Source organism: Dendrobates tinctorius, unplaced genomic scaffold (genome assembly GCF_039654945.1).
Source record: "Dendrobates tinctorius isolate UK_male_01 unplaced genomic scaffold, ASM3965494v1 ptg000103l, whole genome shotgun sequence".
Taxonomy (NCBI): domain Eukaryota; kingdom Metazoa; phylum Chordata; class Amphibia; order Anura; family Dendrobatidae; genus Dendrobates; species Dendrobates tinctorius.
In genome coordinates, this window is record NW_027361771.1 from 13,941,210 (window position 1) to 14,013,298 (window position 72,089).

A 72,089-nucleotide genomic window follows, 5' to 3' on the forward strand; every position below is an offset into this window, starting at 1 on the left:
CCATCACCCCATCATTGCCTGCTCCATCACCCCATCATTGCCTGCTCCATCACCCCATCATTGCCTGCTCCATCGCCCCATCATTGCCTGCTCCATCACCCCATCATTGCCTGCTCCATCACCCCATCATTGCCTGCTCCATCACCCCATCATTGCCTGCTCCATCGCCCCATCATTGCCTGCTCCATCACCCCATCATTGCCTGCTCCATCACCCCATCATTGTCTGCTCCATCACCCCATCATTGTCTGCTCCATCACCCCATCATTGTCTGCTCCATCACCCCATCATTGCCTTCTAGACCATCACTCCCATCATTGCCTGCTCCATCATACACACAGACACACACACACATAGACATACATACATACATACACACAAGACACCACCTCTCTCCTCTCACCTGTCCGCAGCATCGCCCGCGCTTCCTCCCTCACACAGCAGCGGCCGCTGAATGATGACGTCACTCAGCGGCGCTCCTCTGTGTGAAACAGGAAGCGCGGCCTCCGGGCAGGAAGCAGGACGGACCATTGCAGCTCCGCTCCTGCTATTCACTCTTGCAGGCAGCGGAGCTGCCGTGATCGCATCGCTCCCTGCCCGCCGCTGCACTGCACTGCAGGGTGGAATTGCTGCTGCCGCGCCGCCCCCACACACATGCCGCCTGGGGCGGACCGCCCCCCCCCGCCCCCCCCACGCTACGCCAGTGCAGACACTGGACACTTTTGGATTGTGTGAGGCCCACTGAATATCTGAGCGCTATGTCACAGGCTCGATGGCACAGCTGTGACCAAAGTGACTAGAGGATAAGGGAGATTTTGAATTTCTGCAGACACTTGTGGACACTGGACACTTTTGGATTGTGTGAGGCCCACTGAATATCACAGTGCTATGTCACAGGCAGAAATTGGCTAGTGTATCACAAACTACAAGGTGTATGTAGAATTGGGCAGAGTAGGAATCTCCCTAGAGTGCAGGTCTGTAAGAACGGAACATGTCCTCGACTTATTCTCACAGAGTGACACACATAGCTTCACTGTGGCTGTGATAACAGCCGTTACACGGTACTGTGTGAGGAGCGTACACCGCTGTATGGTGTGAAAAAATGCACGCTCAGTACCTCAGCAGGACAAAAAAAAAAATTGGAATTGCTTTTAAAAAAGCAGTTTGCAGCTCAGTATCTCAGCAGGACAAAAAAAAAAAATTGGGATTGCTTTTAAAAAAGCAGTTTGCAGAGCAGTGGGTAAACAGCAATGCAGCTGTCAGGAAGCCTTAGAAGGCAGCCCAACAACCAACACCACTGATACACCACAATATAGCCTCCCCTTGCACTGCACACACAGTGACTGGTGTGTTGTACAGGCACAATCGCTAGCAGCAGAAGCAGTTTTTTTTTCTTCTTCCCTGCCTAACGCTCTCCCTACAGAATCAGCAGCAACCTCTCCCTATGCTAAGATCGGCAGAAGTAAGATGGCGGTCGGCGTGCACGCCCTTTTATACCCCCTGTGACGCCCACCAAAGCAAGCCAATCACTTGCATGCCCTTCTGAAAGATGGTGGTGACCTGTTCCTATGTCATCACGTTGCCCACAGTGTCCGTGGATCCTGATTGGCTGAAAAGGAGCGCAAAACAAACTTTTGAAACGCGACTTTGGCGCGTAAGTCGCCGACCTCGTGGCCGACCTCATCCTAGGGTCGGGTTTCGTTTCATGAAACCCGACTTTGCCAAAAGTCGGCGACTTTTGAAATTTTTCGACCCGTTTCGCTCAACTCTACCAGCCACTCCCAGCGCCGTTACAAAAGAACTTTCACCGCACGCGATGTATGCACTGTGAGGAACCACAAGTCTGCAGTCACATATAATATTCAATACTGGACAACTATCCTAACCAAATCCACTTCTCTAACACTGTACCACTGTAATATTACCTCCATACAGCGACTGTTCTGTCCTCGCTACATGATATCCTGAGGTGTGGGTGTGATGGAAATATATATGTATCTCATATAGATCTCACTTGTAAATATGCACATATAAACTCACAGCTAACATGTACCCTATAATCAATTTCTCAGAATGACCTAGTGACCCCGTGAACCAGCCAGAGCAAACCAGACAAGCTCCATGGTATTTTCCAGACATTTAAAAACAGGAACTAACACCAGATGGTCTAAGCTGATGTCTCAATTCTTGCTGAATGGCAAGAAAACAGCACACTTAACCCCTTAAGCCCCAAGGGTGGTTTGCACGTTCATGACCGGGCCAATTTTTACAATTCTGACCACTGTCCCTTTATGAGGTAATAACTCTGAAACGCTTCCATGGATCCTGGTGATTCTGACATTGTTTTCTCGTGACATATTGTACTTCATGTTAGTGGTAAAATATCATTCAAATAACTTGCGTTTATTTGTGAAAAAAATGGAAATTTGGCAAAAATTTTGAAAATTTCGCAATTTTCCAACTTTGAATTTTTATGCCCTTAAATCACAGAGATACAGCACACAAAAAACTTGATAAGTAACATTTCCCACATGTTTACTTTACATAAGCACAATTTTGGAACCAAAATTTTTTTTGTTAGGAAGTTATAAGGGTTAAAAATTGACCAGCGATTTCTCATTTTTGCAACACCATTTTTTTTTACGGAGCACATCACATTTGAAGCAACTTTGAGGGGTCTATATGATAGAAAATACCCAAAAGTGACACGATTCTAAAACCTGCACCCCTTAAGGTGCTCGAAACCACATTCAAGAAGTTTATTAACCGTTTAGGTGCGTCACAGGAATTTTTTGAATATTTAAAAAAAATGAACATTTAACTTTTTTTCACAAAAAAAATACTTCAGGTTCAAATTTTTTTTATTTTACCAAGGGTAACAGGAGAAATCGGACTGCAAAATTTATTGTGCAATTTGTCCTAAGTACGCTGATACCTGATATGTGGGGGGGAACCACTGTTTCGGCGCATGGCTGAGCTCAGAAGGGAAGGAGCGCCGTTTGACTTTTTCAATGCAAAATTGGCTGGAATTCAGATCGGACGCCATGTCACGTTTGGAGAGCCCCTGATGTGCCTAAACAGTGGAAACCCCCCACAATTGACCCCATTTTGGAAACTAGACCCCCAAAGGAACTTATATAGATATGTGGTGAGAACTTTGAACCCACAAGGGCTTCACAGAAGTTTATAACGTACAGCGGTACAATTAAAAAATCATATTTTTTCCACAAAAATGATCTTTTCATCCCCAATTTTTATTTTCCTAAGGTTAACAGGACCCTAAAAGTTATTGTGCAATTTGTCCTGAGTACGCTGATACCCCATATGTGGGGGTACACCACTATTTGGGCGCATGGCAGAGCTCGGAAGGGAAGCAGCGCCATTTGACGTTTTTTGCTGGAATTGAGATCGGACACCATGTCGCGTTTGGAGAGCCCCTGATGTACCAAAACAGTGGAAACCCCCCACAAATGACACCATTTTGGAAACTATGGAAACTAGACCCCCCAAGGAACTTACCTAGGTGTGTGGTGAGCACTTTGACTACTCCAGTGCTTCACAGAAGTTTATAACGCCCGGGCGTGAAAATAAAAAAATTGTATTTTTTCCACAAACATGATCTTTTAGTCACCAATTTTTTTATTTTCCCAAGGATACCAGGAGAAATTGGACCCTAAAAGTTGTTGTCCAATTTGTTCTGAGTACGCTGATACCTCATATGTGGGAGAAAACTACTGTATGGGCACACGTCGGGTCTCGGAAGAGAAGTAGTGACGTTTTGGAATGCAGACTTTCATGGAATGGTCTGCGGGTGTCATGCTGCTTTTGGAGAGCCCCTGATGTACCTAAACAGTGGAAACCCCCCACAAGTGACCCCAAGGGTAACAGGAGAATGTGGACCCCAAAAGTTGTTGTCCAATTTGTTCTGAGTATGCTGATGTGGCGCCCCTGAGGCTCAGTCACCACAGAGGTACTGCACTTTCTCCTAAGGTGTGGTGCCCCACCATCCAGGTAGGGTGGGAACTCCCTTTCACATTCCAACACCTGCACCCCACACACAGGATAGTTGAGCAGGGACCCATCCATGCTTTATGCTGGAAAGGTCATAGGGTGCCTTTTGTGGTCCCTGGCTTAGTAACACGGGAGGTGCTGGGGAGGCGGGTGGAGTTAGATATAAAAGAGAGGGAAGGTGTAGGATTTCAGGTCAGTTTGACAGAAAGTCAGTCTGGGGTGAGTCCCAGAGAAGGAGATCACTCAGACAGGAGTGATGATCTCTGGAAGAGGGATGGAGGTAGGAGTGCTGCAGCTGCCTCAGTGACCTGAGCCAGCTGGCACGGCAAAGGAACAGAAGGAGAAAGCGACGTAGACTGGAGACTACAGATTCCATAAGAGAGATAGAACAGATCGGAACGAAGGAGAATAGAAGGACGGTGGGAAGCAGGTTGAGAAAGAGAGAGAACCCTTCCAGTCCAGAGCGCAAAGGCCGGGGCCCGGTCCCCGAGGTTGATTGGATCTTTATGTCTGGCAACAGACACCACAGGAGTAGTGAGCCACTAACGCCTTACTCCCGTCATAGACTTGGGACACAATAGCAACTGGATAGTGAGCCAGGACGCATAGAGGAGTCCCCGAAGCAGGCTACAGCTGTCTGTCATACAAGTAGAGACTAGGAACACCTAGAGAGGCATTCCAGGGTAACTAAGTACTGGAGTGCTTCGCACCTAAAGGCGCACTGGAGGAGTCGTTCAGTAAGGTACATATTGGCGGAGTGTGGAGGGGAGAATCCTATCTTGCCTGGAGGTTGGCTGGGGCCCTGACCTGAAGAACACAGTGCAGAGGCAGGCATTTGTGTGAACTGCAAACAGTGAGTAAAGCTTTGGAACCGTATACTCTGGTGTCCTCCAGTTATTCCAGCACCGCTACACCTGGGTACCAGCCTCTATACCATTCTGTGCGTCTCCTCATCCATTGCACCTACACTGCCCTGGGACTACAGCTCCATCTGTGGGGAGCTACACCATCTTTGCTGCACCACACCATCAGTCCCAGTGGATCTGCATGCAGCATTGGCTCAACATCTCACTTGCCAAACACCACGGGTGGTGTCACGAACTATCCAAATAAACTATTACACCATTAACATCACCGCCATTGATATTGGGCGCCCAGGGCCACGGACCGGGTCACCGCTGCTGTGACACACATTCCCCCCTGACACCGGCCTGGTACCGAGTACCCCCACTGCACTGGGTGTGAGGGGCGACCCACTGACACCCCATATGTGGGAGAAAACTACTGTATGGGCATATGTCGGGGCTCGGAAGGGAGGTAGTGACATTTTGGAATGCAGACTTTGATGCAATGGTCTGCGGGTGTCATGTTGCCTTTGGAGAGCCCCTAATGTACCTAAACAGTGGAAACCCCCCACAATTGACCCCATTTTGGAAACTAGACCTCCTAAGGAGCTTATCTAGATGTGTGGTGAGCACTTTGAACCCCCAAGGGCTTCACAGAAGTTTATAATGCCCGGGCATGAAAATAAAAAAATCGTATTTTTTCCACAAACATGATCAATTAGTCCCCAATTTTTTTATTTTCCCAAGGGTAACAGGAGAAATTGGACCCCAAAAGTTGTTGTCCAATTTGTCCTGAGTACGCTGATACCCCATATGTGGGAGAAAACTACTGTATGGGCACATGTCGGGTCTCGGAAGGCAAGTAGTGACGTTTTGGAATGCAGACTTTGATGGAATGGTCTGCGGGTGTCATGTGCGTTTGGAGAGCCCCTGATGTACCTAAATTATTGAAACTCCCCACAAGTGACCCCATTTTGGAAACTAGACCCCCCACGGAACTTATCTAGATGTGTGGTGAGCACTTTGAACCCCCAAGTGCTTCACAGAAGTTTATAACGCCCGGGCGTGAAAATAAAAAAAACATTTTTTTCCACAAAAATGATATTTTTGTCCCCAATTTTTTATTTTCCTAAGGGTAACAGGAGAAATTGGACCCCAAAAGTTGTTTTGCAATTTGTCCTGAGTAGGATGATACCCCATAGGTGGGGGTAAAACACTGTTTGGGCGCATGGCAGAGCTTGGAAGGGAAGGAGCACCATTTGATTTTTTCAACTCAGAATTGGCTGGAATTGAGATCAGATGCCATGTTGCATTTGGAGAACACCTGATGTGCCCAAACAGTGGAAACCCCCAATTCTAACTCCATCCCTATCCCCAACACACCCCTAACCCTAATCTCAGCCCTAGTCCTGGCCCTAACCCTAACTCTAGCCCTAACCCTAGCCTTGGCCCTAACCCTAGCCCTAACGCTAATGGGAAAATGGAAATAAATACATTTTCTTTTAATTTTATTATTTTTCCCTAACTAAGGGGGTGATAACGGGGGGTTTGATTTACTATTTATGGCGGGTTTTTATGTTTGGCAGCTGTAACACGCTAAAAGGCGCTTTTTATTGTAAAAATAGTTTTTGCATCACCACATATTGAGAGCTATAATTTTTCTGTATTTTGACCCACTGAGTCATGTGAGGTCTTATTTTTTGCGGAATGAGTTGACGTTTTTATTGATACCATTTTCGGGCACGTGACTTTTTTTGATAACTTTTTATTCCAATTTTTGGGACCCAGAATGAACAAAAACCAGCGTTTCATGAATTTCTTTTGGGGGTTGCGTTTACACTGTTCCGTGTGCGATAAAATTGATAAAGCGGTTTTATTCTTTGGGTCGGTACGGTTACAGCGATACCTCATTTAGGTCGTTTTTTTATGTTTTATGCAATGAAAACTATTTTATATAAAAAATAATTATTTTTGCATCGCTTTATTCTGCGAGCTATAACTTTTTTATTTTTTTGCTAATGATGCTGTGTGGTGGTTCGTTTTTTGCGGGACAAGATGACGTTTTCAGCGGTACCATGGATATTTATATGCGTCTTTTTGATTGCGCGTTATTGCACTTTTTGTTCTGCGGTATGATAATAAATCATTATTTTTTGCTTCATTTTTTATTTTATTTTTTAAGGGGTTCACTAAAGGGGTTATCTTTAGGACAGTTTTATAGGGCAGGTCGCTATGGACGCGGCAATACCAAATATGTGTACTTTTATTGTTTTTTTTATTTCCAAAAAATGAATTTATTGGGGGAATACTTTTTTTTTGTTTCTAATTTATTTGGCGATTTTTTTAAAAATTATTTCAACACTTTTTTTTTAAAACTTTATTACATTGTCCCAGGTGGGACATCACTGTCCTGTGACAGATCACTGATCTGTCACATCACAGATCACTGTGACAGATCAGCGATCTGTCACAGGCAGTGCAGCAGGTTTCCTCGTGCCTGCGCTTTGCAGGCACTGAGGAAGCCGGCTCCCTGCAGGCCCCCGAAGGTCCCCGTCGCCATCTTGGATTCGGGGGCCTGCAGGGAAGGAGCCCCCCGCAGCAGCGCTGCATATTGCGCTGCCGTGGGGGGCTCAGGGAAGCACGGAGGGAGCCCCCTCCCTGCCGATGCTTCCCTTTAACCCCCGGTACACCGCAATCGTGTTTGATCGCAGTGTGCAAGGGGTTAACGTGTCGGGGGTGGTCTGTGACTGCCCCTGACACATTGTGCCGGGTGTCAGCTGTGGGCGCCGCTGATCGCTATGACGTACTATCCCATCCCTGGGAATTAAGTCCCAGGGCACATGGACGGGATAGTATGTCATATGGGATTAAGGGGTTAATCATATATTGCTAAATCAGTCTTTTTGTTAGAATCTTCCATATACTCAAACAGCCAATAACATAGAAGCTTGACCTTATGTTAATTAACTAACCACCCCTTTCTATACGTAATTATAAAACCATGTATGTGCAATAAACCTTCAGAGTACTGAGGTAATGTTATCCTGTCACCATGTGTCTACAGTGTCATCATTCTTTGAGCGCTCAAAATACTCAGTTTAACTGGGAATGGCCACAGCACACACAGGGATAGATTTATACTAACCAAATTTCCATAACATCTGGCGCCTGCATGCGAGGCAGTGGATGAAATGCATGGGGACCCTGCTGACCGGAGAGATGGAGGTGGAGGCCATGGCATTGGCTCACAGGATGGAGACTGCGCAACTCCATAAGTAAGGTAAGAAAATCTGGTCATCTTACCTGACTGTCCCCTGTGCCCAGTCCAGGTCTATACCTCTTGCCGGTCAGGTGTGGTCACCACTGCATTCCCAGGTAGTGTAAAAAGTCCACGCTCTTATCCTAACCCTGGGATATAAACCAAGGTGTCTGCTGCATGCTGTATTTGTTTCATGTCTGTGTAGCTCCGGAGGGAGTTGGAACAGTGGCTGATTTTGCTTGTGGTTGCTGGGAAACCGATAACAGGGAGTTGAATCTCTCAGATAAGTTATCACAGGCTTCCTATGCAAAGGAGGGGCAGGTGCACCCAGGCTTCCAGGCATGGATGGTGTTAACTTGGAGAGATATCACAGGCTAGTCACTCAATAGGTTATCACAGTCTTCCCGTGTATAGGAGGGACAGGTGCGCCCAGGCTTCCAGGCATGGATGGTGATAAGCTAGAGGTATATCACAGGGTTCCCGTACTCGGAAGACGAGGCAGGTCGAGCAGGACGGAGGGTGATACTCCCGGGCGTCTAAGCGCTCAGTGTGATTGGCAGTTGTCAGTAACCAGAATGGCTTGTTTTTGTCACAGACTAATTAAGGCCTCTTTGACACATCAGGTTTTCGCCGTCAGGCGCGATCCGGCGCTTTTGACAGAAACCGGATCCGGCGAAATGCAATGCCGGATCCGGTTTCACCCCCATTGACTTGCATTTGCGCCGGATCGCGCCGGATGGCCATGCGTTTCATCCGGTTTTCGCCGGATCCGGCAATGTGTCGCAATGTGTCGCGATCCGGCGTCTGGGAAAAACGTCTACTGTAACGTTTTTTGTCTCCGGCAAAAAAGCCGGACACGCCGGATCCGGCGCGTCCGGCTTTTTCACACAATGAAAGCCTATGAGCGCCGCAATGCGCCGGATCCGGCGAAAGCCGGATCCGGCGGCCGGATCCGGTTTTTTGGTCTGAGCATGCTCAGTAGCTCTGCCCACAAGACATATATAAAAGCAAGACAGTGGGACCCACAGCCACACCCAACATTCCACCCAAGAAAGCAACCAAGCGAAGCAGGAGAAGGCAGGAGACCACTGCAGCACCATCAGCACCACCACCACCCCAAATGGAGCAGCAAATAGAACATGCTGAGGAGGGGAGGCCAGCAGCAGATGAGAGACGGTAATTATCAAATCCCCCATTCCTCCAAACTAGGGCCATGGAATATCAAGATATTCATTGGCCCTTTGTTTCTCTTTATTCAACAGCCGCCAAAGAGATGCAGCAGCAGCACCATCAGCACCACCCCAAATGGAGCAGCATGCTGAACGGGAGGGGAGTCCAGAAGCAGATGAGAGACGGTAATTATCAAATCCCCCATTCCTCCAAACTAGGGCCATGGAATATCAAGATATTCATTGGCCCTTTGTTTCTCTTTATTCAACAGCCGCCAAAGAGATGCAGCAGCAGCAGCAGCAGCAGAAATGGCATCACTGGCAGCAGCAATACCCACAGCCATGGAGTCTGGCCATCAACAGGACAGCACATCTTCTTCTGGGAGCCCTCCCTCGCATCGTCAGCATTTGACGGTAAGTTTTTATTTCCAAAATCCATCATCTCTGTAATATATGTCTATTCATTGCCTTTTATTTCAAAACAGGAATCACAAGATGAAGAGGAGCTCCCAGAAGAAGAAGGAAGGGGTGGACAGACGCTTGGAGTGGGCTCACAATTCGTAAGTTTTTTGCATCAAACGCAGAAACACAACATCACACTACACACAACACATAGAAAACAATGTTCTGCAGACCACACACAGCAAACAAATGCCTACATCCAAACTCATAACATTTTTTGTTTTCTTCTCTAGTCTTCCCAATCTGGTGCTCGGCCAAGAGGTCCTCGCAGTGCCTCCCAGGGTCGTCGGCGACAGCAACGCGGCGGTCACCAGCGTGTAAGTATAAATATTTTTGCTTTGTTTTTTTGCACTTTTTATTTCATTTCTTTTGTGGAGGCTAATTATGTTATTTTTGTCTTTTTCTTTAACAGCCTTCACAGCGTGCTCCCGACTCTGACGGTGAGGATGGAGGGATTGATGTGGACCGCCTCATCGATCTCGTCAGAGAAAGGGAGCCGCTCTGGAATATGGCTGACCGCCGCCACGCTGACCTGATCATTACCCGACGACTCTGGGAGGAAATCTGTTCTCTCCTTGTGGGCCGCTGGGAGGACCTCGAAGCTCGGGACCAGATTAAAGAGCGTAAGTATATACAGTAACGGTTACTTGATGTAAACCAGTGTTTCCCGAACTCCAGTCCTCGTGGTCCCCACGGATCATGTGTTCAGGATTTCTATTTACTATTGAAATCCTGAAAACATGACCCCTGGGGACCATGAGGACTGGAGTTTGTGAAACACTGATGTTGTATACTAACCACTCCTTTCTCGTTTCAGGGAACAGAATTGTGAATCGGTGGCGGTCTGTGAGGGATCGTTTCAAGAAGGAGTTCAATAAAGAGATGCGGGCCCCGAGTGGATCTGGAGGACGCAGGAGCAAGTACAAGTACGCACAAGCCCTGTCGTTCCTCCGGGAAACAATGCTCACCAGAAGGTAAATATTAAACAACACATGTGAAAAAAATGTTAGCTGTAACTTTTTTTTTTCAGCCAGGGCCATACCATGTCAGTATTTTAATTGTTTTTTTTTCTCTTTATTCCACAGCACGGTGAGCAGCACTCGGGAGCCTGCACGATTGGACCCTTCTGAGGCGATCCCTGAGGAGACCGGCACCGAGGGACACTTCGACCGCCCCGGTACATCTGCACCTTCCCTGCCTTCCCACACATTCGACCCATCTGTCCCATCCACCAGCACAGGAGCATCGTGGCCGCCTACATTACATGAAGCTGCTGGTGAGGAGATCGCTTTCCCTTTACCCCACCCTTCTGCCCCTGCTGCCTCTAGTACACCTGCGGGTACTGGGCGACAGCGGCAGAGGGGTCAGGAAAAGAGTTATGCGCAAGAGTTATTGCATCTGAATGCATCTTTCCAGAACTGTCTCAAAGTCTTGTCAGAGCAAATCTCCGCAGGCTTTCAGCAGATCAACTCCAGCATTCTGGAGGTGAAGACACTTCTGCAAACCATGCATTCAGAAGCAAGATCTTCGCCAAACCACACCTTTTTCAGGTCTGTTGTGGAGCGCATGGAAACGCTCTCTCCTGCCCAGCAGATGCATGTAATGCATTCGTGCCACGGTGCTCTACAGCAGGTTACCTCCCAACCTCCACCTCCCACCACTGTAGTTCCTCCACCTGCACCCCCTCCAGCCACTTTCCATCCTCCCCCTCCTATTACATCTGCACCCCCTCCAGCCACTTTTCATCCTCCCCCTCCTACTACATACCAGCAACCTGCTCAGTACCAGCAACCTCCCCAGTACCAGCAACCTCCCCAGTACCAGTCATCTCCCCACTTCCAGCAACCTGCCCCGTACCAAACTCCTTCCCCGTACCAAACTCCTTCCCCGTACCAAACTCCTTCCCCATACAACTTTCCATCAACATCATCTGCTCCTACAGTCCCTGCCCAACCCTCCACTCCACCACCCACCACCTCTTCTGCTTCCCACATGTCCACCCATTCTGTAGTTTTTTCCACACCTTCACCTCTAACTGTTCCTTCCCCACCAAGATCCCAGTCCTCTCTCCACACACCCAGTGTCGAAGTGTCCCGCAGCCCCTCCAGCAGTATTTCCACCCCACAGTACACAGAATTGTAATGTGTGTTTTTTGTAATAAAAATGCCCATTGGGTTTAAAACCTTTCTAAAAAAGTTTTTTTGCACTTTAAAAACATTTTACAAAAAAAAAAAAAATTTAAATAAAAGTTAAATTATCGTTTCACAATGGTTGTCTGTCATTTCTTTCTGCGGCGAACTATGTTTTAAAAAAAGGTTAAATACAGGGTATTTCAAAGGTAAAAAGGTATTCAAAACCAGGTATAACTGTGGGTAAATTTTAGCTTTTTGCCACAGTTGTGTTCCTGGTTGTGTTTGAAGCAAAGTATTTCACTTAAAAAGTTGTGTTTATTGTTGGTGATTTCCTACCAATGTACACAACTTTTGTTAAAAGGTGAAATACTTTGCATAAAACACAACCAGGTACACACCTGTGGCCTAAAGGTAAAAATAGTAAGACCATGACAAGATAGCCAACTTTGGTTGGCAAAGGTATATACTGTTGGTCCAGAAGGTACACAAGTTTAGGGCAAAAATCTCTCACACTCTGTCATCCCAGTGTACTCTGCCTTGAGGTGACATAAAGTATAGTGGAAAATTGTCCCTGAAACCGTCACAGAACTTCTAGTGGTAATATTTCCAATGACAACATCCATCTTCGCCAGTAACTTGCTCTTCTCTCCAACCTGCACTTTCTTCTCTACAACCTGTCAAAGAAGGGCTGTAGGAACATGCTATATCTAGTTTTCCAGTAGCCAATCCCGTTCAGAAGGCCACAAGGGTCAATTTTAAAAACCGGATCCGGCGTAATCCGTCGAAAAACGGATAGAAAAACGGATGAACCGGATGAGACGGATCCGGTTTTGTCTGTCAAGAAAAAGACGGATCCGGCAGAAAACCGGATCCGTCACATCCGGTTTTACTAAACATTTGCCGGATCCGGCGTTCCGGCACGACGCCGGATCGCGCCTGACGCCGAAAACCTGATGTGTGAAAGTAGGGCTTTGATTTCTCCCGGATGTCTGCTCATGTTTGTATGCAATGTAATGCACTATTGTTTTAAATGTAGAGTTAGAACAGAAAGTATTTTGCACACTTCCTTTCTGCTGTTAGCAAGTAAATCACGCTGTCACATCTGTTTTTGCTCTGTTTCCTGTTTTTTGCATTTTGAGCCAATTTCTAGCTGTAGTGTAGTGTAGAAATTTTGAGGAACTGAGCTGTATCTGTGACTATGCAGTGTGCTATCTGTTTTTAGATACATGACTTTAGTGAGTATAGATACACCAGCAGATAAAAAAGGGGAAGTGTGTGTATATGTCTGACTGTGTCTGAGCACAGACAGAAGTGATAGGAGTTTGTATCTACTTTTTGATTTTGTTTTGTTTTTCTTTTTTTCAAAGATGCACTGACTAAGGTCTCCTCCTCCTTTTGATCTGCCACACCCCTCTCCTCTTCCTTCTCTGTCACTCCCTCCTCATCTTTCACACTTCTCTTCTCCTCCTCCTTTTTCTCTGCCACTACTATCTCCTCCTTCTTCACACCTCTCTCCTCCTGCTCCTCCTCTGCCACTCCCTTCTCTTTCTTTTTCACACCTCTTTGCTCCTCCTCCTTTTCCTTCTTCATTACCAGCTGGGCCAATGCCCAATCCAAACAATGTGAAGTCAAGCACAGTACAATCAGTGCCAGTTATGGTATCGGGAGAAGAAAGTGAAAATCTCCCTACACATAGCACTGCAGGCAGCCCACAGACACTGCAGGGAGCAGACAGCTCAGCTGGGCCTGCAGCTTAAAATGAGGAACCTCAGTACCAGACAGAGCTGCTAACATTTACACCATCATGGAATTATAACCCTAATCCACTGCAGCTGCAGTAAGGGGGGGCAACCTCACACAAAAAAGCAACTTCTAAGGCCAAGTACCAGCCTGTGTTTGACTGGGAAAATAAACCCACAGGCACCAAATAGGCAGGGGCAGATAGAGGCACCGCCCTTACACTATGTGCACTTCACCCCAAGTCAGGTGACCAGTGTCCTGAATAATCTACTAGACCCAGAGATGCATCCATTGCCATTTTACCAAAGAATGCAGTAGAACTAGTGAACATATGTAGCAACCTGAAATGATCTCTGGGCTGTGATGGAAATAAGAGCAGGTGATGCATTCTGGCCAATCATGAAGGAACATTTCAAGCTTCCACCAGGATTAAATGTACATGCTCGGGAGTCAGGGCCAAAGCTAATTGAACAGCTCAGAGAGTGGGTCAAAGGCATATTGGCCAGACAAGCCCTCAGCTTATATGACATGAGCCAAGACAAGACAGAGCCTCCCAGAACCCAGAATGAGGCCAACCGAGTTAACCCTGCGACTACCTGGCCAATAACCCAGTAAACCATGACAGTACCCCCTTCTAAATGGGGGACCTCTGGACCCCCAGGATTCCCAGGATTCCGAGCAAGGAATGCCTGAACCAGATGGTCAGCGTGTAGTGATCTGGCCAGCACCCAAGACCGGTCCTCTGGACCATACCCCAATGCATCAGGTACTGTAAAGACCCCCGAGACTGCCAGGAGTCTACAATATGTTGTACCTCAAATTCCATGTGCCCATTGATCAAGACTGGGGAGGGAACAGCAACTGGATCTTCTACCACCGATCTCAAGGGTTTAAGCAAGGATCTATGGAATACTTTATGGAGTTTCAAAGTGGGGGGAAGGCGAAGACGATACGCCACCGGGTTAATTACCTCAATGATCTCACAGGGACCAATGAACTTGGGTCGCAGTTTAGTGGAGGGCAGACGAAGACTTATGTTCCGCGTGGAGAGCCACACCTTGTCCCCACACTGCAACACCTGAGAAGGGTCCCTTTTTTATCTGCAAAACACTTATAAGTCTCCTGAGCCCTGAACATATTTAACCGAACTTTTGACCACAGATCCCTGATTCAGTTGACACAGTCTTCAGCTCCTGGACAGCCCGAATCTAATCGTGAGAATTCACCAAAATGGGGGTTCAAACCATAATTAATAAAAAAACAGTGACCTACCAGTAGATTGCTTGGTACGGTTGTTGAATGCGAACTCAGCTAACGGTAGGGCATCACACCAGTCGCTTTGCAGAGCAGAAGTCAAACATCGAAGAATTTGTTCCAGCGACTGGTTGGTGCGCTCCGTCTGCCCGTTACTCTCTGGGTGGTAAGCTGAGGAAAATGACAAAGATATCGCCAACCTTTTGTAAAAAGCCCGCCAAAATTTAGCCACAAATTGTGCCTCTCTGTCAGATACAATGTTCATAGGTACCCCATGTAACCGTTCAATCTGTGTGAGGAAATGCTTAGCGAGAGTCTCTGCTGAAGGTAGACTTGCCATAGGTATAAAATGCGCTAACTTAGAAAACCTGTCTACGACTACCCAGATAACTGTGTTACCCCGAAAAGAAGGAAGGTTGGTAATGAAGTCCATGGACAAGTGGGTCCATGGTCTTCCTGGAATTGGCAAAGGCACCAATTCCCCGGCCGGCCGACAAAGAGATCTCTTAGAACGGGCGCATACCCCACACGCAGCGACATGCTTCTTAATATCCAAAGCCATCAAAGGCCACCAAAAGACTCTAGCTACTGCCTCTCGTGTGGCAGAAATTCCCAGGTGAGCACTCAGTTTTGAATCATGGATCTCACACAGGAGCTTGGTGCGTAACTGCTGAGGAACAAACAATTTGTTTTCGGGTTTGGACCTTGGAGCTAAAGATTGAGCCTCCACAATCTCCAGCTCCAATTCCGACGACACTTCAGCTATAACGATATTGGGTTGAGGAATGGTGGACGGTGGATCAGGGGCAGATAGCGGCTCAAAACTACGTGATAAAGCATCAGCTTTCACGTTTTTAGACCCTGGACAAAAAGTTATAGAAAATTGAAATCTGGAAAAAAAAGTGAATAACGGGCCTGCCTAGGAGTCAGTCTTTTAGCAGATTTGATAAACTCTAGGTTTTTGTGGTCAGTGATGACTGTGATGGGGTGAGCCACCCCCTCCAAAAAATGCCTCCATTCCTCGAATGCCAACTTGATTTCTAAGAGTTCTCTATTACCAACGTTATAATTTCTCTCAGCCTGAGAAATTTTTTTCGAGAAATAGGGACAAGGTTTGAGGTTAGTCAGAGAAGTAGGTCCCTGTGACAACACTGCCCCCACCCCAACCTCTGAAGCATCAACTTCAATCACAAACGGCTTGGATGAGTCAGATTGCACCAGAACAGGAGCAGATGTGAAACAATTTTTCAACGTTAAAAAAGATTGTCTGGCTGACGGGGACCAATTCCTAACATCTGCCCCTTTACATGTGACATCTGTGAGGGGTTTCAAAATCTGAGAAAAACCTTTGATAACCCTGCGATAGTAATTCACGAATCTCAAGAAGCGCTGGAGTCCTCTAAGGTCCCGAGGCTGGACCCACTCTATAATGGCTTACACCTTCTTGGGATCCATACGAAACCCCTGTGGAGAGATTATGAAACCCAAAAATGATAGCTCTGAACAAGGAAAGAACATTTCTCCACCTTAACAAATAATTGATTTTTCCCTGAGTCTTTGAAACACTGTTTTAACATGTGATAAATGAGAATGTCTGTCAGAGGAATATATCAGTATATCATCCAAGTAGATAACAACAAAACGGCCAATGAGGTCCCAAAAAAATACATTAATGAAATTTTGAAACACAGCTGGAACATTGGTGAGACCGAAGGGCATCACCAGATTCTCAAATAACTCCTCAAAAGTAAGAAAAGTAGTTTTCCACTCATCCCCTTCCTGTATTCTTATCAAATTATAAGCCCCTCTGAGGTCCAATTTCGAAAACCACTTGGCCCCAGAGAGCTGGTTACAGAGATCAGGAATCAGAGGCAGGGGGTATGTATTCCTAACTGTGATTTTATTAAGTTCTCAAAAGTCAAGGCAGGGATGTAGACCGCCATCCTTCTTTTTAACAAAACCCCCCCGTAGCTACTGGGGACACTGAGGGCCTTATATGCCCCTTATGAAGACTTTCAGCGATGCAGTGCTTCATAAATTAAACAGACGGGCCTTGGGCAATTTGGCTTCAGAGATAAGATCAATGACACAGTCAAATGGTCTATGCAGGGGCAGCGCCTCAGCCTCACTTTCAGAGAACACATCCTCAAAGTCTTTTAGGTACTCCGGAATACCCTCCAGACTGACAGAAGACACCGAGACAGGTTTTGCAAGTTTCAGACAACAAACAGGTTTAAGCCAACAGTCGACACAATTGGATCCCCATTTAATAATCTCCCCTGATTTCCAGTCAATCACCGGGTTGTGGCGTTGAAGCCATGGCATGCCCAGCAATAGCCCTGCAGGCAATTTGTCCATAACAAAACATTACATCCCTTCCTTGTGGGAAGAACCGACCTGCAAAGAAAACCTTTTGGAAACATAAAGAATCCCTGTTCGGGTAAGAGGGGAAGAGTCGATGGCAACAATATTAAGGGGTGTCTCCAGCCTGACTGTCCCTATCTTATGTTGGGAGACAACACAGGATCTGACCAGGTTGAGAGATGAACCACTGTCCACCAATGCTGTTGAGAAAAAAAGATTGTTGTCTACCAACAGTTCCACCTTTAACACGACTTTAGGACATGAAAAAAATAGTACCTGAAGGTATAGGCAGCCTCCTTGACCGCTACCCAGACCTAGTAGTTTCCCGTCGTCTTAGAGGATGACGGACAGGAGGGGAAATCTTTTCTCCAATGTCCGGACTCTCCACAATAGAAACAGAGTTGTTTCTCCCGGCGACGTCTTCTTTCCTTCTCTTTAAGCGAGGTGATGCCAATTTCCATGACCTCAAGAGTGGCCCCAGTCTCTTTGCTGCCAGCAAACAGTGACGTTTCACACTGCATAACAACCCTGGCACGTAGCCTGCGGTACATTCGTATGGCCTGGGTTATGGCATCCTCCAAAGTGTCAGTTGGAGGATGAAGGGCCAGAGCGTCCTGGGGACGTTCAGACAGGCCTCTGCGGAATAGCCCTCGAAGGGCGGCATCATTCCACGAGACCTCTGCAGCCCAACGTTGGAACTCCGAATAGAACCACTCGGCTGAATGTCTACTCTGATGAACACTCATTACCATGTCCTCAGCCATACTGACCCTATCAGGCCCATCATAGATGCGGCCGAGGGCATGAAAAAATGCATCAATAGTCATCTTCTCAGGAGCAGAAGGAGAGAGAGAGAAAAGGCCCAGGCTTGTGGGGCCCCCCGAAGTAGGGAAATAATTACCCCCACCGTCTGGAACTCATACCCAGAAGAACGAGGCCTCAGGAGAAGAAAATTTACACCCCTCCCTGAAGGCTCTGAACTCCTTTTCATCCCCTGAGAAGTAGTCGGGCAGTTTTACGGGAGATTCAGGAGATACTAATGACACATCCCTACCACCAGTACCCAGGGACCCCGCAGCGACAGCCCCCTGTACGGTATCTACCAGCTGCTGCTGGGTTTGTGCCATCATGCGCTGCTCAACATTCAACTTCTGGAACATTTGCTACTGCCTGCATGAGATCCATGGGGATAATACTCCTAAATCTCCCACCTCAGAAAAACTGTAACGGTCATTTATAATGTCAGGAACACTGCACTGCACTTGCTCACTGAGCCAGTGCACATGTCCTGAATAAACAAACTGTGCCCAAAAGATACCTGGGGAGCAAGGCAGCAGCGGTGAAAGATGCGTGTTTCAGACAAACAGGACCTGAAGCACGTGACTGACAAGGGGCGGAGCCGGTCACAGGTCTCTCAGAACAAGCAGGAACAGATAGAGAGTGCTTCAGGCACAGTAAGACCTGAATCACCTGACTGCTGGGGGCATGGTCTAAGCTCCGGAGATCTAGGAGTTGAAGGAAAACTCCTAGCAGGGTAACTTCGGGACAAAGTTACCAAGGGACATAGAACGGATAGTCAGGACGTAGCCAAGGGGTCAAATACAGAGAGGGCAGCGCAGTACAAGAGAAGCAGACAGAGGGTAGACAGGAAGTAACCAAGTGTCATACACAGAGAGGGCAAACAGTACAAAAGGGTCAGGCAAAACTCATAACAGGGACACAGCAAAATCAGAACCAGACAGACGAAACGTAGCACAGGCACAACAGGGTCAGACACACTCAGCCAAAGGTTAGAGTATAAACAACAAAGATTGGCCTCACAGTGAGGCTATAAAACGCCTCCCAGGATCCAGAACAAGGCCAACTGAGTTAACCCAGCGACTACCTGGCCCGAGAACCCAGTAAACCATAACACCCGCTGTTTGAGAAACGGCCTAAGAACTTTGGAATGGCTGTGCTTCATCCAGCTCCAGCACCCGAGGACCATCTTGTACAAGATTCTGAAGGTGCTCCCTGCAATTAACTAGTTCATCCAGGCCCTGGACCAGCAGACAGCCACTCAGCTCTTCAAAATGGCGCACAAACAACTGCTGCCCTGTGCTGAGCAGAAAGAAGCTTGTAAAGGAGACGTCCCAACAAAGAGACCCCCTTTGATCAGAGCAGGTGTTAACACAGTGACCGCCTTGGTGGAGAACAAGAAAGCCCAGCTGGTCGTCATCTCTCGTGTTGTGGATCCCAGTAAATGGCTTGTTTTCTTGCCGGCTCTGTGCCAGAAGATGGGAGTCCACCACAGCAGGACAAGGCCAGACTGGGCCACCTCGTCCATAGGAATCATTATGCAGTCCCTGCTTTTCTAGGTCAAGAAGACTGTGAAAGGAGAACCAGCCAGGTTCAGAATGGTGCATGACCTGAGGGCTGTGAACGAAGCCACAGTATTTGAAGCCCCAATTGTGCCAAATCTGCACACTCTGCTCTCAAATGTGCTAGCCACAGCACCTGTTCTCACAGTGATTGACCTGGCCAATGTTTCCCTTCGCCTGGACGACCAGTTCCTGTTTGCCTTCGCGAACCAGGGGGGTGCAGTACACATGGACAGTGATGCCCCAGGGATCCCAGAACAACCCTTCACAGTTTACCAAAGCAATGTCCTCCATCCTCGTCAACTGGATTGCAGAACTTGCAGAAGTCACTCTTCTACAGTACGGGGATGACCTTCTCCTTTGTGCAGCTGACATTGATACCTGCACAGCCTATTCCTTGTCTCTCCTACTCTACCTGGTGGAGCAGCAATGCAAGGCCTCGAAAAACAAAGTCCAGTGGTGTCAGGAGCGAGTTAAGCTGTGAAGAAGATGGCTCCCCCAACAACTCCAATGATGATACAGGCCTTCCTTGGTCTAGTTTCATATTGCAGAACTTGGATCCCTGATGCTTCAGTCATAATGCAGCCTCTGTATGATTGCATCAATGCAACCCCATTCCTCCGGTCGGATGCAGCCTTCATCTCGTTCAGGAAGCTAAAAGACTCCATAGTCTTCGCGCCAGCACTATGACTCCTTGACTACAAGAAGCCATTCCATTTTTATCTGATGGAAAAAGAAGGTCATGCTACTGGCGTCCTAACACAGATTCACGGAGGAAAACAGAGTCCTCTAGGCTACTTCTCAGGCTGCCTGGATCCAGTTGCAAAGGGGCCCCTCCTGCATGAGGGCAATATTTGCAGCACACGCCCTCTTGGACAAGACTGCTGACATCATTCTTGGACATCCACTGGAGATCCTGGCTCCGCACGACATCTCAGCAATTCTCAATCAGACCCAGCCAAAACATCTCTCCACCGCTAGGCATCTGCGCTTCCAGTGCTCTCTCTGCTCTTGCCTTCCAGATGCAGTTGAGATGCACCGTCCTCTATCCGGCCACTCTATTCCCACTCCCAAGGGAGGATACGGATATGGACTCTTCAGAACAAAATCCGCAGGATAGCTTTCACAAGGATCTGGATTTGCTCCGTACTGACGACCATGATGAGCCTCTGACCAACCCAGAGTTGATCCTCTACGTAGATGGCTTCAGATTTGCAGCTGATGAAGGAAGATTCCACACGGAATGTGAAGTGACCAGCAATCAAGAAATCTTGTCGTCCAGAAGTCTGCCGCCTAGCCTGTCAGCCCAGGAAGCAAAACTGATAGTGCTGATGAAGGCCTGCCACATTGCGAAGGACAAAACTGTGAGCATCTATACCGATTCTAGGTACTCGCATGGCATAGCACACAACTTTAGACCCATCTGGGACTTCATCACAGCAAGATGGACAACCGTGAAGCATCATGGAGCCATCAGGAACCTGCTGGATGCACTCCAACTTTCAAAAATGGTGGCAACTTTAAAGGTCAAAGGGCATGGAAAATTGAATGCAGAAGAGGCACAGAGGAATAACATGACGGATATGGCAGCCAAAGAAGCAGCCAAAGGAAGACAATATGGAGAAGTGGGAGAGGTCATAGAGCTTGACTGCTACTACATGACGACTGAAGACAAGAAACATGACAAAATGACGTCCTGGGATCTGTTCAAGAAGTTGCAGGACCAGGCTCTAATGGAGAAGGAAAGCTGGATGTGGAAGGGGCAACTTATGAAGGAAGATGGGCATAAGCATAGGACTCCAAACCCTGTCTACCTCAAAGCATTGGACTCCAAACCCTGTCTACCTCAAAGCATTGGACTCTAAACCCTGTCTACCTCAAAGCATTGGACTCCAAACCCTGTCAACCTTCAAGTATGTACCTTATGGTGGTTCAATGGGCACATGGGCCCACACACAGATTGAAGACACAGATGAATGATCTGATTGGTGCTTACTGTTTAGCCCCAGGAATTTCCACCCTAACAGCCACATTTCCTAGCAGCTGTTTGACCTGCGGCAAATGCAACCCTGGACGAGTGGAAAAAGTTCCCCCACATCATCTGGCCAGAAGCTTTCCCAGTGGGGAACCAGTCAGCAAAGAATACTGCAAAAAAGCTACTTTCAGAAATAGTGTGCAGATACGGGGTTCTAGAAGTGAGAGAGTGATCAGGGACCCGCATTCACAGCAAACTTGGCACGAGAGATCAGAACAGCAGTAGGGTCAGATTTAGACCTACACACTTCCCACCATCCCCAAAGTAGTGGGAAAATAGAAAGACTAAATGGGACACTTAAAAACAGGATGTTGAAAGTTGCCTAAGAGACACTCCCATGAGACACTTCCAATTGCACTGTTTAGTGTAAGGCACACTCACTCCCAGAGGCCCAGAAAAACTGTCACCATATGAAATTTTGTTTGGGTCTAGACCCAGGTTAGGGGTATTCTTCCCTCAGCAGCTGACTATGCAATATGATACCTTGTCTGCTTATGTAATTGAACTCACCAAGAAACTTGCTAATGCCCATTCTCGAGTTTTTTTTCTTCATTGCCAGATCCAGATTCGGTACCTGGTATGCACTTCCTGAAGCCAGGAGACTGAGTGTTGATGAAAAAAAGTTTGTAAGGAGATGCTCGATCCCAGATTTGATGGCCCTTTCCAAGTGCTGCTGACGACACCAACCTGGAGGGAAGACCCATTTGGATTCACGCATCGCATTGCAAGAAAGCTCCCATACCAGAAGATACACCTAAGCCAGAATGATGCTGTGGATGCCCTACCTGACCGAATAAATGACCTACCTGATGAAGATTACACACCACTGACTGCTGACCAAGAGACTATGATTGCACCAAACCCCTGTTAGGGACAGATATACTGACCGCCCATTTGCGACAGTCTGTACGGAGGGGGGTCTATGCACTAGGCATGCATCAGCCCACTGGCAGCATAAAAGAGTTGCAGCGCTTTGGGACAGATTAGGATTAGGGTAAGTGATATCTAAAGGGGGATTGTGATGGAAATATATATGTATCTCATATAGATCTCACTTGTAAATATACACATATACACTCATAGCTAACATGTACCATATAATCAATTGCTCAGAATGACCTAGTGACCCCGTGAACCAGCCAGTGCAAGCCAGACAAGCTCCATGGTATTTTCCAGACATCGAAAAACAGGAACTAACACCAGATGTCCAAGCTGATGTCTTAATTTTGCTGAATGGCAGAAAAACTGCACACTTAATCATATATTGCTAAATCAGCCATTTTGTTAGAATCTTCCATATACTCAAACAGCCAACATACTTCCATATACTCAAACAGCTAACATAGAAGCCTGAAAATAGGGGGGGAAGCCAGCACTGCTTAAAGTTAGAACGCATAAATTGGAGTGCATATGCACATAATGTCTAGCTGTATTCAAAAATGAGATATTTAGCAAAAAAATTTGATCAATTCAATTGAGCCACCCCGCCACGCCAAGGCAATCTCATATGGGGGGTCCTACTCTATATATTTTTAATAAATGCTGTGCCATTACAGCCTCCTAAATACATTTAGAGCATGACCACATCAAGTGCAATCTGTACCTGAACATTACTGGATCGCTCCCATGAAGCCAGATGAAGCAAGTGCATATACCCCCCATATGAGATTGCCTTGGCGTGGCGGGGTGGCTCAATATATTGATCAATATTTTGCTAAATGTCTCATTTTGAATGCAGTAAGATATGTGCATATGCACCTCATGTTATGCGTTCTGACCACTGGCAGTGCTGGCTCTTTTCTCTTTTTATTGCAAATTGGTTTTGTGGCTGACCACCACTGTTGCCGTGCACGCTGGGTCATGTTCGCCATCTTTTCTGTGTTTATTGTGATTGATCTAGGCTGCTGTGCACACTCACGGCAGCCCCGCCCTGCCCCAGGCTTTATTTATTTTTGCATCCATGTCTGAGCCTGCATTGCCCTTCATCTGTGTTTGCTGGTCAGGCAGTGTGTGGAGGTCAAACCTGAGATGTCTGTGTTCAGACCTGGTTGGCCTTCATCTGCACCTGCTCCATCTGGCTGCACGGGAGTGATGCAGTCATGCTTCAGGTATGGATTGCATTTGATATGGTCTTGCTTTTAAAACATTTAGGAGGCCGCAATGGCACAGTGAATAAATACAAATGTAGAGTAGGACCCCCCATATGAGATTGCCTTGGCATGGCGGGGTGGCTCAATATATTGATCAATATTTTGCTAAATGTCTCATTTTGAATGCAGTAAGATATGTGCATATGCACCTCATGTTATGCGTTCTGACCACTGGCAGTGCTGGCTCTTTTCTCTTTTTATTGCAAATTGGTTTTGTGGCTGACCACCACTGTTGCCGTGCATGCTGGGTCATGTTCGCCATCTTTTCTGTGTTTATTGTGATTGATCTAGGCTGCTGTGCACACTCACGGCAGCCCCGCCCTGCCCCAGGCTTTATTTATTTTTGCATCCATGTCTGAGCGTGCATTGCCCTTCATCTGTATTTGCTGGTCAGGCAGTGTGTGGAGGTCAAACCTGAGATGTCTGTGTTCAGACCTGGTTGGCCTTCATCTGCACCTGCTCCATCTGGCTGCACGGGAGTGATGCAGTGATGCTTCAGGTATGGATTGCATTTGATTTGGTCTTGCTTTTAAAACATTTAGGAGGCTGCAATGGCACAGTGAATAAATACAAATGTAGAGTAGGACCCCCCATATGAGATTGCCTTGGCGTGGCGGGGTGGCTCAATATATTGATCAATATTTTGCTAAATGTCTCATTTTGAATGCAGTAAGATATGTGCATATGCACCTCATGTTATGCGTTCTGACCACTGGCAGTGCTGGCTCTTTTCTCTTTTTATTGCAAATTGGTTTTGTGGCTGACCACCACTGTTGCCGTGCACGCTGGGTCATGTTCGCCATCTTTTCTGTGTTTATTGTGATTGATCTAGGCTGCTGTGCACACTCACGGCAGCCCCGCCCTGCCCCAGGCTTTATTTATTTTTGCATCCATGTCTGAGCCTGCATTGCCCTTCATCTGTGTTTGCTGGTCAGGCAGTGTGTGGAGGTCAAACCTGAGATGTCTGTGTTCAGACCTGGTTGGCCTTCATCTGCACCTGCTCCATCTGGCTGCACGGGAGTGATGCAGTCATGCTTCAGGTATGGATTGCATTTGATATGGTCTTGCTTTTAAAACATTTAGGAGGCCGCAATGGCACAGTGAATAAATACAAATGTAGAGTAGGACCCCCCATATGAGATTGCCTTGGCGTGGCGGGGTGGCTCAATATATTGATCAATATTTTGCTAAATGTCTCATTTTGAATGCAGTAAGATATGTGCATATGCACCTCATGTTATGCGTTCTGACCACTGGCAGTGCTGGCTCTTTTCTCTTTTTATTGCAAATTGGTTTTGTGGCTGACCACCACTGTTGCCGTGCACGCTGGGTCATGTTCGCCATCTTTTCTGTGTTTATTGTGATTGATCTAGGCTGCTGTGCACACTCACGGCAGCCCCGCCCTGCCCCAGGCTTTATTTATTTTTGCATCCATGTCTGAGCCTGCATTGCCCTTCATCTGTGTTTGCTGGTCAGGCAGTGTGTGGAGGTCAAACCTGAGATGTCTGTGTTCAGACCTGGTTGGCCTTCATCTGCACCTGCTCCATCTGGCTGCACGGGAGTGATGCAGTCATGCTTCAGGTATGGATTGCATTTGATATGGTCTTGCTTTTAAAACATTTAGGAGGCCGCAATGGCACAGTGAATAAATACAAATGTAGAGTAGGACCCCCCATATGAGATTGCCTTGGCGTGGCGGGGTGGCTCAATATATTGATCAATATTTTGCTAAATGTCTCATTTTGAATGCAGTAAGATATGTGCATATGCACCTCATGTTATGCGTTCTGACCACTGGCAGTGCTGGCTCTTTTCTCTTTTTATAACATAGAAGCCTGACCTTATGTTAATTAACTAACCACCCCTTTCTATACGTAATTATAAAACCATGTATGTGCAATAAACCTTCAGACTATTGAGGGAATGTTATCCTGTCACCATGTGTGTTCAGTCATCATTCTTTGAGCGCTCAAAATACTCAGTTTAATTGGGAACAGCCATAGCACACACATGGATAGATTTATCCTAACCAAATTTTCATGACAGGCAGCTAAACCGATCTACTGTCGTCCAATAAGAAGACTGTATCTTGAAGTCTGTGCAGTTTATTGAACATTTGTAAATATATTCGGTGAACCTAGGAGCAATGAAATAATAAGGTATCAGCACATGTATACAGGTGAGACAGAAATACATGAGGCAAATGGATGAACAGTTTATAAACACCAGCTTGCTATCCAGTCTTATAAATGCCACTGACTAATGCAGGAGTGGGAGTCTTAGGTATCTAGTGGCTGCAAACAAGTGTAAGGAGGAGAACCGGGTGGTGGGTACCTGTCCTGTGCCGGTCCGGAACTGTCGGGGCTGTCGCCTCAGTTGTCTGGGGAAAGAGTAAGAGATCAGACAGACCTTTGCACTCGGAAACAGGGGGGCATGGCTAAGCGGCAACAGACACAGTGTACATGGAAGCAGTCAGCTTGGCGGGAACAGGCAGCGTGCAACACAAAGAGAGGTGTGTTCCATTCCTTGAGCAACAGGACTGCACTGGCTCGTGTCCTTGAACTCCTGCCTACACCAGCGGGCATTACAGAGGGAGAAGCGCAGTGTGTCAGGTAACTGGCAGAGAGCGAGGTGCCGTGCGTTTCGTGATCATGAGTACAGCGTACGTGCCACATAAAGAAAACTGGGTGCTGGATAGACGTTTGCGGCCCACCTTATCAGCATATACCTTCCCACCCACAGTGGACCCTGATAGTGCTGCAGCCTTGTTTGTTCCAGCCGCATATGCTCATGGACGAGGGGCTCAGTGGAAGGTGCCAAAGACCGACCGCTGCCGCCAGAAGACGTACGTAAATTCATTAGGCCCAGAATCATAAACTGTTGTCTGAAGTATTGACTCATTTTGTAGTTTGAATTGATATTTATAAATAGACAAATGGTGGTTATTTACCTCTTATATCAGCTCCTACAGTTTATTGCACTGTTTTCCTTCCAAAACATGGATGCAGGGTCACTGAACAATGATGTTTGCTGTTATGTTGATTGCACATAGTACTGGACCATGCAGTTTGTTGACTTGCAAATATTAAAGGATAAACTATAAATAATCAAACAAAGCGAGTTAACCCACCACATCTTTCTCTTGACCTCTGGATGCTGGCTTGAAGGACAGTTGTGAACTACAAAAGGAGACGTTGCCTCTGTTCCAAGGGAGTCTATAGGATGTCAAGTTAAGGGACCACGGCCCCAGCTGGAAGAACCCAGATCTGCTTCATTGACCATCGCTGAACCCTCAGAGTTCAGAGTTGTCTTGAATCCAAATCCAGGTTAGGACAATCCGGTCACCTGGCCACATACCTCATTGCTCTCGGTTAGCTTCCTAAACTTGTCATCACCTTCTCTCTGTGGGGGCCTACCAAAATCGGGGTGCCACGGGTGGGAGTAGTTGGCCCTGGAAGCAGCTCTAATCTTGGAGAGTCAACAGAAGGGTAATTTTCAGGATCTTGAGTGTTTTTCTGGGACTGTTCTCCATGTTATTGTTTGTTGCTGGTTCAATAATTTATTGCCACACTGTTTTACCTCACCCTATGTTGCCTGAGATGTGTTCTGCCCACGGGAAGAGAGAGTGGGCGTTTAGTGGTATGAGCCCTGGTCCATGCAGTCTAAAGACAGCTGGGCCAGCGGACGAGAGCTCCTGCTGACCCTGTTTCTTCACAACCACGTACACAATATTTTTCCCTACAGAAGCCCCTACGTGGTCTCACACACTGATAACACTTTCATGACCCCCCATAGAATATTATGACCCCATACGGTATGATAACCCCACAAAGTATAATTGCCCCCCAAAACCCTACATAAAGTATGATATCCCCTAGCACCCCACACAATAAAATGGTCACCAAATTGCCCCAAACAGTATGATATTCACCACATCCCTCTATATAAAGTATGGTGACTACTAAAGTTCCCTGTACAGCATGTTAACCCCCATTCAGTAAAATGTCACCCATAACTACCCCATACAGTATGATGGTCACCACAGCTGCTACACAGCATAATAGTGTCATAGAATCATAGAATCATAGAATCGTAGAGTTGGAAGGGACCTCCTGGGCCATCTGGTCCAACCCCCTGCTCAAAGCAGGATTCGCTAAATCATCCCAGTCAGATGTCTGTCCAGCCTCTGTTTGAAGACTTCCATTGAAGGAGAACTCACCACTTCTCGTGGCAGCCTGTTCCACTCATTGATCACTCTAACTGTCAAAAAGTTTTTTCTAATATCTAATCTGTGTCTCCTCCCATTCAGTTTCATCCCATTGCTTCTAGTCTTTCCTTGTGCAAATGAGAATAAAGTTGATCCTTCTACAATGTGACAGCCCTTTAGATATTTGTAGACAGTTATTAAGTCTCCTCTCAGTCTTCTCTTTTGCAAACTAAACATTCCCAAATCCTGCAACCTTTCCTCATAAGACAGGGTTTGCAGACCGGTCACCATTCTGGTCGCTCTTTTCTGAACTTGCTCCAGTTTGTTGATGTCTTTTTTAAAATGTGGTGCCCAAAACTGGACACAATATTCCAGATGAGGTCTGACCAAAGAGGAGTAGAGGGAAATAAAGACTTCACATGATCTAGACTGTATGCTTCTGTTAATACATCCTAGAATTGCATTTGCCTTTTTTGCTGCTGCATCACACTGTTGACTCATATTCACTCTGTGATCTATTAGTATACCCAAGTCTTTTTCACATGTGCTGTCACTTAGCCCTATTCCTCCCATTCTGTATATGCTTTTTTCATTTTTATTGCGCAGATGTAGTACTTTGCATTTCTCCCTGTTAAAAACCATTCTGTTAGTTGCTGCCCACTTCTCCAGTTTATTTATATCTTTTTGAATCCTCTCTCTCTCTTCTCTAGTATTAGCTATCCCTCCTAGCTAGTGTCATGAATGTGCCGCACCTTGCTAGAACCTGTTGTGCATCTGGGTTTAAAAGATCACATGTCCTCTTTGGAGACTATGCAACCATTCACATGAGTCATGCAGGTTTATTGTTTCTTATGATACAGAAGGGGTTAAGTTCCTAGTTTAAATATGCTGAGATTCCATTTGTTCTTTTGTCTCAGCTGCTACTCATTGGGACCTCTCTCTTAAATTAATTAAACCCCCTCCTGGCTTCCTCTCTTGTCAGCAATATAGTTTATATCTTGAGCTTGACTTCTCTAGAGAAAGATTTTCCTCGAGAAGCTCTTGTGTCTTCCATTGAAGCCGTGGAATTCTATTTGTATGTGTGTTTTCCCCTGCTTGACTCCTTCCCTATGTTGTCTTATCATAGCAGTAAGACCAGTGTCTTGCTGCCCATTTCATTAGCCAGGGCAAAGCCCAGGGTCAGCCAGGGCTTAGGCACATGATGGCGATAAGGAGCTCAGGGTTCTGTAATAGTCTGCAGGGATGGAGGATGTCGCCACGGATCCGAGACATACCAAGAGCTAAAGGTTTATTTACAGGGATTTTCTCTCCACGCAGGGAGGAGCAGTAGGATGTTAAATGTGACAGAGTAAAACAGTAAAGCAGAGCAATGGAGCTTTAGAAAGCAGTTAAATGGTTATGCAGCGTTAAAATGGTTAAACTCAGATAATTATAACTCATCAGTCTGGGGAAAGCTTGATTGAAGGGTCTACTTCTCCCATGTCGGCACTGGCAACAGCGGCGCGTGCAGTCTCTACAGTCTCTGGTCAAATTAAGTTGGGACCTCCAGGGGTTAAAGCAGGAAGCAGGGAGCTGATATGGAACCTGGGTCTCCTTGCTTTGAGTCTCTGTGTAATACACCGCCTGTCTCTTGACCACAATCAGGGGCTCCGGCTTGTCACTGCGGTCCCCGGGTGTTAGGCGTCTGGTTTCTGTGTCTGCTCTGCAGGAATCCAGAGCCTCACATTCTGCGGTCTCTTGCTGTCTTTCTACTGCAAAGGAGATTACTTTGCAGCAGTCCGCCCCAGAGACTAAGTCCCTCTGTGCTCCTACTGGGCATGCTCACAAGACGATCTCCCATTGGAGATCGGGAGTCATGTGCCCAGGTCCTGTTCCATTGATCTCATTGGTCCATCTCGGAGATCTGGAAGGTCCTGCACGGCTATAAAAAGTGCGCATGGCCGTTTCGCCATGCGCTAGTATAGACTATACTGCTATGTGTGAATGGTGACGGATGTATGATTCTGGTGACTGACTTATTATGAAACCACTTCCCTCTGATATTACGCATGTGATTAGGGAATTAGTTTAGTAGTCTGCGCCAGTCTGTGGGAAGCCTTAGGCCACTGTGCACACCGCACCTCTGCGCTAGCGTCCGACATAGCGCCTGCTTTGCAGCTGTGTCGTCCAGCGGCAGTGTCCTGCTCTGCGCTGCAGTTGCAGCCCTTCTTGGCGTTCGCAGCAGCGAAGCCACACACACGGTAGATGTAGACGGACGCAGCCCCTCTGTCTTAGTTCCTGCTCCTGTTTCCTTATACCGTGCGTGCATTTACCTGAGTCCGGTGACTCTAACAGGCTCAGCCTTTTGTATGTTTTTGTTGCGGCAGCTCTGTGTGTGAACAGAGCCTGCTCTGCGCACTTCGGGTGAAGTTGAACCCGTGCGCATTATATCGCCATATTGCTTGTCTGCCATTACTCAGCAGCAGTTGTAACACCTACTGCACGGTGGACCCCAAGCGGCGAACGCACATTATTATTATTTTTATTTAGTGCATTCCGCCGTCCCTAACATTATACTAGCGCCAGGGTCTGGCTAGTGATGGCAGACCAGCAGCAACTCCTTCAGTGCATTTGCCAGCTAGAGGGCCAGTTGGCTACTCTTAAGAGTGTTATCGCAGCGGCGAAGTCTTTGGAGGCTGCTGTACAGGCGATCGCAGAGGCGGTTTCTCATATGTCCACGTCCTCCCATGCGCCGACAGTTACCCGCCTGCCGTTGCCCGATAAATTTTCTGGCAATGGCGCCTCCTGTAGGGGTTTCGTCAGCCAGTGCTCTATCCAGCTGGAGTTACTGGCTGCGCGATTACCTACGGAGCGGGCCAAGGTGGGGTTTATTGTTTCCCTTCTGTTGGGCAAGGCGTTGGAGTGGGCTACGCCACTATGGGAGCGTGGTGACCCAGAGGTTCGGACCATTGCTCAGTTTTTAACAGCTATTAAGCAGGTCTTCCTGGGACCACGGGTCACGCACGACACCTCTCTACAGCTGCTGGCTTTGACTCAGGGATCCCTCTCGGTTAGTCAGTATGCCGTTCGTTTTCGGACACTGGCTTCTGAGCTGGAGTGGTCTGACAAAGCCCTCATCCTTGTGTTTTGGAGAGGTTTAGCTGAGCATTTTAAGGATGCTCTTTCTACCAGAGAGGTTCCTGCAAGTCTGGAGGAGATGATTGCCATTGCCACCCGTATTGATCTCCGTTTTTCGGAGCGCGGACTGGAGTGTGCTCAATCCAGACGGAAGGTTACTCTGGCTCCCAACCTCTTTGAACCTCTGGAATCACCTGAGCCAGAGTGTTCACTCCCAGAGCCCATGGAGGTGTGTCCCACCAGTCTCGAGGCGCGTCCGACACTAAGTTCCACTTGCGACTGCCACTGTCGGCACTCTGTTCACCAGGATAACTGGGCCCCGCAATCGCCAAACTCTGTGCCGCCGGGCAAGACCTTTGTCCCCCCTCGCCTTCTGTCGAAGGTCCTCGCGTGGGCACACACGTCCAGGGCGGGTGGTCACTGTGGATACATGCAGACCACAAAACTCCTGGCAGGGTCGTATTGGTGGCCGCACAGGGCTCGGGACATTAAGAAATATATTCAGGCATGCGCCTCGTGTGCTCGGGTAAGCTTCCTTAAACAGAGAGTGAAGATGTCCGCTGACACACTGCGGCGTCCCACTTCTTATGCTCCAGGCGGTTTTTCCGCTCCCGTGGTCTCCCATGTGTCCCTTCTTAAACCTGGCGATCTTGCCGCCTCTGATACCTTCCATGTGTCCCGGTTTTCCATGTCACCTACCAAGACACCAGACTTGCCTCTAATGGGCACAGGGTGGTGGATTGGAAGGCTCAGAGAGGAGGGGGCCCTAGGAGGGGGGGTAATGTTAGGCATCAGGTTTCTGTATCTGCTCTGCAGGAATCCAGAGCCTCACATTCTGCGGTCTCCTGCTGTCTTTCTACTGCAGAGGAGATTACTTTGCAGCAGACCGCTCCAGAGACTATGTCCCTCTGTGCTCCTACTGGGTATGCTCACGAGATGATCTCCCATTGGAGATCGGGAGTCATGTGCCGAGGTCCTGTTCCATTGATCTCATTGGTCCATCTCGGAGATCTGGAAGGTCCCGCACGGCTATAAAAAGTGCGCATGGCCGTTCCGCCATGCGCTAGTATAGACTATACTGCTATGTGTGAATGGTGATGGATGTATGATTCTGGTGACTGACTTATTATGACACCCCTTCCCTCTGATATTACGCATGTGGTTAGGGAATTAGTTCAGTAGTCTGCGCCAGTCTGTGGCAAGCCTTAGGCCACTGTGCAAATCGCACCTCTGCACTAGCGTCCGACATAGCACCTGCTTTGTAGCTGTGTCGTCCACGGCAGTGTCCTGCTCTGCGCAGCAGTTGCAACCCTTCTTGGCGTTCGCAGTAGCAACGCCGCACACACAGTAGGTCTAGACGGACGCAGCCCCTCTGTCTTAGTTCCTGCTCCTGTGACCTTATACCGTGTGTTCATTTACCTGAGGCCTGTGACTCTAACAAGCTCAGCCTTTTGTATTTTTTGCTGCGGTGGCTCTGTGTGTGAACAGAGCCTGCTCTGCGCACTTCGGGTGAAGTTGAACCCATGCACATTATATCGCTATATTGCTCGTCTGCCATTACTCAGCAGCGGATGTAATACCTACTGCATGGTGGACCCCGAGCAGCGAACGGACTTTATTATTATTTTTATTTAGTCGTTCTGCCGTCCCTAACACCGAGACTGTGCACTCACGTCACTGTCTCAATACTGCGAAAATGAGGATGAGTGACCTCATGGAGATCAACATCCAACACTGCGGAGACACCAACACATGTTTCTCAACGCAGTGATTCTAGAGCAATGCCCCCATCCCTTATGGGAAATATGCAAAAACATATACTACTAGCCAGTTTCCTACTCCACACTGATGAGGGGCAATACCCCGAAACAGCTGTCTGTGGATGGATACCATGTTTTGGCATAGGTGGTTTCCTTCATTGGAGACTGCCCTTCCCGTGGTTGTTCCTTCCCGGTGAAAGACCTGGCTAGTCATTGCTTGCGTTGAGAAACATGTGATGGTGTCTCCGCGGCTGATTGATTTACATGTTTTTGCATATTTCCCATAAGGGATGGGGGCATTGCTCTAGAATCACTGCGTTGAGAAACATGTGATGGTGTCTCCGCAGTGTTGGATGTTGATCTCCATGAGGTCACTCATCCTCATTTTCGCAGTCTTTTACTAGGCATTGCTCCTACTAGCCAGTTTCCTACTCCACACTGATGAGGGGCAATACCCCGAAACAGCTGTCTGTGGATGGATACCATGTTTTGGCATAGGTGGTTTCCTTCATTGGAGACTGCCCTTCCCGTGGTTGTTCCTTCCCGGTGAAAGACCTGGCTAGTCATTGCTTGCGTTGAGAAACATGTGATGGTGTCTCCGCGGCTGATTGATTTACATGTTTTTGCATATTTCCCATAAGGGATGGGGGCATTGCTCTAGAATCACTGCGTTGAGAAACATGTGATGGTGTCTCCGCAGTGTTGGATGTTGATCTCCATGAGGTCACTCATCCTCATTTTCGCAGTCTTTTACTAGGCATTGCTCTTACTAGCCAGTTTCCTACTCCACACTGATGAGGGGCAATACCCCGAAACAGCTGTCTGTGGATGGATACCATGTTTTGGCATAGGTGGTTTCCTTCATTGGAGACTGCCCTTCCCGTGGTTGTTCCTTCCTGGTGAAAGACCTGGCTAGTCATTGCTTGCGTTGAGAAACATGTGATGGTGTCTCCGCGGCTGATTGATTTACTGTCTCAATACTGTCAGGGGGAATGTCAAATCAGAAGGAGCAGTCGTGTCAGCTGTTATGAGAGGAACAGTGACCTGAGTCTCTCCCATTGGGTTGGCAGTTTCAGGCACCAGCCTCCCTTCCGTGTCCCCTGGGGGAAATTGACAGTCTTCCTCGTCTTCAAAATCAACATCAGTCAATAGAGTTGCCTGTGGGGCAGCAGGTGCTTCTTGTTCTCGGTCAGGATCCCGAGACAAACATGGTATTAACATATTTCGGTGCAGCAAACGAGTGGGGGCACCCTCTCTTGTTTCTGGCCGGATCTCATAGATGGGGCCTTTGGCATTGACTCAACGTTTCACCCTGTATGGGTCCTTCTCCCAACGGTACTCCAATTTATTTTGAGGGCACTTTTCTCTCACTAAAGCTCGGTCTCCAGCCCGTAGGGCTGTCTCCCTTAGAGGAGTGACTTGAGGATGTTTCAGCTCCTGTAGTCTGGTCCTTACCAGTCAATGGAGAGTCTCTGGCTGATGACGGTGTTCTCAAACTCAGGAGTACACGCCTGTCCGTGGGTAGTCTTCCTCGGGCTCTAACTCTAATTCAGTCATCTCTTTTCCTGGCCGTCCAAAGACCAGAGAGTAGGGTGTGAAGCCAGTGGTCCTGTGCTTACTATTATTATACACCCATACCAATTCAGGGATGTATTCAGGCCATCGTACCTCCTTCTCCTCCTCCAGGGTTCGTAGCATTTGGATCAGGGTGCGGTTAAATCTCTCGCAAGCTTCGTTCCCCTGTGGATGATAAGGTGTTGTCCGTGATTTCCCGATCTTATACAACTAGTGCAACTCCTCCATCACTCTTGCAAGAAAACAGGCTCCCTGATCGGAATGGATACACTTGGGACACCCATACACCTGGATGAAGAACTTGCAGATGGCATGAGCAGCGGACTCAGCAGTCTGATCTCATGTTGGAGTCACGACGGCAAACTTCGTGAAGTGGTCCACCATCACCAAGTAGTGTTTGTAGCCTTGATGCGCTGGCCCGATCGTCAGTCTATCGTCAGCAGGTCTAGGGGACCGGACGACCTCACTGTCTGCGTGGGAGCCCACTGTTCAGGTGGTTTGGCCAATTCACAGCTCCGGTACTGCTGACAGACTTTGTCAACCACACTTCTCAGATTTGGATGATAAAGCATGCACTGCAGCCATTGGAATGTCTTTTCAGGGCTAAAATGGGCACCTTTCTCATGAGCCTCTGTAGCCACCCAAAACACCAAGGATGAGGGAATCACTGTCTGCCAGGGGACGCTGAGTTCTGACTGCAGAAACATCTTCCGATAAAGGATGCCGTCCTGCAGCTGAAACCTTTCCCATTGCTGTAACATTTGCAGCATTTCTGGTGATGCAGTACTCCTCTCATGATGGCTGGGCATCTGTTTAGATGCGACCCACCGCCTCAACTGGGCTATTTCCTGATCCTCCTGCTGCACTCGGACCCACTCATTGCGGGGTTGTTCCATTAATCTTGCATGAGTCTCCTCCTTTTCTGTCTCCTGCGTAGCTGCCACCGTACAGGCAGTTCCTCCAAATTCCATGTCTTCCACAGCCTCCAGCTCTTCATCCCGATTAGGCGCATCAGCATATTCTCTGCTCCTCTTTTATAGGTGATCTTGTATCAAAATTTTGCCATTTGAGCTACCCAGCGTTGTTCTAGCGCCCCGAGCTTCGCTTTCTCTAGATGAGCTATCGGATTGTTATCCGTGTGCACATTAACTTCAGAGCCAGCCAGGTACTCTCCAAATTTCACCGTCATTGACCATACTAACGCCAACAACTCCAGCTTGAAGGAACTGTAGTTATCTGGGTTCTTCTCGGAGTCATGCAAAGACCGACTCGCCTATGCTATGACGCGTTCTTTCCCGTCCTGTATCTGCGACAGTACTGCTCCAAACCCCTGCAGACTCCCATCGGTGTGCAAGATGAACGGTTGAGTGAAGTGAGCGTAGGCTTGTACGGGTGGGCCTCTGTCAAAGCTTTCTTCAAGGCTAGGAAAGCTTCTTCCTGGCGCAGGAGGGCACCCCTTTCAGTAGCTCGAGGAAAGGATTTGCGATGACACTTTGGAGGGTTTACCTCTGCAGAGCCCAGGAGGTGATGTCCTCAGATGACCAAAACTCAATTGAGCATCTCTGGAGAGACCTGAAAATGACTGTCCACCAACGTTCACCATCCAACCTGACAGACCTATAGAGGATCTGCAAGGTAGAATGGCAGAGGATCCCCAAATCCAGGTGTGGAAAGCTTGTTGCATCATTCCCAAGAAGACTCATGGCTGTATTAGTTCAAAAGGATGCTTCTACTCAATACTGAGCAAAGGATCTGAATACTTATGACCATATGATATTTAAGTTTTTTTTTAATACATTTGCACAAATTTCTACATTTCTGTTTTTTTAGTCAAGATGGGGTGTAGATTGTACATTAATGAGAAAAAAAAGAACTATTTTGAATTTACCAAATGGCTGCAATGAAACAAAAAGTGAAAAACTTAAAGGGGTCTGAATACTTTCCGTACCCACTGTATATTGCTATCAGTATGTACTGGCAAAGATCAAAAACACCTGAAATATCTGATAGCCTACCTGAATTTTTCAAATGGTAATGTCAGAAAAATTAAAGCAAGGTCCTCAATTTGCAAATGGTTGGAAGACAGCAGTGGGGCATGAGTGCCCTGTTTCACCACACTATGTGGCTTCCTCAGGGGGTGGATCTACAACAAGAGATAAAATATGGAGATATGCTTAATCAGGGTGCTAGCAGTCTAGGAACCAACAGTCGGATAAGGATTAGAGGATGGAGTCTCCTGATATATCTCCTGCTAGCAGGTGATAGGCTGGTGAGTAGAAACAAATTCCTGCAGAGTTTGGCCAAGCCCCCTATGACTCATAAGGGGCAGAGCAAAACATACGGTGAGTAGGACGGAGCATAGACAGAGAGCGAATGGCTGGCATAGCACTGTCCCTCACAGCTTGGCTGTATACAGTATGAATGACCCTACAACTCCATATGGTATGATGCACCCCACAGCCCCATAATCAGTATAATATCTCCCACAGACCCTGAGTTGCATTGGGCTTCAACAGGCCTTTGGTCAGAAATAGCCTATGGCCTGCCAGACTAAGTGATGGAGCAGGGAGTTGATGGTTCTCTTCTCTGCCACAGTTGTAAATAATTTCGGCATCCTGAGGTTCCCAAAATTGCTAACAGTTTCATGATTGATGAGGGTCGTAGCTGGACGGTTCATTTGGCATTTGCAAGAATAACTTGATGGCCAGTCTGGCCTTGGTGGTCAGCCAAGGAAACGTCGTGCTGTAAGTGAAAGACTGCTTTCCAGTGAAATTGGAAGATTTCCAGACACATGAAGTTCTGCATTATCCAATTCAAAATAATGATAGAGTTGATGAAATTTCTCAGATCAATATTCTTTGAATGAATGTGTGCTAACGTAGTTTTTATATATTTCCCAAAAGGGAGGTTAGAACATTGTGGGGCAGATTTACTAACTCCTTAATGGAAATGGGCATACATGTACAGTGCATCCTGATGGGCAGTAACTTACCGTAGGACCCATATGCAACAGAAGCTGGCTCTAGTAAACAACTGAGCTGCTGGAGATTCAACCATGGCATCCGAGGAGTTTCAGCCCATGGCACCCCTACAATTCGACTGTAAGGCCTAACAATGGGACTAATATATATTGTAAGTAGAAAATAAAAGCTTGCTTTCAAGTGTTTTAAAGAATATATAGAAGCATTTATAAAAATTGAATTAATCTGGAAAAAAAACAAATCCCCCCCAAAAAACACATATTTGCATCTGTCCATATTCACCAGTAATATAAAACTATCATTTTTCATCCTGCAAATAAAAAAGCATTATCAGAATTGCTATTTTTGCTCATCCTACCTCAATAGACTTTAAATAAAAAGCGGAATGTGTCCCAAAATAGTATCAGTAAAAATGATAGCTTGTTACATAAAACTAAACCCTCACACAGCTCTATAAAGAAGCACAAATTAAAACCTATGACTCAAAATATGAATCTCTAACTAAAAAATAAATTTTATTGCACATAAGAAATAAAGCATAAAAAAAAATAAATAAATTGGATATAACCATATTTATATTGACCAATACTATAAAAAATATCATTATTTATCCCACACAATGGACAAAATTAAAAAAATGAAAGACAATGCCAAAATTGCAGTTTTTTTTTTATTCATCTCTCGTTCCAAAAAATGGAATAGAAAGTGATCGAACAGTAGAATGTGCTCTGCACCAGTGAAAGCCAGAACTTATCTAACAATACACAAACCCTCTCTAAGCCCTATGAAAAAATATAGAAAATCAATGGGTTTCTGAATATGGCAACCAAAGAGTAATGTAACAAGTTCTGAAAAAAAAAACATGCTTACTACAAAAAGCTGCCAATAAAAATTACATGGTGTCATGAAAAAAAAAATCAACTCTCGTATAGATCCTTGGCTGGAAAATTGTAAAACATACAGCTCTCATAATGAAATAATGTTGACCGTAATCAAATCTTATAATGCAATTTCCATTATATTTACTTTTAAAAAAGTGCTTCTTTCACTCAAATGAAATGTGGACATTGCGGCTGATGAGTGACTGCAGCACTGCGTACAAAGGTGACATTCATTTTTTTGAACTCCCTGGGCTCATCAATAAGGAATTATCCAGTACTGAACAGCCCCTTTAAATAAGATACGCGACTTTTGAAACTCAGTAACAGGGACTAAGTGCAATACTAACATATTTCCACCAGATGTCACTATGTATTTGCAGCACTACGTCTAGCACTTACTCTGATAGCAAGGAACTTTGCAAAATCACAAGTTCACTTCTGTGTTTTGATATTTCACCTATCACAGACATCGGAATAATTGGCCTATAATTCACTGGCATTATGGAAAATGATGGCAACACTTATACTAAACAAAGTTATTTTGCTAAATCAAATGGTAATATTGAAAACAATTGTAACATCTAATCAATGATTGTTTAGAAATTGTGCTTCCTTCTCAACCTTAAACTGAAAGATTTCTTGCCAAAGAAAGATTATTTTTGTGTGTGTTTTTGCTGTTCCTAGGAAGGAAGGCATTATCTTCTAATGCTGCAAGATGTGGAAAACTTGCCATGTTTATTTAATAAATATTGTTTCTTTTTAGGCATTTTATTCTGGATGTATTCAGTATGACGTTGGAAATTAGGTCAAGGTTTTAGACTTTGTATCTAGCCATGCATCAAAATTTATTTTACTGAAAACCTGGTAAATTAGCTAAAACACCATTCTATATTGCAATAGTCTATGTATATAATGTATATAGCCACTTGTAAGGGTGATCGCAGATATTATGTCTTGCTGCATGTTTCCAAAATGCCTCCCAACGTGTTGCCCATTGGCGACATGATGTTACAGGCAAATGGTGCAGTCACTGGACATCTCAGTTAGCAGAGTTCCGTAGCATGTAACAAAACGTAGATCAAAATGTTGTACCTGATTTATGATTTGCGTTTTTTTAAGTCGTTTTTCTTTTTTTTGTTTTGTGCTATACCTTGAAATTTTTTTGCAACATATTCTTCAAAATGGCACACGCGGTTCATGAATTTTGTCCAAATTTCAAAATCCTTGGGAACACACTAAAAACTGCAACCAGCCCTGCAGATTCCTGTATAGACCAGAGATACTGACCCCACAGTCCCTGCCATAACGACAGACTAGATGATGGAAACTCGGACCTATGCTGCCTGAAAGGTCATCTAGTACTTCATGTTCCTCCTAAAGAATCAGAGGGCAGAGCAGAGTGCAAATTACCTACAGATGGAAAAGTGTGCTGAAATAGAAAGAGATCCCAGAGTGAGTAAAACAAACCATGAAATACAAAATAAAGGATTAAGTATGTACTGTTAGAGAATTTGACGCCTACATCCTAAAAAGAAACAGAAGATAGATACAGGGTGAGAAACATAAACAGCAGGAAGATCAACCCTAACTGGTCTTTCACTGACTGGTTTAAACTACAGCAGTATGGCTAGACATACAAATGAGACTATCACCAGCAAAAAAAAACAGCAGTGGGAAAGTATATAAAGCCACAACCGAAAGGTGATAGGGTGGACAAATAAGTAAATGAAATCACTTGTTACCTGTCATGATCCAGACCGGGTTTTGGGTCTTGTCTCTCTTTCCCTGGTCTGGTCATGTCAGGAGTTAAATTTCTCTGCCTCGGTCCGGTGTCGGGACTGCTATTTCTCTGCGCTGCATCCTGCAGGCAGTGCCTGTTATATTTCCTGCCTACGGTGCATGTTGCTGGCTCTGGTGAAACCCTGATTTGTACTGCAGCATTTAGCTGACTTTGCCCATGTCTGTGCACTCCTCTCTTGCCCATCCCAACTCTGTGTGTCCCTGTGTGTTTGGATTCCCTGGTTCTCGACTCTGCTTTGGCTGTGACCTGATTCTGTTTCTTCCTTCTGGTACTTCTGCTATGGACTGGTACTGACCTTTTGGCGCTCCTCTGACTCTGTGTTTGGGATTCCCCTTGGTACTACGCTAATCTCTGGTATTGACCCGGCTTGTCTGAATATTCTGCTGCCACATGGTGGTATCCTCGCTGCAGTTCTTCTGGTCTGCTCTGAGCAGGATTTCAGCCCTCTCTCCACTCTGCTGCCATCTAATGGAGTTTGCGTTACTCTGCATTTACCTGCAGTGCTGCAGCGTGACATTACCCTAAAAAGACTGAAGCAAGTATAACATAATCTAAATACCCAGAAGAAAAGTGTATCTGCTGTGGCTCAGCAGACAGAGAAGCCAACCATAAAGCGCAGGCTCAAGGGTTTGGAACCCTGATAAATGACAGCATGTTACTCTAAAATAACACAAAATTTGTGCCAAAAAATTAGATGGAAATAAAATAACTCCAGGGAGCCACTGGTGCACATTTGCGCAAAAATGTTGCTAACTTTTTAAGTCACAATTGATGAATCAGCCAAAAGCATCAGGGGACAGATTTGTTTCTGGAATACAGGGGTACACAGATGGCAATTCAACAGCTTTCACAGGGAAGCAACAAAAGTAATGGTTACAGATTGTTAATAAGGCAACATGCTTGTTGGTTTCAGAATCTCACAGGAGACAAAAGGCTTGATCAGAGGTATAGAACTGGAATACAGCATTATGCATACATTTGCATCACTTTATTGTGCTTCAGACTCTATGCTTGTACCTGTTATTGTTGTTTGCTAGCAATCTCTGCAATGTCTTTATTAATGCAGAAGAGCACACACTCACATGGGCTGATTCAGCAAAACTTTTATGCCAGAAAACTAGAATTTAATTTTGAATTGTCACAAAATGTTTGCGCAACTTGGAATTGTCCAAGCATTATATTGATTTTTGGTGTTTTCATGTCAGATCAAATTTGCTTTGCCAAAATGGGCCGAATTTGGGAGGACCTCGGGTGGGACTGGGGTGTGGTCATGTGCGTCCATCAAATTCATCAAAAGTGACTGTATTTTGTACATCAGAAATTCTATTCCAGTCCTTGATTAGACACTTGCCACTCTGAAAAGATGACAAATTAATTAAAGGGAATGCGCCTCTTAATGAATTTGGTGCCTTGTACTCAGCATGACTAGGATAGCATGAGCATGTGTTATCCCAGTCTTCAATGAATTGCCTTCATAGCTTTTTTTAAATAGCTCTACTCAAGTCTTTGCTATTCTTAACAATGCCCTGCAGTAGCTCTTGTCTGGCAACATGCTGTCACCACGCATCAGTCCCTCATGCACAGGCACAAGTCATAACTAGACATCAGCTTTGGACTGCTTTAGTGTGGCATCCTACACACATTACCCTCAACTGTGGCAATTCCGTGCTCTTATCACAGCTCATTTCTGCCCAGCCGACAGATGTGTGTCATGATACAGGCCGAGTTTTGTTTTGTCTCTCCTTTCCCGGTCTGGTCATGTCCGGGGTTCATTTTCCCAGCCTTGTTCCAGTGTCAGGTTTACTATATATCTGTGCTGCAACCTGTGTGCAGAGCCAGTTATACTGCTTGCCTTCGGCGTTTGTAGCTGGCTCTGGTGAGTTCTTGATTTGTCCTGCTGCATACACCTGACCCTACTTGTGTTTGTTTACTTCCCTTCTGCCCGCCCCTGCTCACTTATCTCTCTGTGTGTTTGGATTCCCCGGTATTTGACTTTGGATCATCCCTGACTTGATTTGTCTCTCTCTTCTTATACCTCTACTACTCTGCTGCCACCTAGTGGTTGTTTTGCTGTTACTGCTGGTCTGACAGCATGACAATGTGCTCTTCTTAGGAATGCTAGTTTCACAAAAACTGTGTAGTGTAAACTGGCTTGCTGATCACCTGACAAATTAGCTAAATGCTCGTTTTCTAAAATGAGCTTCTGGTTTTCTTAATAAATTATCAATCTTGGCACCAGGGGCAGACACTGACAGCTTTGGGTCCCTGTGCAAGACATGTGTCTGGGCCCCTCTCGCTGCCCTATCTGCTGCTTATGATGAGGTCAATCTGGCCATGGGACTCCCGGAGCCTCAGGCTATGAGTAACAGGCCAAATTGCCCTTATTTTTACTGGCCTGCAAGCAGGGGCATACATAACAATCACAGGGCCCCATAGCAAAAGTTCTGGGCATCCCTACATCTCTAGGAATCGGATCTGCTGGTTCCAGTCATACTTACAATCAGGTGACAACTAGTGTCGCTATGTCAGTGAATAGAACACTGCAGACGTGGCTGACTCTCTAGTTGGAACATGACAGCAAGTGTGTAAAGCGCGACCATGTATATAACACATTCAGTAGCGTAGCTACCTGGGGGGGCAGAGGGGGTGGTGGCCCCGGGCCCCGCGCTCTGAGGGGGCCCACCCAGATTTATGCTGCTGTAATTATCTGCGGCAGAGCAGGGAGAATCGATCATCTCCCTGTTCTGCCATGTTCTCTCTCTTCTGTGTACACAGGACCTGTCATGAGGTCACAGGAGGGGAGGAGTCGGGTCACATGATCAGGGGCCTCAGTGTGCTAGTTGTCATTGTGCTGGATGAGAGAAGTTTCCGTGTGGGGTTTGAAGGGGTTTACAGGGTGCATGTAGCAGAACTGTGTGTGTACAAGGTGTACGGAGCGAAGATGTGTGTGTGTGTGAGGTGTACGGAGTGGAGCCGTGTGTGTACGAGGTGTATGGAGTGGAACCGTGTGTGTTCGAGGTGTACGTAGCGGAGCCGCGTGTGTACGAGGTGTACGGAGCGGAGCCGCGTGTGTACGAGGTGTACAGAGCGGAGCCGTGTGTGTACGAGGTGTACAGAGCGGAGCTGCATGTGTACGTGGTGTACGGAGCGGAGTCGCATGTGTACGAGGTGTGCGGAGTGGAGCCGCGTGTGTACGAGGTATGCTGAACCATGTGTGTATGAGGTGTATGGAGCGGAGCTGTGTGTGTACAAGGTGTATGGAGTGGAGCCGTGTGTGTATGAGGTGTACGGAGTGGAGATGTGTACGAGGTGTACGTAGCGGAGCCATATGTGTATGAGGGATACAGAACAGAGCCATGTGTGTACAACGTGTACAGAGCTGAGCCATGTGTGTACGCGGTGTACGGAGTGGAGCCATGTGTGTATGGAGCGGAGCCATGTGTGTACAGGGTGTACGGAGCATAGCCGCGTGTGTATGAAGTGTACAGAGCTGAGCCGCGCGTGTATGAAGTGTACAGAGCTGAGCCGTGTGTGTACAGAGCGGAGCAGAGCCATGGGTGTACGGAGTGGAGCCATGTGTGTATGGAGCGGAGCTGCGTGTCTACAAGGTGTACAGACCAGAACCGCGTGTTCCTGAGCACTCTGAAACAGGTATTTTTGGGGCCTCATGTCACCCATGATACATCGCTCCAACTGTTGGCATCAACAAAGGGCTCGTCCATGGTCAGCCATTTTGCTGTCCAATTCCGGAATCTGCCTTCCGAACTGGAGTGGCCGGAATAAGTCCTCATTCCCGTGTTTTGGACGGGGCTAGCTGACCATGTAAAGGACGCCCCTAGGGAGATTCCCGCCACACTGGAGGAGCTAGTAGCGGTTTCTACTCGCATCAACCTTCATTTTAACAAGCGAAGGTTGGAGCGAGCCCCGTGTAGGAAGAGGTTTCGGCTGGCTCCCACATTGCCAAACCTCTGGAATCTCTGGCCCAGACATCCGAGCCACATGAGGCCATGGAGGTGTCTCGAGTGGGATCTAAGTCCCGGACCGCTCGTACACGCATGGTCTGTCATATCTGCCGGCAGTCAGGACATCTCGCCTCTAGATGTCCTTAGTGAGCAAGGGAACGTCCGCACTAATGATCTTAGGAGCTGGTTCACTAGACACAACAACGCCGTCTTCTAAGCTCACCTTTAGGGGGACAATCGGTATTGGTCCATCCACCCATGTGGTATAGCTTTGCGTGGATTCCGGGGCGGAGGGCAATTTTATGTCTTCTGCCTTCGCCCGACGGCACGCAATTCCACTGGTGATGCTCGCCGAGCCAGTGATCATACGGATGATAAATGGGTCAACACAACCCTCACAGATAACACATCAGACCATCCCATTTACTCTATCCATGTCTCCATCCCATCAGGAGATCATCTCCCTGCTAGTCATTCCTGAGGGAATTTATGAGGTTCTCTTAGGGATGCCATGGCTACGCTACCCCTCTCCTCATATGAAGTGGTCTTCAGGGAGAATTCTGGGATGGAGTAAATCCTGTGAGGGTAGATGTCAGAGGGAGTGCCTTCAGGTTGCTACTACAGAGGTACCTGCAGATCTTTCCTCTGTCCCCAAACACTATTGGCACTATGCGGACATGTTCTCCAAGAAGGCTGTGAAGACCCGTCCGCCTCACTGCCCTTATGACTGGTCCATTGACCTCATGCCTGGTGCTGAGCCTCCCCGGGGTCGAGTTTATCCTCACTCTCTCCTGGAGATGGAGGCAATGTCTCAGTACATCCAGGAGAATCTGGCAAAAGGATTCATTAGGAAGTCAGTGTCACCTGCAGGGGCGGGGTTTTTCTTCGTACAGAAGAAGAACGGAGAGCTACGTCCATGCATAGACTACAGGGGTCTTAATGCCATCACCGTTAAGAACAAGTACCCTCTGCCCCTGATATCGGAGCTTTTCGATAGGTTGCAGGGAGCGAGGGTTTTTACTTAGCTTGATCTGCGGGGTGCCTACAACCTGATTGGCATCCGTGAGGGTGGCGAATGGAAGACGGCATTTAACACCAGGGATGGGCACTATGAATACCTGTGATACCCTTCGGGCTTTGTAATGCTCCGGCCGTATTCCAAGACTTTTGTGAATGACATCTTCTGGGATATGCTCACCCACCTCAGTTGTAGTCTATCTGGATGATATTCTCATCTACTCTCCAGATATAGACTCCCACTGCAGAGATGTTTACAAAGTCTTTGACCTCCTATGGGTAAACTCTCTCTACACCAAGTTGGAGAAATGTGTGTTTGAGCAGGAGTCCTTGCCTTTACTGGGCTCTATCATCTCCACCTAGGGATTGGCCATGGATCCTGCCAAGCTACAGGCAGTGATGGATTGGCAGGAGCCTCATTCTCTCAAAGTGGTGCAGCACTTTATGGGATTTATCAACTACCGCCTATTCCTTCCCCACTTCTCAACTTTGGTAGCTTCCTTGGTTGCCCTCACCAAGAAGGGAGCAAATCCTAAATTGTGGTCGGAGGAGGTCTCCCAGGCCTTCCTCTCTATAAAGTTACACTTCGCTAGCGCTCCCATTTTACATTGCCCCAATGTGGATAAATCATTTATTATGGAGGTGAATGCCTCATCTGTTGGTGCTGGAGCAGTCCTGTTCCAAAAGGATGCTCAAGCTCAGAAGCATACTTGCTTCTTTTTTTCTAAGACCTTCTCACCGGTGGAGAGGAACTATTCCATCAGGGACAGGGAGTTGCTAGCCATGAAGTTGGCCTTTTCAGAAAGGAGACACCTCCTAGAGGGGGCTCGCTATCCCTTCCAAGTCTACACTGACCACAAAAATCTGGTGTACCTACAAACCGCCCTGTGGTTAAATTCTCGCCAGGCTAGATGGTCCTTGTTCTTCTCCGGGTTCCACTTCACCCTCCACTTTCTTTCTGGGGAGAAGAACATTTGTGCTGATGCTTTCTCCCGCTCTGTAGTCTCATCATCATCATCATCAGAGGAGCAACCTTGGTTAATTGTCCCTTCAGAGAGCCTGAGAACTGTGGCCCCGGTTTCGCTACAGTCTGTGCCCCCGGGCAAGACTTTCGTTCCACCTAATTTGTAACCAGAGGTTTTCTCTTGGGCTCACTCACCTATAATTACCTATACAATGGACTACTTGATAGAGATGGGCTGCACCTTACGTAGACAGGAAAACATGTATTTGGAAGTCGCCTTGCTACACTCATCAGGAGAGCTTTAAACTAGAACAATGTGGGAAGGGAAGCAAAAGGCCAGAAAAAGCCATACACCTGACAAATGCTATTGAGAACTCTGGTATTAGAAATGGGAGGAAAGAACAAAGACAAAAAAATCTAAATAATAAATATATTGGAGAAAGAGAAACCAATCACAAACTAAAATGTTTCTATACTAATGCACAAAGCATGGGCAACAAACAAGGTGAACTGGAACTACTAACACAGGAGAAGAAATATGATGTCATTGGAATCACTGAAACTTGGTGGGACGATACACATGATTGGAATACAAGGCTAGAAGGATACAACTTATTTGCTAGAAACAGACTTGATAAACGAGGAGGAGGTGTCGCATTGTATGCTAGAAACGTGTATATCTGCACAGAGATTGAAGCTTCAGAGACTGGGAGTTCTGTGGAAACTGTTTGGGTAAGAATACAAGGACAGAACAATGGAAAGGACACCATTGTAGGCATTTACTACAGGCCGCCTGTGCAAGCTGAAGATATGGATGAACTCTTTATGCATCAAATGGCCAAGTTCTCCAAAAAATATGACATACCGTAGCTGTCATGGGAGATTTCAACTATCCAGAGATTTCTTGGGAATCTCTCTCAGGCGAAACTAACAGGTCAAGGAAATTCTTATCCTCTCTTGCTGACAACTTTATCTTCCAAAAGGTAGGGGAGAAAACAAGGGGATCTGCTACCTTGGATCTAATCCTTATAAACAGGAAGGAAATGGTTGAGGAGGTAAAAGTGGCTGGGACCCTAGGAGGAAGCGACTATGCTATTTTAGAATTTTTGATAACTAGAGGAGGAAGACCTTTGAAGACTCAGACTTCAAGGTTAGATTTCAGAAAGGCAGATTTTAAGGGATTCAGAAAGAGAATTCAAGGGATTCAATGGCTGGATATCCTTAAAGACAAAAATGTCCAGGAAGGATGGGAAATCTTGAAAAATGAAATTCTCAAAGCACAATTGTTAACAATTCAGAAAAGAGGGAAGAATAGGAAGCATTTAAGGAAACCAAGATGGATGAACACAGAACTTAAGCACATGCTAAAAAGGAAGAAAGAAATGTTTATAAAATGGAAAGAGGGAGGCATATCTAAAGAAGAATATAATGCTGTCTGCAGAACCTGCAGGGCACGACTCAGATTATCTAAAGCTGACAATGAAATGAGGCTTGCAAGAGATGTCAAAAGCAATAATAAAGGATTTTGGGGATATGTCAAAAGTAAAAGTAAAGTCAAAGATGCTATAGGATTTTTACAGGATGAAAATGATGAAATGGTAAAACAGGTTGTTGAGAAGGCCGAACTTTTGAATTCCTATTTTGCATCTGTTATCTCTCAGAAAGGAAATGTAACATCAACTGTTCTTCACTGTCCTATTAAGGGAATAGAAGAATCCAGGATATCTATAAACAGAAAGATAGTGAGGAAACACTTAGCTAACTTAAATGAATTCAAGTCTCCAGATCCAGATGAATTACACCCCAGAGTACTGAAGGAGATAGCAGAAGAAATTTTTGAACCCCTCTCCATAATCCTTGAAAATTCTTGTAGGACAGGAGAAGTCCCAGAAGACTGCAAATTTTGTTCCTATCTTCAAAAAGGGGAAGAAGGTGAACCCAGGCAACTGTAGGCCGGTGAGTCTAACTTCTATACCAGGAAAGATTTTTGAACAAATTATTAAACAACATGTATGTCAGTACCTGGATAAGAATGAAGTGATTAAACAGAGTCAGCATGGGTTTGTAACTAATAAGTCATGTCAGACTAACTTAATTTCCTTCTATGATGGAATCACAGATTGGGTGGATCAGGGAAATGCTGTAGATATAGTATATCTTGACTTCAGCAAAGCATTTGACAAAGTATCTCACATAATCCTTATTGAAAAAATGTAGGTAAGGAATGGACAAGGCAACTGTTAGGTGGATTCAAAACTGGCTTAGTAATCGGACCCAAAGACTGGTCTTAAATGGCTGCACATCCAGTTGGAAGAATGTCTCAATTGGGGTACCACAGGGCTCTGTCCTGGGCCCTATATTGTTCAACATCTTTATCAACGATTTAGATGAAGGAATTGAGGGTAAACTGATTAAATTTGCTGATGACACAAAGCTAGGAGGGATAGCTAATACTAAAGAAGAGAGAGAGAGGATTCAAAAAGATATAAATAAAATGGAGCAGTGGGCAGCAACTAACAGAATGGTTTTTAACAGGGAAAAATGCAAAGTACTACATCTGGGCAATAAAAATGAAAAAAGCATATACAGAATGGGAGGAATAGGGCTAAGCAACAGCACATGTGAAAAAGACTTGGGTATACTAATAGATCACAGACTGAATATGAGTCAACAGTGTGATGCAGCAGCAAAAAAGGCAAATGCAATTTTAGGATGTATTAACAGAAGCATACAGTCTAGATCACGTGAAGTCATTATTGCCCTCTACTCCTCTCACGTGAAGTCATTATTGCCCTCTACTCCTCTTTGGTCAGACCTCATCTGGAATACTGTGTCCAGTTTTGGGCGCCACATTTAAAAAAAGACATCAACAAACTGGAGCAAGTTCAGAAAAGAGCGACCAGAATGGTGACCAGTCAGCAAACCCTGTCTTATGAGGAAAGGTTGCATGATTTGGGAATGTTTAGCTTGCAAAAGAGAAGACTGAGAGGAGACTTAATAGCTGTCTACAAATATCTCAAGGGCTGTCACATTGTAGAAGGATCATCTTTATTCTCATTTGCACAAGGAAAGACTGGAAGCAATGGGATGAAACTGAATGGGAGGAGACAAAGATTAGATATTAGAAAAAACTTTTTGACAGAGTGATCAATGAGTGGAACAGGCTTCCACGAGAAGTGGTGAGTTCTCCTTCAATGGAAGTCTTCAAACAGAGGCTGAACAGACATCTGTCTGGGATGATTTAGCGAGTCCTGCTTTGAGCAGGGGGTTGGACCAGATGGCCCAGGAGGTCCCTTCCAACTCTACGATTCTATGATTCTATGATTCACTCGTCCAGGGTGGGTGGACATTTAAAGACCAAGAGGACATCTGATCTCTTGGCGAGGATGTACTGGTGGCCGCATATGGCCCGTGACATCAGAGACTATATTCGGGCATGTGTCTCCTGTGCCAAGAATCGGTCTCCTCGGCAACAGCCTGCTGGGTTACTTTACCCTTTGCTGGTGCCAGACAGGCCCTGGGAGATGGTCAGGATGGACTTTGTGGTGGGCTTACCCAAGTCTCATGGCTGCACGTTATTTGGGTAGTCACCGACCATTTCTCCAAAATGGTGCACTTGATGCCTCTTCCGTGGATGCCTTCTGCATGGGCCTTGGCGGCATTGTTCATTAGGCACGTTTTCCACCTACACGGCATGGCTGACAAAATTGTCAGTGACCGGGGTCCCCAGTTAGCGTCTCGGTTCTGGAGAGAGCTTTGTCGTCTGTGCAGCATTGAGCTTAATCTCTCTTCAGCTTACCATCCCGAGACTAATGGGATAGTAGAGAGGGCCAACCAGACCCTAGTCTTGTATCTGTGACACTTTGTTTCGGCCAGGCAGGATGACTGGGCGTCCTTGCTACCATGGGCAGAGTTTGTGCTAAACAACGCTGTAGCCGATTCCACTGGACAAACCCCATTCCTCCTTAACTACGACCAGCATCCGCGGGTTCGTGTGGCGAAGCCCGTGTCTTCCTCTGACTCTAGGGTGGCAAACTGGGGGGGTGGAGGCATGTGACATTTGGGATCGCACACAGAATGCCATCTGGGCCTCCAAGTAGAGTATCAGGGCTTCCGCCGATGCTCACTGGCGCCCCGCTCCGACCTTTGCTCCTAGCGACCTAGTGTGGCTCTCTGCCCGTAATATCAGGCTGCGAATCAAGTCCACTAAGTTTGCACCTCGCTTTATAGGTTCCTTCAAGGTCCTGGAACAGGTTAACCCTGTGGTATACCGTCTGGCTCTTCCACCACGCCTCGGTATCACCGACACCTTTGATGTGTCCCTCCTAAAACTCATTCACATGTCCCGCTTTTCCGAGTCATCTGCCGGGACATCAGGCTCGTCTATGGATGATTATGAGGTAAACGCCATTGTTGGGTGCAAGGTGGTATGTGGTAAAAAGTTCTATCTGGTGGACTGGAAGGCTTATGGCCCAGAGGACAGGTTCTGGGAACCTGTTGAACACATTCGCACTCCTCAGCACTTTGCAGCTTTTGAGCAAAGCCAGGCCCAAGGAGGGGGATTAATGTTAGGCACTGAGGTTCTCCCACTGCACAGGGGGAATCTCAAGCCATGTCCTCTGCGGTCTCCCATTCATCTGCAGGCGCAGAGGATCCTGCTCAGCAGAGACGTCGGTCCCAGCATCTTGACCAGGCTAATGCTATGCATCTGGTTGCTACTGCCGCTCCAGGCTCAGCTATAGGATCAGACATTAGTCAGCGGCGAGTAGACGCTCCTGTAACTAAGTCCTGCTTTTCTCCTACTGAGCATGCCTGTAGGATGACCTCTGATTGGAGGTCGGAGGTCACATGCTCAGGTCCTATTGCAGCTTGGATTGGGCCATCAGGAAGGTCTGCGTCTATAAAAGGATCGCACGTCCGCACGGCCGTGCGCTAATATAGACTGCATTATCAGACTATGTTTAGTGAGTGTTGTATGCATGTATGAATGTCTCAGGTGAATGACTCATTATCAAACCCCTACCCTTGGTACGCATATGTTGTGTAGCCTAGCCTGTTAAGCTCCCAGGCTGAGGTGCAGGCAGGAGGCAAAGTCGGAGACTGGCATCAGCTCCAACTGGTGGCTTTGTCTGTACGCCACGGTGCTTGTGCGTGGCACTCCACGGTTGACAGCATCTATTAGTGGCATCTGCAGGTGTAACGCCGCACTCTTAGTTGGTCTAGAGGCACTCTGACCCCATGTCCTTGGGGCTGAGTTCTGTGACCGTTTACTGAGCACTCCCTTGCCGAGCTCTGTGAGCTTAAACAGGCTCCGGCATTTATGTTCTGCAGTAGTGCGGCTCTGTTAGGTAACAGAGTTCACCCTGTACACACCGGGTGATGTTAACCCGCATGTGTTCTTCCTTAATACCGCCATATAGCGTCCGCCATTACCGAGCAGCAGTTTATCATCTCTGCATGGTGGATCCCGGGCTGCGAACGCACCTTATTACCATCTCTTTATTATTTGGTGCGTTTCGCCAGCCCAAACAAATCCTTTCATGAGCCAGATTGATTTTCATGTATTTCACATTGACATGCCTTAATGCAATTGAATGCAACCATTTCCCCATTGTCATGATCCATGCAGGATCATGTCAGATAAGAGCACTGGTAACCTTTTTTTTCCTCTCTCTAAGCTTTGTGCTTAGAGATAGTTTTGCCCCCGGTGGCCAGTATGGTCATTGCATTGTGTGCTTAGAGATAGTTTTGCCCCGGTGGCCAGTATGGTCATTGCACTGGTGTTTTTAGAGATAGTTTTGCCCCGATGGTGGTTAGTGTAATTGCACGGGAATCACTATCAGGTGTTTTTACTCAATAAAGGTGTGTCAGTTGTGCTCACTGACGGTGATATTGTTGGGCTTTTCCAACCATGTTGGGTGAAGGAAGGAACCGAGGAGAGTCCAGGACAGCTCAAGTGGCAGCTATGGTGTCAGCGAGGAGTTCATGTAAAGGATGGTGGAGTGGCAGCTATGGTGTCAGTGAAGAATTCTTGCAAAGCTGGGTGGAGTGGCAGCTATGGGGCAGAGCTGCACTCAGTTGCTGGACTCTGTTGCTGGACAGCTGCACTCAGGTGCTGGACTCTGTTGCTGGACAGCTGCACTCAGGTGCTGGACTCTGTTGCTGGACAGCTGCACTCAGGTGCTGGACTCCGTTGCTGGACAGCTGCACCCAGGTGTTGGACATGGTGCGAGGAAGATGCACTCAGGTGTTGGACTCTGTTGCCTGGAGCAAGTGCATCAGAGCAAAGCTAAGTGTTTCCCTATTTGTCATTCTCCTCATGCTGGTGTTAGTACAGCGGTGGGGCCAGTGCCTGCACCACCCAGCTCCCTAGTAAGGAATAGGTGTAGGGTGTGCTAGGTTGACAGGTATACTGATCGGTGACAGGTGAGGAGCCTGTATAGGGAATGTCAGGAGTGTTAGGGACACCGACTCAGGGGAGTGCAGGAGGTCTCCACATCCCCCGTTCCCTATCGCATGGCCCACTGTTGTAAATGTTTCCCTATCCCCTGTGTCTTGTTGTATTAGTTACCGGCCTGCGGGCCGCGTCACACTGGACAATTACACGTGCCGTGTCCTGTTGTACTAGTTACCGGCCTGCTGGCCGTGTCACACAGGACCGGGCACGTGACACTCATTTTGATATGTAAGCTGTTTTTTGGTATGCTGTTGTGAATTCACTTTCTGGTCTACCTCTGGTTGCTGGTGAAGGTAGTGGAGATGGTTGTATTGACAGAGGGGGTGCGAGTTCTCTTTCCGGGCTCCCTCTGGTGGTTACAGGAGGTAATGGAGCTGATCTAATTAACAGAGGCCTGCCACCTGATAATGAGGAGGACGATTGGGTATTGGGAGTTTCTGACTGGATTTATGACAGCCGACTCCCCGGCTGGGGTTGTGCTGAATTTCCATCCGTATGTTACTGTTTGTGCCAGTTTGTTTTTGTCCCTTATTAGATTGGCCTCTCTTTGCTCTGTTTTCAGAATATACCAGAGTGCTGATATAGTGGGCGAAGTCTAGAGACTTAAGTATTTTTTCTATCAGACGTGTTGGGCATTTTTTGCAGGGTTTTTTTGCGTGATTGCAGACAGTGTCTTTCCTTTCCTGTCCTGCCTAGTTAGTTTGGGCCCCATCATTTGCTCAGCCTATTTTCCTATCTGCGTTTGTGTTTTCATCTTGTCTCACCGACAATATATGTTTTAGGGCTATCTATTCCTTTAGGGTCTGCGCTGGGGCAGTTTAGATTTCCCCTTTCTTGCTTTAGGCTTATTTAGTAATCCGGCTGTGTCGAGGCATCTAGAATCATCGTAGGTTCGCTCCACGGCTACTGCTAGTTGTGTGGATAGGATCAGGGGACTGCAATCCGCTTAATTACCAACCTCTCTGGTTTTCTGTGGCTTATCTTGGTCTTGCTTTCCTCCTCAGTGACCCAATCATAACAGAATCACCAGCCTAATCCGCAGATTCTTGGGTACTCAAATGCAGGAGAGAATTGTAAAAAAAAAAAAAGTGTCAGAATTTTTTTTTTATATATATTTTTTCCTCTTTTTCTCTGAGGCCTTAGGAGGATTTTTTCTTTAATGGAGATTAAGCAATTGTCTGATCGTGTTGAGCAGTTTGCTGCTGATGTGCGGGGAATTTCCGCCTATCTCGCTCAATCACCTGCTGTTGAACCAAAAATCCCTACTCCTGATGTGTTTTCTGGGGATCGGTCTAAATTTTTGAATTTTAAGAATAATTGAAAACTATTTCTTGCTTGAAGCCTAACTCAACGGGGAGCTCTGTGCAGCAGGTTAAAATTGTCATCTCCCTGCTGCGCGGCGATCCCCAGGATTGGGCTTTTTCTCTGACACCTGGAAATCCTATTCTGACTAATGTGGATGCATTTTTCAAGCCTTGGGGTTGTTGAATGATGAACCTAATGCTATTGATCAAGCTGAGAAAACCTTACTGGCATTGAACCAGGGTAAGGATTCTGCAGAGTTATACTGTCAAAAATTCCAAAAGTGGGCGGTCCTTACTACATGTAATGACGGTGCCTTAGCAGCTCTCTTTCGGAAGGGTTTATCAGAAACCGTAAAAGATGTTATGGTGGGATTTCCTGTTCCCTCTGGTCTTGATGATTCTATGTAATTCGCCATTCAAGTTGATCGGCGTCTACGTGAATGTAAAGCTACATGAGAGGCATTGCCGCCTTTAGAACAAACGTCTGAACCCATGCAATGTGATAGGGTTTTTTCTAGGGTGCAATGTCAGGAGTTTAGAAGGCGTAATAAGCTGTGTTTTTTCTGTGGAGAAGCCTCTCATACTATTTCTGTCTGCCCTAAACGATAGAAACGTTTTGTGCACACATTTGCTGTGGGCAGTGTACAGCCTAAGTTCCTTTTGGCAATTACTCTGATCTGCTCCTTATCTACATTTTCCGCTAAGGCTTTTGTGGATTCAGGAGCAGCTTTGAATCTGATGGATTTGGACTTTGCTAAACGTTGTGGTTTTTCCATGATACCCCTGCAGACTCCTATCCCTTTGAGGGGTATTGATGCTACTCCTTTGGCAGAGAATAAACCCCAGTTTTGGACCCAGGTGATAATGCGGGTTGCCCCGGACCACCAAGAAAATTGAAAATTTTTGGTGCTGCACAATTTGCTTGATACTATTGTTCTGGGTTTTCCCTGGTTGCAAACTCATAATCCTGTTGTGGATTGGACATTTTTGGGAATTATTTTGTCTCCGTCAGCTATTGAAATGGACCCGGCCAAGGTACAGGCCATTTATGATTGGGCTCAGCCCACTTCTTTGAAGGCTCTCCAGAAGTTTTTGGGTTTTGCTAATTTCTACCGTAAATTTAAAAGTAATTTTTCTGGTATTGTCAAACCACTGACTGATCTGACCAAAAAGGGCGCTGATGTGGTGAATTGGTCTCCACAGGCAGTCTCAGCATTTCAGGAGCTTAAGCGGAGATTCACTTCTGCTCCGGTTCTACGGCAACCTGATGTCTCTCTTCCATTTCAGGTGGAGGTAGATGCTTCTGAGATTGGTGCAGGAGCTGTTTTGTCCCAAAAAGATCCGGTGACTTCTAAAATGAATCCCTGTGCCTTCTTTTCTCGAAAATTCTCCCCATCTGAACGCAATTATGACGTGGGGAATCGGGAATTGTTGGCCATGAAGTGGGCATTTGAAGTGTGGAGACATTGGTTGGAGGGAGCTAGACATCAAGTTGTGGTCCTCACCGACCACAAGAATTTGATTTATCTTGAATCAGCCAAGTGCTTGAATCCTAGACAGGCTAGGTGGGCCTTGTTTTTCACGCGTTTTAATTTTGTGGTCTCTTTTCTTCCGGGCACTAAGAATGTTAAGGCGGACGCCCTTTCTAGGAGTTTCTTTGCGGATTCTCTTATTGTGACCGAGCCTACTGCCATTCTAGGTGAGGGTGTAGTTCTTTCCGCCATCTCGCCCGATTTGAGACGTGTCCTGGAGGAACTTCAGGAGGACAAACCTGAGCATTGCCCTATGGGAAAATTGTATGTTCCTGACCAGTGGAGGAAGAGGGTAATGTCTGAAATTCATTGCGCCGTGTTGGCTGGTCATCCAGGTATTTTTGGTACCAGAGATTTGGTGAGTCGGTCTTTTTGGTGGCCTGCCTTATCTCGTGATGTCAGGAATTTTGTGCAGTCCTGTGGGACTTGTTCTCGGTCTAAACCATGTTCTCATTCTAGTGGGTTGTTGATGCCCCTGCCGGTGCCCAAGAGGCCATGGACCAATATCTCAATGGATTTTATTTCTGATCTTCCTGTCTCTCAGAGAATGACTGTTATCTGGGTGATTTGTGATAGATTTTCTAAGATGATCCATCTTGTACCACTCCCATAGAATCATAGAATCATAGAATCGTAGAGTTGGAAGGGACCTCCTGGGCCATCTGGTCCAACCCCCTGCTCAAAGCAGGATTCGCTAAATCATCCCAGTCAGATGTCTGTCCAGCCTCTGTTTGAAGACTTCCATTGAAGGAGAACTCACCACTTCTCGTGGCAGCCTGTTCCACTCATTGATCACTCTAACTGTCAAAAAGTTTTTTCTAATATCTAATCTGTGTCTCCTCCCATTCAGTTTCATCCCATTGCTTCTAGTCTTTCCTTGTGCAAATGAGAATAAAGTTGATCCTTCTACAATGTGACAGCCCTTTAGATATTTGTAGACAGCTATTAAGTCTCCTCTCAGTCTTCTCTTTTGCAAACTAAACATTCCCAAATCCTGCAACCTTTCCTCATAAGACAGGGTTTGCAGACCGGTCACCATTCTGGTCGCTCTTTTCTGAACTTGCACCAGTTTGTTGATGTCTTTTTTAAAATGTGGTGCCCAAAACTGGACACAATATTCCAGATGAGGTCTGACCAAAGAGGAGTAGAGGGAAATAATGACTTCACGTGATCTAGACTGTATGCTTCTGTTAATACATCCTAGAATTGCATTTGCCTTTTTTGCTGCTGCATCACACTGTTGACTCATATTCAGTCTGTGATCTATTAGTATACCCAAGTCTTTTTCACATGTGCTGTCACTTAGCCCTATTCCTCCCATTCTATATATGCTTTTTCCATTTTTATTGCCCAGATGTAGTACTTTGCATTTCTCCCTGTTAAAAACCATTCTGTTAGTTGCTGCCCACTTCTCCAGTTTATTTAAATCTTTTTGAATCCTCTCTCTCTCTTCTCTAGTATTAGCTATCCCTCCTAGCTTTGTGTCATCAGCAAATTTAATCAGTTTACCCTCAATTCCTTCATCTAAATCGTTGATAAAGATGTTGAACAATACAGGGCCCAGGACAGAGCCCTGTGGTACCCCACTTGAGACATTCTTCCAACTGGATGTGCAGCCATTTACGACCACTCTTTGGGTCCGATCACTAAGCCAGTTATGAATCCACCTAACAGTTGCCTTGTCCATTCCATACTTAATCATTTTTTCAATAAGGATTGTATGAGAGACTTTGTCAAATGCTTTGCTGAAGTCAAGATATACTATATCTACAGCATTTCCTTGATCCACCCAATCAGTGATACCGTCATAGAAGGAAATTAAGTTAGTCTGACATGACTTATTAGTTACAAACCCATGCTGACTCTGTTTAATCACTTCATTCTTATCCAGGTATTGACATACATGTTGTTTAATAATTTGTTCAAAGATCTTTCCTGGTATAGAAGTCAGACTCACCGGCCTATAGTTACCTGGGTCCACCTTCTTCCCCTTTTTGAAGATAGGAACAACATTTGCTCTTCTCCAGTCTTCTGGCACTTCTCCTGTTCTCCAAGAATTTTCAAAGATTATAGAGAGGGGTTCAAAAATTTCTTCTGCTATCTCCTTCAGTACTCTGGGGTGTAATTCATCTGGACCTGGAGACTTGAATTCATTTAGGCTAGCTAAGTGTTTCCTCACTATCTTTCTGTTTATAGATATCCTGGATTCTTCTATTCCCTTAATAGGACAGTGAATAACAGTTGATGTTACATTTCCTTTCTGAGAGAAAACAGATGCAAAATAGGAATTTAAAAGTTCAGCCTTCTCAACATCCTGTCTTACCATTTCATCATTTTCATCCTGTAAAAATCCTATAGCATCTTTGACTTTTCTTTTACTTTTGACATATCCCCAAAATCCTTTGTTATTGCTTTTGACATCTCTTGCAAGCCTCAATTCATTTTCAGCTTTAGATAATCTGATTTGTGCCCTGCAGGTTCTGCAGACAGCATTATATTCTTCTTTAGATATGCCTCCCTCTTTCCATTTTCTAAACATTTTTTTCTTCCTTTTTAGCATGTGCTTAAGTTCTGTGTTCATCCATCCTGGTTTCCTTAACTGCTTCCTATTCTTCCCTCTTTTCGGAATTGTTAACAACTGTGCTTTGAGAATTTCATTTTTCAAGATTTCCCATCCTTCCTGGACATTTTTGTCTTTAAGGATATCCAGCCATTGGATCCCTCCAATTCTCTTTCTGAATCCCTTAAAATCTGCCTTTCTGAAATCTAACCTTGACGTCTGAGTCTTCACAGGTCTTCCGCCTCTAGTTATCCAAAATTCTAAAATAGCATGGTCGCTACCTCCTAGGGTCCCAGCCACTTTTACCTCCTCAACCATTTCCTCCCTGTTTATAAGGATTAGATCCAAGGTAGCAGTTCCCCTTGTTTTCTCCCTTACCTTTTGGAAGATAAAGTTGTCAGCAAGAGAGGATAAGAATTTCCTTGACCTGTTAGTTTTGCCTGAGAGAGATTCCCAACAAATGTCTGGATAGTTGAAATCTCCCATGACAACTATGTCATATTTTTTGGAGAACTTGGCCATTTGATGCATAAAGAGTTCATCCATAGCTTCAGCTTGCACAGGCGGCCTGTAGTAAATGCCTACAATGGTGTCCTTTCCATTGTTCTGTCCTTGTATTCTTACCCAAACAGTTTCCACAGAACTCTCTGAAACTTCAATCTCTGTGCAGATATACGCGTTTCTAACATACAATGCGACACCCCCTCCTCGTTTATCAAGTCTGTTTCTTGCAAATAAGTTGTATCCTTCTAGTCTTGTATTCCAATCATGTGTATTGTCCCACCAAGTTTCAGTGATTCCAATGACATCATATTTCTTTTCCTGTGTTAGTAGTTCCAATTCTCCTTGTTTGTTGCCCATGCTTTGTGCATTAGTATAGAAACATTTTAGTTTGTGATTGGTTTCTCTTTCTCCAATATTTTTATTAATTAGATTCTTTCGTCTTTGTTCTTCCTTTCCACTTCTAATAGCAGAGTTCTCAATAGCATTTGTCAGGTGTATGGCTTTTTCTGGTCTTTTGCTTCCCTTCCCACATTGTTCTAGTTTAAAGCTCTCCTGATGAGTGTAGCAAGGCGACTTCCAAATACATGCTTACCAGTCTTCGTAAGGTGCACCCCATCTCTAGCAAGTAGTCCATCGTATAAGTAGTTCACTCCGTGATCCAGAAATCCAAATCGTTGCTGACGGCACCATCGACGTAGCCAGTTGTTCACCTGCAGAATCTTATTCCACCTCCTTGTTCCATGGCCATCCACTGGGAGGATGGAAGAGAAGACCACCTGCGCTCCCAGTTCTTTCACTTTCTTGCCTAAGTCTTCAAAGTCTCTGCAGATGGTTTCCAGGTCGTTTCTTGCGGTGTCATTTGTCCCCACATGTAGTAGCAGGAATGGGTAGTCATCTGTAGGTCTGAAGAGTCCTGATATCCTGTCAGACACATCTTTAATTTTTGCACCTGGAAGACAACACATTTCTCTTGAAGTTATATCCGGTCTGCAGATAGCGGCCTCTGTTCCTCTCAACAGGGAATCCCCCATGACCACCACTCTCCGTTTCTTCTTCACAACATTTTTCTTTCTCCATCCAGGAGGACTCTGAAGGCGTACAAGGTTGCTGCTTGTTGGCAAAGTCTTATCCTTATGTATTTCTTCATCGTTCTCCTGCGTGAGAGCCTGGTACTGGTTTCTGAGCAGTATGGGTGCTGACTGCCTCCTGATCCTCCTCCTTCTCTGGGTCACATGTCTCCATTCCTCTGTTTCTTCAGGTGCACTTCGAATTTCTTCTCTTTCTGTAACATGAAGAGATAATTCTGCTCTGTCCAAGAACTCTTCACCTTCCTTAATGATCTTCAACGTAGCTAACCTCTCTTCGAGATTTTGCAACTTTTCCTCCAACAGGGACACAAGCTTGCATTTGTGGCATGTGAAGTTTGGCTTTTCCACTGGTAAGTCTGTGAACATGTAGCAAGAAATGCAGCTCACCAAATGGCTCCTGGCCTCTTCCATCTTGAGATTTCTTAAAAACGATGAAAGATGAGCCCAAATTCTTCACTTATCCCAGAAGGCACTGGGAATATGCAAATGATCTCCTCAAGACTCTTCCCCTGGTTTTCCGATTTCCTCTTTTCAGCTGCAACGGCCAAAACCCAGTGATCGTTGAGCTCGCGGAGACTCTTCACTTATCCCAGAAGGCTTTGGGAATATGCAAATGATCTCCTCAAGACTCTTCCCCTGGTTTTCCGATTTCCTCTTTTCAGCTGCAACGGCCAAAACCCAGTGATCGTTGAGCTCGCGGAGACTCTTCACTTATCCCAGAAGGCACTGGGAATATGCAAATGATCTCCTCAAGACTCTTCCCCTGGTTTTCCGATTTCCTCTTTTCAGCTGCAACGGCCAAAACCCAGTGATCGTTGAGCTCGCGGAGACTCTTCACTTATCCCAGAAGGCACTGGGAATATGCAAATGATCTCCTCAAGACTCTTCCCCTGGTTTTCCGATTTCCTCTTTTCAGCTGCAACGGCCAAAACCCAGTGATCGTTGAGCTCGCGGAGACTCTTCACTTATCCCAGAAGGCACTGGGAATATGCAAATGATCTCCTCAAGACTCTTCCCCTGGTTTTCCGATTTCCTCTTTTCAGCTGCAACGGCCAAATCCCAGTGATCGTTGAGCTCGCGGAGACTCTTCACTTATCCCAGAAGGCACTGGGAATATGCAAATGATCTCCTCAAGACTCTTCCCCTGGTTTTCCGATTTCCTCTTTTCAGCTGCAACGGCCAAAACCCAGTGATCGTTGAGCTCGCGGAGACTCTTCACTTATCCCAGAAGGCACTGGGAATATGCAAATGATCTCCTCAAGACTCTTCCCCATAGTTGCCATCTTCTTCAGAATTGGTGCCCTTGTTTTTACAACAGGTGGTTCGGTTGCATGGGATTCCTGAGAGCATTGTGTCGGACAAAGGAGTCCAGTTTGCTTCCAGATTTTGGAGAACTTTTTGTTCCAATCTGGGAATTCAGTTATTTTTCTCCTCTGTGTTTCATCATCAGACCAATGGGCAGACTGAGAGAACAAACCAGACTTTGGGGTCCTATTTGAGATGTTTTATATCTGCTGATCAGGATGACTGGGTCTCATTTTTGCCCTTGGCTGAATTCACGCTAAACTATAGAGCTAGTTCTGCCACTTTGATGTCGCCCTTTTTCTGTAACTTTGGGTTTCATCCTCGATTTTCTTCAGGGCAAGTGGAATCTTCGACCTGCCCAAGTGTGGACACTGTGGTAGAGAGAATGCAGTAGATTTGAGAACAAGTGGTGGATAAGTTGTTCCTCTCTCAGAAAAAAGCCCAACGGTTTTCCAACCGGCATAGGACCATTGGTCCCCGGTTTAAAGTGGGTGATATGGTTTGGTTGTCGTCAAAGAATATTCCCATGAAGGTTGCGTCTCCAAAGTTCAAGCCAAGATTCATTGGACCTTATAAGATTTTGGAGATTCTTAATCCTGTTGCTTTTCGATTGGCTCTTCCAGTTACGTTTAAGATCCATAGCGTGTTTCATAAATCTCTGTTGAAGAGGTTTGTGGATCCAGTAGTTCATATGGTGGCACCTTTTGACCCTGTATTGGTTAAAGGCAATGTGGAATATGAGGTAGAGAAAACATTGGATTCTCATTTGGCTAGATGGAGACTCTAGTACTTGGTAAAATGGAAGGGTTATGGCAGGACGATAATTCTTGGGTCTCTGCTTCTGACTTTCATGCCGATAGATTGGTTGGTGCTTTTCACCGGGCCCATCCTGATCGGCCTGGTGGCGTGGATGAGGGTTTGGTGACCCCTCCTCAAGGGGGGGTACTGTTGTGAATTCACTTTCTTGTCTACCTCTGGTTGCTGGTGAAGGTAGTGGAGATGGTTGTATTGACAGAGGGGGCGCGAATTCTCTTTCCGGGCTCCCTCTGGTGGTTACAGGAGGTAATGGAGCTGATCTAATTAACAGAGGCCTGTCACCTGATAATGAGGAGGACGATTGGACATTGGGAGTTTCTGATTGGATTTAAGACAGCCGACTCCCTCTATCCCTGCTGGTGATTTTTTCCTGCCTCCTGAGGTCTTAGCTTCCAGCTCAGTCCCTGCATGCTCAAGCTAAGTGTTCTTTGCTATTGTTCACATTTGATTTGGTTTTGTCTATTTCAGTTTTGTGTGGTCAGCCAGCCCTGGCTGGGGTTGTGCTGAATTTCCATCCGTATGTTACTGTTTGTGCCAGTTTGTTTTTGTCCCTTATTAGATTGGCCTCTCTTTGCTCAGTTTTCAGAATATACCAGATTGCTGATATAGTGGGCGAAGTCTAGTGACTTCAGTATTTTTTCTATCAGACGTGTTGGGCATTTTTTGCAGGGTTTTTTGAGTGATTGCAGACAGTGTCTTTCCTTTCCTGCCCTGTCTAGTTAGTTTGGGCCCCATCGTTTGCTCAGCCTATTTTCCTACCTGCGTTTGTGTTTTCATCTTGTCTCACTGACAATATATGTTTGGGGGCTATCTATTCCTTTGGGGTCTGCTCTGGGGCAGTTTAGATTTCCCCTTTCTTGCTTTAGGCTTATTTAGTTCTCTGGCTGTGTCGAGGCATCTAGAATCATCGTAGGTACGCTCCACGGCTACTGCTAGTTGTGTGGATAGGATCAGGGGTCTGCAATACGCTTAGTTACCAACCTCTCTGGTATTCTGTGGCTTAGCTTGGTCTTGCTTTCCTCCTCGGTGACCCAATCATAACAGTATGCACTTGTTCAGACTAGTTCTTGATGTGCATCAGTTTTCTGTTATTTGTATGCTAGCTTTCTGACTGAGCACTCCGCCCTTCACCATGCTGTGGTTTTAATTACAGCCAATCACATTTGGTTCCAACCTTCCTATAAATATAGGCTTGACCAAGTTATTAGCCAGAGGTAAGTGTTCATACTAGGCAGTTAGGTCAGGGACCCATTCGATGAGATCACCTTGACGTTGGTGAATGCACGCACATTTTTTGGACAAATTTTGTGCTAAGCATCTCATGTGTTTTTCCTAAATTTCACAAGCCATTACGCTATTCACACTTCTTGTATTTCATATTGATATGCCTTAACGCAATTGAGTGCAACCATTTCCTTATTTTGATACAATTACACTATCATACATGAACCAAACTCAAATATGTTCACATATACATACATATATATCGTATGTACTGTATATGCATACGATACGTACTGTGGTACAGTAAAGGGTGTTTTACTGGATGGGAGATATGTTTCTCCCAGGAGATTAATGTTTGGCCGGGTTTTTCCCTAAAGACGGGACCTGCGATGATGTCAGGGTCACCTGATCAGCCCATGTGATGTCTACCTCACTGGTGGGAGGGGTTAGGCCCTATGTAACGGAGGTTGGTAATTGCCACAGAGTGAGTGTGTTTCTGGAAGCTACAGGAACTTGTGTGGACTCAGCCTGAAACTTGTATACAGGATTCCCGTGCTGCAGGACTATAGCAGCAAGACTCGGAAGAACCCCGGGAATGGCACCTGGCGGATGCCGCAGGACCTGGCAGCTGCTTAGTTATGCCCGTCCCGTGCAAGGGGTGAGTCTGGGACCAGTGGCTCTCCAAGCTGGAGTGTTGTGAGTTCATTTTCCCTTCACCATTGAGGTCTGATGAACTCCCTCTTCTGGTGATGGAAGGTAGTGAGGCTGATTACAAAGCACCTGAGCAGAATGATGATGACTGGGTGACTGGAATTGCTGACTGGATATAAGGCAGCCGTCGCCCTTCTGCCTTGCGGGTGATTTCTCTGAGGGATTCTTGGAGACCAGTCTGATTCCTGCTCCTTAAAAGCTAAGTTTTCTGCTCTGCTTTTTGCATTTGTGAGTACCTGGTGATGCCTTTTGGCTCACTAATGCCCCTTCTGTCTTCCAGTGCTTCATGAACGACATATTCCGAGACTTTGTGGATACATTTTAGATTATCTATCTGGATGATATTTTGATCTTCTCCAAGGATTGGGATTCTCATGTGGAACATGTTCGGACTGTGTTCCGGATCTTGAGGGAGAATTCCCTGTATGTCAAAGGATCGAAATGCCTTTTTGGGGTACAGAGGATTTCATTTTTGGGATTTATTTTGTCTCCGTCAACTATTGAAATGGACCTGGCCAAGGTACAGGCCATTTATGATTGGGTTCAGCCCACTTCTTTGAAGGCCCTCCAGAAGTTTTTGGGTTTTGCTAATTTTTATCGGAAATTTATAGCAAAATTTTCTAGTATTGCCAAGCCATTGACTGATCTGACAAGAAGGGTGCTGATGTGTTGAATTGGTCTCCGGAGGCTGTTTCTTCCTTTCAGGAGCTGAAGCGAAGATTCACTTCTGCCCCGGTTTTGCGGCAACCTCATGTCTCACTCTCGTTCCAGGTAGAGGTGGACGCTTCTGAGATTGGTGCAGGAGCTGTTTTGTCCCAAAAGGATCCTGTAACATCTAAAATGAATCCCTGTGCTTTCTTTTCCCGAAAGTTCTCTCCATCTGAACGTAACTATGATGTGGGGAATCGGGAACTGTTAGCCATGAAATGGGCATTTGAGGAGTGGAGACATTGGTTGGAGGGAGCTAAACACCAAGTCGTGGTCCTCACTGACCACAAGAATTTGATTTACCTGGAGTCGGCCAAACGCTTGAACCCTAGACAGGCTAGGTGGGCCTTGTTTTTTACACGTTTTGATTTTGTGGTCTCTTTTCTTCCTGGCACTAAGAATGTCAAGGCAGACGCCCTCTCTAGGAGCTTCTTTGCTGATTCTCCTGTGGTGACCAAGCCTGCTACCATCTTAGGCGAAGGGGTAGTTCTTTCTGCCATCTCGCCCGATTTGAGACGTGCTCTGGAAGAGTTCCAGGAGGACAAACCTGAGCATTGTCCCAGTGGAAAGTTGTATGTTCCTGACCAGTGGAAGAAGAGAGTGATGTCTGAAGTTCATTGCTCTGCATTGGCTGGTCATCCAGGTATTTTTGGTACTAGAGATCTGGTGAGTCGGTCTTTTTGGTGGCCCGCCTTGTCTCGTGATGTCAGGAATTTTGTGCAGTCCTGTGGGACTTGCTCCCTGTCTAAACCTTGTTCTTGCTCTAGTGGGTTGTTGATGCCTTTGCCGGTCCCCAGGAGGCCATGGACCCATATTTCAATGGATTTCATCTCTGATATGCCTGTCTCTTAGAGAATGACTGTTATTTGGGTGATTTGTGATAGGTTCTCTAAGATGGTCCATCTTGTACCACTCCCTAAGTTGCCATCTTCCTCTGAGTTGGTGCCCCTGTTTTTGCAACAGGTGGTTCGCTTGCAGGGGATTCCTGAGAACATTGTACCTGACAGAGGAGTTCAGTTTGTGTCTAGATTTTGGAGGACTTTCTGTTCCAAGCTGGGAATTCAGTCGTCCTTCTCCTCTGCTTTTCACCCTCACACCAATGGGCAGATGGAGAGAACAAACCAGACCTTGGAGTCGTATTTGAGATGTTTTATTTCCGCTGATCAGGATGATTGGGTTTCATTTTTGCCCTTGGCCGAATTTGCTTTAAATAATAGAGCTAGTTCTGCCACTTTGATGTCACCTTTTTTTTGTAACTTTGGGTTTCATCCTCGATTTTCTTCAGGGCAGGTGGAGCCTTCTGCCTGCCCAGGTGTTGACACTGTGGTGGAGAGAATGCACCAGATCTGGGACCAAGTGGTGGATAAGTTATCTCTCTCCCAGGAAAAGGCCCAGCGGTTTTCCAACCGACATAGGACCATTGGTCCCCAGTTTAAGGTTGGTGATATGGTTTGGTTATCATCAAAAAATATCGCTATGAAGCTGGCTTCTCCTAAGTTTAAGCCTATATTTATTGGACCTTACAAGATTTTGGAGATTATTAATCCGGTCTCTTTTCGTTTGGCTCTTCCTGTCACATTTAAAATTCATAATGTGTTTCATAAGTCCTTGTTGAAGAGGTTTGTTGAACCAGTTATTCCTGGGGTTGCACCTCCGGACCCTGTATTAGTTGAAGGTAAAATGGAATATGAGGTAGAGAAGATACTGGATTCCCGTCTGGCTAGACGGAGACTCCAATATTTGGTTAAGTGGAAGGGTTATGGTCAGGAGGATAATTCCTGGATCTCTGCCTCTGATATTCATGCCAAAAGAGTGGTGCGTGCCTTTCATCGGGCTCACCCTGATTGCCCTGGTGGCGTGGATGAGGGTTCGGTGACCCCTCCTCAAGGGGGAGGTACTGTTGTGAGTTCATTTTCCCCTTCACCATTGAGGTCTGATGAACTCCCTCTTCTGGTGAAGGAAGGTAGTGAGGCTGATTACAAAGCACCTGAGCAAAATGATGATGACTGGGTGACTGGAATTGCTGACTGGATATAAGGCAGCCGACGCCCTTCTGCCTTGCGGGTGATTTCTCTGAGGGATTCTTGGAGACCAGTCTGATTCCTGCTCCTCAAAAGCTAAGTTTTCTGCTCTGCTTTTTGCATTTGTGTTTTGGTTTTGTTTTGCCTTGTTTTTCTGGATTTCTGCCTTTCCCTGCTGGGTGAGCTGAATTCCTTTTTGCTCTGTCTTCAGAAAATACCTGAGTACTGATATAGTCTTTTTGAAGCCTAGCGTCTTCAGGGCTTTTTTCCCTATCAGTCTGTTGGCTCTTGTTTTGAGAGGGTTTTGGCGGATTGCAGACAGCAGCTTTTCTATTCTGTCCTATTTGGTTAGCTTGGGCCCCGTCATTTGCTCAGCCTATCTTTCTATCTGTGTGAGTGTTTTTTCATCTTGCTTCACCGTCATTATATGTTGGGGGGCTGCCTATTGCTTTGGGGTCTGCTCTGGGGCAGTTTAGATATCCCTTTCTGTCTTTAGGCTATGTAGTTCTCTGGCTGTGATCGAGGGGTCTAGGGCACCGTAGGAACCCCCCACGGCTACTGCTAGTTGTTGTTGTTAGGTTCAGGGGTCTGCAATCTGATAGCTGCCAACTTCTCTGGTTTTCTGGACTTAGCTAGTATTTCTGTTTTTGCCTCCTACGGTGACTCATTCATAACACTGGAGTATGTGTTTGGTTTTCCTTATGTTCTGTTAAGCTGCTGGTTACTGAGTGACATTAAAACCACTGGAATTGGACTTTTTGCCTGTGTGTTGCCTCGTTACTGCCACCCGGCTATTGCCTACCAGAGCGAATCCCTACAATTGGTGGACTGAATGCGGGCAGAAGCAGTGAGGCCAGGCTGTTGTTACTTTTTTTTTTTTTATTTGTACCCCAGCCTATGTTCTGAGTGAAACCAGTGGCAGAGACCCAGGAACTTTCCAGAAATGGAGGCCACGGTAAAAACGCTCATAAAGGCCATGCGACAACAGTTGCAGGCTATGCAGCAGCACGCTACACAGCAGCAGCAGCAGGCTATGCAGCAGCAACAGGAGGCCATGCGACAGCAGGCTATGCAGCAGCAGGCTATGCAGCAGCAGCAGGAAACCAATCAGCTGTTGATACAGCATATTACGACAGCACAGGCAAAAGTAGCTGACCGGGGAATCCATGATATTCGGAAAGCCGTTCATACAGCGATTTCCTAAAATGGAAAAATCGTACGATGTGGAGGTGTATCTGGAGCTGTTTGAAGGAGTCGCTGAGAGAGAGAGAAGCTACCCCAGGGCCATTGGGCAGATGTCCTCGCTCCGTTTCTGACCCCAGGACTGTTGAAAGCGTGTCAGGACCTAACCCCAGAGCAAAGGGTGGACTACACGGTCGTCAAGGGTGAGATATTGGCACGCCTTGGGGTAAATGTGTTAGTGCGGGCCCAGCGGGTACACCAGTGGGAATTTACCCCCTCCAAGCCAGCCCGGTCCCAGTATTATGACCTGTTGCACCTGTTACAAAAGTGGTTGTAGCGTGAGGTGTTGTCCCCCACAGCCATGCTGGACCGCATAGTGACTGATAAATTTTGGAGGGTTTTGCCCCACTCCCTCCAGGCATCCCCTACTAATGCCATGCAGATGATAGACCTCATAGAAAGGTATGGGGCTACCAAAGACTTACAGGGAGGGACCCCTCGAAAGGTAACAGGAAGGTTCCCTAAGTCCCCGCCCCTGGTTCGGCGAGCGGAGCCCAGGAAGGCCGCTCAGGACTTATCTGGGGAAGTAAGGAGCCCCATAATCTGCTGGCTGTGCCAGGAACCAGGTCATATGAGAGCTGATTGCCCCCACCTGACTGAGCCCATGGAAACCAATTTTGGGTACCGCCAGTCCCATTATGCCGAACCAATGTGTGCAATGGGCACCCCGAAAGGCTCCAATATGGAACATTTGTGTCGGGTGGAAGTGGAGGGCACCCCGGTTGTGGCCCTCTTGGACTCAGGGAGTCTTGTAACCCTGGTACGAGCCAGCTGGATACACACCAGCGAGTATACGGGTCGGAAAATTGGGATGTTGTGTATACATGGAGACTTAAAAGACTATCCCACCACACTAGTGGTAATCAGCATGCCGGCAGGGTGGCGGTGCCACGAGGTGGGGGTGGTGACTAATTTACATTATGAAGTGATAATTGGAAGAGACTTTCCGTTGTTTTCTGTGCTGTGGCCGTCTGTTGTCCCATCCACTGAGCAACTGCTGGCACCAGAGGCAACCAGGTTACATTCTCCGGAAGGGGGGCATGAACCTGGTGGCCCGGAGGAAGAAGTGCTGGCAGTAGGAATAACCTTCCCTTCGCTGGAGGAGGGGGAGAGTTCTCCCATAGAGGTATTGGCTGGAGAGGTGGAAGACTTGCCGCTGGGACCCGAGTTGTCAGACTTGAATGTATCAGGTGACAATTTTGGTACAGCGCAACTCTGAGACCTTACTTTAGCCCGGGCCAGAGAAAATGTACTGTTTGTCAATGGGGAACACCAACAACCTTGGGCAGATACGGTGTTTCCACGCTTTGAGTTGAACCAAGATTTGTTCCGTGTGGAGAAAATACGTGGGGAAATGGTAGAACAGTTACTGGTACCTCAGACGTATCGGAGGCTGGTAATGGATTTAGCGCATGCGCATGTACTTGGGGGGCATTTGGGCCAAAAGAAGACCCTCGACCGAATTTTGCAGCGATTTTACTGGCCAGGGGTTCATGAAGAAGTTAAACGGTACTGTAGCTCCTGTCCAGTATGCCAGTTAACCAGTCCCCAGCCTCACTTTCGGAGCCCTTTGGTGCCTTTGCCAATTATAGAGGTACCCTTCGAGAGAGTGGTCATGGACCTGGTGGGGCCTCTCAATAAGTCGGCAAAGGGACACCAACACTTTCTTGTAGTTCTAGACTATGCTACCCGATATCCTGAGGCCATCCCTCTGCGCCACACATCAGCTAAGCTTATAGTAAAGGAACTCATGGGTATGTTTTCACGGGTGGGAATTCCACAAGAGGTTCTAACAGACCAGGGAACCCCCTTTATGTTACAAGTTATGAAGGAACTCTGCCGGTTGTTAAATGTTAAACAGTTGCGCACCTTGGTCTATCATCCCCAAACAGATGGTCTGGTAGAAATGTTCAATAAGACCCTGAAGAGCATGTTAAAAAAGCCAGTTTCCAAAGATGGGAAGGACTGGGATCTTTTATTGCCATATTTATTATTTGCAGTGCGGGAGGTGCCTCAGGCATCTACGGGGTTCTCACCCTTTGAACTATTGTACGGCAAACATCCGCGTGGCTTACTTGATATAGCCAAAGAGGCCTGGTAGAATCATCCTACCCCCCACAAAAGTGTGATAGAACATGTTGCAAAAATGCAAGAGAGAATGGAGACAGTCCTACCCTTGGTCCGGGAACATATGGAGGCAGCACAACGGTCACAGAGTCGGGTCTATAACCTGGAGGCTCGGGTAAGAACCTTTAGCCCTGGGGATCGGGTCTTGGTGCTTGTGCCTACCATAGATAGCAAATTTCTTGCAAGGTGGCAGGGGCCCTACGAGATCATGGAGAAGGTGGGGCCAGTAGACTACAAGGTACACCAGCCAGGACGGAGAAAGCCAGAACAGGTTTACCATATTAATTTGCTTAAACCCTGGAAAGATAGAGAGCACCTTGGTGGGGATAGTCCGCTGCCAGCATTTCAGATGGAAAAGGCTCCCTTACCTCGGGGCGAGGAAGGAGAAACCCAACCTGGGGTCAAAATTACAGATACTTTGTCCACTAAACAGGTTCAGGAGGTCCGGGAGTTCATTAGCTGAAATACAGATATTTTTTCAGAGCTCCCGGAACGCACCTCCCTAATCCAACATGACATTGTCACAGAGCCACAGGCCAAGGTCTGACTAAAGCCATATCGGGTGCCTGAGGCCCGGCGACAAGCCATCTCAGAAGAAGTAAAAATTATGCTACAGTTAGGGGTCATAGAAGACTCTCAGAGTGAGTGGGCCAGCCCAATAGTTCTAATACCCCAGCCTGATGGGTCTCTAAGATTCTGTAATGATTTTAGAAAACTCAATGACATTTCAAAGTTTGATGCCAACCCCATGCCCCGGGTTGACGAGTTCATAGAGCGCTTTGGGCAAGCATGGTATTTTACAACTCTGGACCTCACAAAGGGTTATTGGCAGGTACCCCTAACAGAGGCGGTGAAGGGAAAAAACGGCGTTTATAACACCTGAGGGGCTGTTCCAGTATAAGGTGTTACCCTTTGGTTTGCACGGCGATCCAGCAACGATCCAGCGGTTAATGGATATTGTTCTCCGTCTCCATCGCCGCTATGCCTCAGCCTATCTAGATGATATCATTGTGTTCAGGGAAAGCCACTTAGCAAAAGTACAGGCAGTGGTAGACTCCCTGCGACAAGTAGGGCTAACTGCCAACCCAAAGAAGTGTTTCATAGGGTTGGAGGAAGCCCGGTACTTGGGTTATGTCATTGGGAAAGGAGTTCTCAAGCCCCAAGTAAACAAAGTGGAGGCAATTCAGAACTGGCCCCGTCCCCTCACAACAAAACAGGTAAAAGCCTTTTTGGGTTTGGTGGGATATTACAGGCGATTAATTCCCAAATTTGCAACCCTGTCTGCGCCTTTAACAGATTGTTTAAAAGGGAAAAAATCTGAGATGGTCCACTGGAATGATCAGTTAGAGGAGGCCTTTACAAAATTAAAAGGGGTACTGTGTGGTACACCAGTCCTGATTACTCCAAATTTCAAAAAAGAGTTCGTGGTGCAGACTGATGCCTCTGAGATAGGCCTCGGTGCCGTGCTGTCTCAGGAAGTTAACGGGGAAGAGCATCCCATTAGTTTCCTAAGCCGGAAGCTTACCCCAGCTGAAACCCGGTACAGTATTGTGGAGAAAGAGTGCCTGGACATCAAGTGGGCACTAGAATCATTGCGCTACTATTTGCTGGGGACAACATTTCAGTTGGTGACAGATCATTTCCCTCTTATGTGGATGAGTCAAGCTAAGGAGAGGAATGCCCGAGTCACAAGGTGGTTCTTGTCCCTGCAAAATTTCAAATTTTCAGTAGAACATCGTGCAGGCAGACTACAGGGGAATACAGATGCCCTGTCCAGAGTTCACTTTTATGTCATGTGTCCACCCCTCTATGGTTGAACATAGGGGGGAGGTATGTGGTACAGTAAAGGGTGTTTTACTGGATGGGAGATATCTTTCTCCCACCAGATTAATGTTTGACTAAAGACGGGACCTGCGATGATGTCAGGGTCACGTGATCAGCCCATGTGATGTCTACCTCACTGGTGGGAGGGGTTAGGCCCTATGTAATGGAGATTGGTAATTGCCACAGAGTGAGTGTGTTTCTGGAAGCTACAGGAACTTGTGTGGACTCAGCCTGAAACTTGTATATAGGATTCCCGTGCTTCAGGACTATAGCAGCAAGACTCGGAAGAACCCCGGAAATGGCACCTGGCGGATGCCGCAGGACCTGGCAGCCACTTAGTTACGCCCATCCCGTGCAAGGGGTGAGTCTGGGACCAGTGGTTCTCCAAGCTGGAGTATGTTTTTGGTTTTCCTTATGTTCTGTTAAACTGCTGGTTACTGAGTGACATTAAAACCACTGGAATTGGACTTTTTGCCTGTGTGTTGCCTCGTTACTGCTGCCTGGCTATTGCCTACCATAGCAAATCCCTACAGTACATACATGCGCATAGACACACACACATATACCTATACAGTATATGCATATACACACACACATATAGCGTACATACATGCAAATAT